Genomic DNA, 72089 nt, shown 5'->3' on the forward strand with positions numbered 1-72089 from the left:
CATTACTTGCACAATAATTGAAATGCATAATCGACTAATTAACAAAATTAACCAATTAAGTTTTTAGCTAATTACCTTATGGCCCATGTTGCGATTTACAAATTCTATCCGTGGAGTGCGGATCCACTTTGAACTAAATCTCAGGCTGACACCAGTGTCGAGATATTAATTCTCTAACTTTGCGGGGAAATACATTGGCGTGCCCGTCACTTTCTCAACAAAACGTCGTTTGATGCATCAAATCACAAAAGTATGAAAAGAACAAATTATGGGATTTTACGTGCCAAAACCACGATATGATTATGAGGCACGCCGTAGTGGAGGACCACCTGGGGTTCTTATCGTGCACCTAAGTCTAAGTATACGGGTGTTCTAGCATTTCGCTTAGCAGTCCAACACCATAGCCACTAAGCAACCACGGCCGTTTAGCACAAAAGTAACTGGAACGCCGATGCATTTCTCCGCAATGTTCGGGAAATTAATATCTCGAAACTGGTGCCATCCTGAGAATTAGTTGCTAATGCATCCGCCTTGCGAATTTCACGGCTAGAATTAGTAAATTGCAACACGGGCCATAAGTTAATATGTTATAAACATAATTGGTGATTTTTTTTTCATTAGTCGATTATGTATTTCAATTTTTTGTGCAAGTAATGTCCACCTCTTCGAGTAAAACGGCTCATAAACTAGAATTGTGCTATCTGCCACAGGCAACCTTTAAAAATTTTTTGAAAGTGTTTGCTAAAACAACCCGTATTTATGGCCTTTGCATGCAAGAAGCGATGTTTCCATCCCTAATGCGTAAATGTTGTAAATAATTAGAATAGCTTTTTTCTTTTATTTTGTCGCCAGTCGTTAGCATTGCCTACTGGAAAGAGAATCAATATTGAGACACATATCACTCACGTGCTTTTCACACGCCGTTAATAGAAGACTGTGCCGAAGGGGTCACCGAAGTCTGCAGGTTTTTTTTTTTTCAGGGTCAAAAAAGCACGCAAAGTAATTTCATGTGAGGTGAACATAAATCAACATATTCATTCTCGAGGTATAGGCTATCCATTTAGTTGACTACCTCCTTCTCTTTAAAAATATAATAAACTTTGTTCTTTGTATATATTTAAATGTATGGTGTTCTCAGCGGAAATTAAAAAAAAATGTTAAAGTGAGGAAACACGGATGAGGTAGCCGCCGCTGGTGCTTCTAATGCGCTTGTTGCGCTTGTCCTCCTATTGTCAGGATTTGCCGAAATAAAGCGAAAGTATAAATTAAAAGCCGTGCACGTCCGCGCCAACATTGGTGCCGTAAGCTTTTAGCCACAGCAAAAGTGAAAATGTGGAGGCGACGCAAGAGAATCCTCTAATTATGTGGGTAACAGAACTCCGGTAATGACATTTTAGGGGCGCGGGGGGGGGGGGGGGTAGGCTCAGCCCGGAGGGGGCTCGAGCCCCGGAGCCCCCCCCCATAGTCGGCGCCTATGGCTGTCGACGTCTATTTACCTCATTGTCTTAAGGGTAAGTTTGATCGTTTCTCCCGGGTTTCGGCACCAAATATTGAGAAAACCATGGCAGGCCGAAAAAACCCCGGCAGATCCCACGCCTGGTGGGAATCGATGTTATGCGAAGCAGTGTGCGGGGAGCCTACCAAGTTAACGAAACGACTATGAGAGCACCAAGACGTAGGCGGCTCTTTCATGACCTACATGACATGCATATGATGACATTCATGAGTCCTCAGGAATCCCTTTAACTACATCTGAGAGCCCTTAAGGTGAAAGCCTGAGTTATGCTAGTGACTATGACTTCGATCATCAACCTTTAGCCTTTTCCTTCATTTAGTGTCATATACGAACCCATTCCATTGGTTTTTCAGTGTTATTCTTTTCTTCGCTGAGTCATTCTTATTTTTACTGAGTCATGCGCATGGATATGACTTCTACCACCATTTTTAGTTTCCTTCACCTCATTCACTTAATACCCACGTCCCAACATATCTCAGTGGTTTTTGAGCGTTAGTCTTTTTTTCGATGAGTCATAGTCATTTCTGCTCAGTCGTGGTCATGACTATGACTTCTGCCATCATCCTTTAGTCTTGCCTTCACTTAGTACCCACGTCAGAACCCATTTCAGTGGTTTTTGAGTGTAATCTTTTTCGCTGGGTCATTGTCATGAGCTACATGACACGCATGTCATGACATTTACTTCATGACCTATCACTTACGTTCGTCATACACTCCTGTCATACTATGCCAATTTTGGTACCTACAAGTTAACGAAACGACATAGAGAGCACCAAGACGTAGGCGGCTGTTTCATGACCTACTTGACACGCATGTCATGACATCATGACATATCATTTATGCTCTTCATATACTCTTGTCATAGTGTGCCAATTTTGGTACATACCAAGTTAACGAAATGACCGTGAGAGCACAAAGACGCAGGCGGCTAGACAGACGACAGACAGAACAGACAGACAGACGACAGACAGACAGAGCAGACAGACAGACAGACAGACAGACGACAGACAGACAGACAGACAGACAGACGACAGACAGACAGACAGACAGAAGACAGGACAGACAGACAGACAGACAGACAGACAGACAGACAGACAGACAGCAGAAGGGGACAGACAGACAGACAGCAGACAGACAGACAGACAGACAGAAGACAGACAGACAGACAGACAGAACAGACAGACAGACAGACAGACAGACAGACAGACAGACAGACGTAGACAGACAGACAGACAGACAGACAGACAGACAGACAGACAGACAGACAGACAGACAGACAGACAGACAGACAGACAGACAGACAGACAGACAGACAGACAGACAGACAGACAGACAGACAGACAGACAGACAGACAGACAGACAGACAGACAGACAGACAGACAGACAGACAGACAGACAGACAGACAGACAGACAGACAGACAGACAGACAGACAGACAGACAGACAGACAGACAGACAGACAGACAGACAGACAGACAGACAGACAGACAGACAGACAGACAGACAGACAGACAGACAGACAGACAGACAGACAGACAGACAGACAGACAGACAGACAGACAGACAGACAGACAGACAGACAGACAGACAGACAGACAGACAGACAGACAGACAGACAGACAGACAGACAGACAGACAGACAGACAGACAGACAGACAGACAGACAGACAGACGATAGATAGATAGATAGATAGATAGATAGATAGATAGATAGATAGATAGATAGATAGATAGATAGATACGGTCAAAGTAGCAAATGTTCGCCAAGAAATGCTTCGCATTTAAAACTGATTGCTTTGTTTGAGGTGAACAAAACAACTAACTTTATTTCGACAGTGATGCCCATTGCCGAGCGAGTTCAGAGGAGTACAGGGTTGCCCGTTGACAAAAATAAAGAGGCTGAAGTTAGCATTTTCTTCCCCATCTTTATCATCGTCAGTGTTAGCGGTACAGTGTGCCAGCTGCTACGCTATCTGTAGTTGTGTCACAAATACTCTGGTTAGAAACGAGACACAGTCCTGCGACGAACCTTTCCTCCTTTCGTCATATGGAACTTTCTCTGTCTTCGGGTATGTCCCGTAGCCTACAAGATCGGGCAGTGAAATGGCGCGTTCGGTCGCGCTGCCAGATCCCAGAGGCCGTATAGTGTGCGTGTGCACCATACGTGTATGCTGACTAGCGACGGCCTGCCGTTTTGCAGGGCGCAGTTGTCTCCTAGGAACGCAGGAGCTCACGGCACATGTGCTTCCCCCCCCCCCCCCCCCCCCAGAAAGGCAAAACATTAGAAGAGTAATACAAGGACGCGCTGCAGGAAAAGCAGCTGGTAACACGAAAACTTCCCTGCGTTAAGCGTAGCCATAGTTTCGCGCCCGCTCTTACCACCTGCATATTGTGATAGCCTTCTCTGCTCCCAATTCTAACGATAACATGTTTTCCTCACTTTTTGGCGGCACATAAAGACAGACGCAGTAACGTCATGCACATTCCTAGTATGCGCGCTAAAGTAAACAACACGTGATCGTTTGGTGTAAGGCATAGAGTTTCCTAGAAAGATCACCAGATGTAAATCTGGCGCTGCTATCGGTGAGCTACCATCGGAATGATGGCCAGCATCTGGATTTGACTAATATTTGTGCCTGTAGCTTCAAACGTTCGTGTGACGTCATTTATTACACTTTATCTTTGTGAAATTGCAAGCAATCAGTTTTATCAACGCAGGCATGCGTAATCACACTGGATTGTTGTATTTTAAACACATTATTTTCTCGAAAAAAAAAACAATCTGTAAACTCGCGAAGCCGTTCAAAGCCAGAAGGATCAAGTTTAGGAACGTCCTTGTAATGCACATCAATTCCACGCCGGCTGAACCGCCATATATATTTGTTGCTCCCATAGATGCTAGCGCTCTAGTTGTTCATAGTAATTCTTGTAGGAAACTATGTGGTGCACGGGGCCTGCATTACTACCTGGTGAGATTTTTCTGCCTAAGCGTGCTCAGATGCAACCGTGGAAACGGCATCACCGCTGGCGTGCGCGACAGGCCTTATGTGTTCCGCGCGATGACGCACCAACACACTTTGAGCGTGTAGCTATTAGTTGTTCCCTATTAACTAGTGAGCGTACTTCATCCACGCCGGCTTCGCGCTCGCGTTTAACAGATGACCGTATTTCGGAGAACCGATGAGCCTGTCAAAGGAATAGGCAAACCATAGGAATGACTGTGCGCTGTATAGTCGCGCACGAATCGCTTATGACTACCGGTATTTTTGAACGGTTACTTGCCAATAATCCCGATTAAGTTGTAAAGACCACTCGTCATCGTTCTTTCACCTATCCTTTCCTCTTTGCACTAGTATTGCTGTCACCTACAACCACAGGTGTTGGTTGCACATGCTGCCGACTTGCATGATGATACTTCCCACGCCGTTTTCCGGGAGTCTAAATCAGCGCAGAACCGTAATTAAAGAACGGGTACCGGGTCGCTTGGTGGAAGAGTATAATGGGCGGATTTGCAGCTGTGATTTGGTTGCGGCCAATCTGGTCGAATCGCAGCAAGCACAGTATCATTTCCTTCCTGCAACGTAGGAATCGAATTCCTTGTTTCATTGACGCACATTGCTCTAGTGCACAGGTCTCGCGAATAAAACGTAGCCAAATGTGCCGCTGAAGAGCAGGGAAATCCGGGCAAGCAGATAGGAGTTCATCCTAAAAGTAACAGCGCGGCGAAAGCAAAGCCGAGCGGTAACATAAACGCTGAATATCAAGTAAAAATGTATGATCATAAATGACCTTACTTTTACGAGAACTGCGGGAGAGATGCGTGTATGAAAAATACAGCAAAAGATAAATGAAAACTTATATGACAACGTGAAGTGGCATACATCAACATAACGGAACGGCGTGAAGTTGTGTTTATGCGTATTACTTCACGCTGTCACATATAACTGTTCTCTTTTCTTATTATTCTCATTGTGTGTTTGTGTTTATGGGTAGCTGGCGCTTTGTCAGGCATTTATTTGCCTTCTCGGCAGCTTGCACGGAAAATCTCTACATGATTGTCCGAAAATAAACAAACTTCATATAATTTTTCATTATTTTTTATTTTATTTTTTATACACGCATACACTTTGTATAAAAAAAAAACAGTTTTCCCGCTAACAGAAAGGGCACCACCTGTGCAAGGAATGCAGTTCGCGGAACTCAGAGGTTAGTGGAGGTCACAGTATAGGTGTCATATAAGCAGGTATGGCTGTATTGACCGTCTTCGTTGTCTCACATAAGTTGCAGTAACTTCAAGTAAAGAACAAGAGAAACACTCTTCCGGCAGCTGCGACCTCTATCGTGCTCTGTGCTAACATGTGAACACTCTCCCCCAGCGTTCTACTGGCTGCGCCTTTCCATCTCATATTTCTCACGCCCCTCCCTTGTGGACGCCACTGAATGTACGCGCGTTGGTATTCGTAAGCCGCCTACGTTTTTATTTGACTTGGGTGAATGTACACGCTCTGGTATTCATGACGCTGGATTCATGACGCCACTGAATGTACGCGTGTTCGTGGTCATAGGCTACTTACGCTTTTTTTTTTTCTTCGGTCCTACAGGGAACAGCTATAAATTGAGCTCTGGGTGCTTGTAAATCCACTCTTGATGAAGGCCAGACCCCGGCCGTAATGTCGAAATTAAAGGTACTTTGTTAGCCTTTTTTACGTACGCCTACACTTCTTTTATTATATATATATATATATATATATATATATATATATATATATATATATATATATGCGACCAGCATTGCAGACGTGCTCCCATTTTTATTTGTTTTGATGGCTGTCGCCTACCTTGTTCATATGGAAGGGAACTCTTAATTTATCATGCGGTGCTTTGTCGCTTCTTTTCAAGTTCACACAGGAAGCATGAACTTTGATCCCCGAAAATGACGCTTTGCAGGAATCTGGGATAACTTCGGGTGATTTCTAAAGGGAAGGAGGGTATGCATTTAGATAAAAAATGTAAGACCCTTTCCCTACCGGTAACACGGGGGGCACGCGAAGCTTGTCGTACCCTCAACATTGTGTGTCGCGTTCCCTAGCCTCGGGGTTCACTGCCCTTCGTTGACGCTGGGCTTCGGTAAGACGGGCTTTCAACGTGTGATCCGCTGCCTGCCGCTGTAACCAAGCCTGGGCTTGGGCTGCCTTGAACGCAAGATCCGCACTGCGAGCGCGAGCCTGCTCTCGGCGACGTTGACGGCGTTTCTCGTCGAAAGCGGCCCGTTCCGCCGCCGACCGCACAACGCGTGGCCTTCCCATCCACTTGCCGAGCGTGCACTGAAAAGGGGACCCGACGAAACACGCGCGAGGCCCTTTCTTTCCCTTGCCCTTTTCCCGGCGGTCGTCCGCTCCTGATTGGGTGCTCCCGTCACGGGCATGTTACGGGCGCGCGCCTCACGTGTTTCACCAGCGCGAGACGTTTCTTTTTTTGTGGTCAACCTACAACGGCACCGACACTTGTGAGGCAATACAAGCTTCGCTTGAATACGTCGTACTTATTGGTGCCTATACACTTCTCGTTGCCATTTTTCCCTCGACCAGTGCCATAAATTGCCTTCGGCCTCATGACACAGAAAGCAAAACATGTACATGTGACGAAACTGGTCGCGTGTCATCCGCTACAGTTCCTACCTCGTTAACTAAAACAAGCTGTGCGCCATTTCAATTCCAACACGGCGTTCGATCAGTGTGTTTGATCTTTCTTTTGCAGCAGCAGCACTTCCCGGTCTCGTCTTACCATTAAAAACAACTAATGCGGCGAGCAAGACGAGCGGCCACCATCGTTGTAATAGCGACGGTGTTGGCGACATACTGCATGTTGTTGGTATACCTATGGCAAGAACCGCGAAAAGTCAACGACGGTACCTCAGCACTCCCCCAAGCAAGAATTGCCAGAGAAGCTTCACAGCGAGCCCGAAGTTTCGTCGACCACTGCGACTACAACGACTACAACGACCACAACGACAAGTACGTATCTAGATCTCGGTGCATCTAAACGCAGTTTTCTTTTCTGCTGAGCACTCCGTGAAGAGTCACTTAAAACCAAGCAAAGGGATCAGGGGCTCCAAAGGAAGCACACCAGAGTATTAGGCCTCCTCACAAATGGCAGAAGCCTGCTTCGCTTGAAATGTTTAAACGGGAGCTGTGGAGCAGACTAGAAATATTCGCTCCCGATCTCGAGCTGGCTATATCACTTGGGGTCTTAAGCCCGCCCACATGGAGCGAACTTTCACGGCGAACTTCGCGCGGCCCGCGCCAGCGCGGCGGAACGCCAGCATGCTGCCACCTCCTACTTCCTCTATGACGCACACACAATAGTGATAACAGCTCCAAATAAAAAAAAAGGCACCGTGATGCGCCGAGGGCAACGCGATGGCGCCTCCCGAGCGCACATGGCAGTGCGCTCGGGTTATTGGATGCGTTGAACATATGACGTCTAAGTGAACGGATTTTAGCTATTAGCGCACCGTTCTTATAGTATATATGTTCTTTCCGACAAAAACTAGTTGTTAGACCGCGCCCCTGTATTGTTTTTCCAGGTCCCGTCGTTTAGCGCTCCGACAAATTAGTAAGAAAAGGTGATACTTAAAAAATGTTTGAATATAAGTGCAAGTGGGCTGAGTTCCGAAGTCTGTCTCTCAATGTGAGGTGCTCCGACGCTCTCTTCGTTGACTTTCCCACGCGCCCGGAGAAAAATTTACGCTCGTTCCTTTCCACAGAAAGTCCACAAAGAAGTAATGCCTGGATGCCCTACTACCGCCGCATGAGACCCGATGGGCAGCCGGACCTGCCGAGAATTCTCTTCTGGACGACAATTTATGGCTCCTGGTTTTCGGGTCTCACGGAAGAGGGAGTGGCAGAGCTCGAGTACAAAGGGTGTCCCGATCGCTGCTTTATCGCCAACGACCGGCGCACGCTGGACGTCAGCGACGCCGTCGTCTTCTACGGCCACGACCTAGACCCCACACGGATGCCGAAAGAGCGGGCCCCTTTCCAGAAGTGGGTCTACTGGTCCCTCGAGCCTCCGTGGCACTGTCCAGTGGCCTTGCTCAAAGGTCTCACCAACACCATCAACTGGACCATGACTTACAGGTGGGTGCTGTTGTATGCTATTACTTTTTTAATGCGTTAGCATTCTAAGCGTACTTCATGCACTTCCCTGGGGCTATCTATCTATGTTTGTAACTCAAACGTAACGCCTCATACGTAACGCGTTTCGACGGTGCATTACCGTCGACAGCCATTGTGACGTTAAGTCTGCCACAAATACTTCGTAACCAAAGGGGATTTTCGCGTTTTCGCGTGCAAGAGGGAAGTGTTATTGCCCGTGTCCGCTTTCACTGACAGTTTCGAGGTGCACAATTTCATCTAGTTGTCGTACATTGAACGATGTTGCCACGCATTATCACAAACCTCGATAACGGTGCGATCAGCCAGCCGCTCTGTAGGAACTTTCCAACATGATAAATAGCTTCTATAAAAAAGTTTCTATTACCACTACATGCCACAATCTGTGGGGATTTCTGTGACGAACTCCAATTGTTGCTACTTACTGATCAAAGTGGTATGTGAGGTGCCAAACTGCATTTACTGTAAGTGAACCTTGCGGTTTCGTATGCGGTCTTAAAATTAAGTTGTTTAGTGTTGAGTGTTGTGCTTTGAGTGGTGTGTGTTGCGCATTATCTGTATCGATGTTGTCAACTGTGCATATCATTTCACCTTTCAGCATACCCATTTGCATTAGCATGCTAGGCGTGCGGTCGAGCAAACCTCTCTTTCTCTCTCATGTTGAAAACGTCACGCAGTTTGGCAATATTTGTATGTTTGCAGAAATTATATGTGCGTACTTCTGTAGGAGCACCTTCAGAACCTTTTAGCTGTACACGTATGTATGGATCTTGCTTACCTGTCCAAGTATGATGATGCAGAATGCTTTATTTTTGTGTTTTTTTTTCTTTTTGTTTGTGACGCAGAACGTGATGAAGTGGCGGTTTCGTTGGTTTGCTTGTCTGTGTTTTTGCCATGATTTTATATTGTTATTCTAATACGTGGTCGACGGCGGCCTATGTAACAGAGGCCGATGGGCTCGTCAAGCTGCTCATGCAGCTTTCTTTCTTTGGTCCTCCCCATGTACTCAATTGGTGCATAAATTTTCAAACCTTAGCGCTACTGCTACAACGCTTTGTTTACAAATCGGGACATTAGAGCATCACATAGGGCCACGTCTTCCAATACAGTTTGGAGAAATCATGAAATCTCTTTGAAGTAGAAGGAACATATAATACAATAGAAAGCTGTGCACTATCGTCGCCTATGGATTTCGCATGCTGATAGCAACAGCTATTGACAACTCTAACATTTGCTTAAGGTTGCTACCTCAGCGCTGCGCGGCTTACATAAGGGCCATGCCACAGAAGTAATTTTGGTTCCTGAAGCAAAGTAGGCTTCCAGCAGTGATAAATGGGACATTGGGAACTTAGTGCGACAGGAAAAAAATAAGGAGGAGGAAATAACAAGACGTCAGTTTTTGTGTCGATACAACTTTCAGGTCGTTTTTGAGCTCTACACTACAGCAGTGCTCAGTGAAAGCGAAAATTAAATGTTATTTCCCATAAGAATTTTCGCGAGTTAGGACGACTACATTTGGCTTCAAAGAAAGCTCGCGATTGAAATACTAATATGCGTCGCAGTTCGCCAAGGAGGTATAATGGTACTGAGTCAACAGACCGTCAATCCTCGTCACTGTGCTTGTGCGAGTTAGAGATTAATAAGCGCAGTGCTGAGTCAGTCCGGTGTAATAATCCGTTTGCGTTTTCTTAGGGTATATTGACAATGAAAATCGCTTTTGAAAACTTTGTCGCACATTTGGAATAATACGCACGAAAACTAGCAAAGCCTGCGATACATGGAAAGTCAATACTTCCCTTCAAGCAAGCGTTTCATTCATGGCTACGACGTGCCAATGTACCTGTTCCAAACTATTTCTGACGTAATCAAACGTTTAATGTTATCTGCGATTAGAATCTGTCACCATCGCCTGAGCGGCTCAAGTGCAACCGGAATTCAGTAACAGCACACGAGCTTGAGCTCAGGCTGTCGTTCACTGGCAACGCCACGTCGCTAATGTCTTATGCATTGTACAGCGCATAAAAGTCGCTTAAATGTTTTTAATCGAAACCAGTTGGGCCAACTAACAACACAATTTCTCAATAAGAATTATTCTATGCGCGTCGTCTGCTGACACACGGAGCCGCCAGCTGACTTTGAGATTGTTTACCTTTTGTACGCGCCTTGATTTCGGTTAGAAAACACTCTCAGGTGTTCAAGTTTAGATACTGTAACTGCTATGACAAAATATAATGTAAATAAAATAGAAAACAAGCTGGGCTTTCGGCCGCAACGCGACAAGAGCAGAAAAAATACCGCCGCTCGGCTAGGTGGCCTTTCTTTTACTACGGCACCCCTAGCGGCTGGCGCTGGCTCTATATTAAACTGAGGCGGGAGTGTCGTGACCAGAAAAAGCTATTAAGGGACTATGACAGCACGAACCGGGCGTGGTAATAGCAGGGACTGCTGAACCAAACCTGTCGAGGTGGAAAGTGGATAACCCCACCCTACATGGAGCGACGGCTATAGGAGGAGAGGATTCAGGCACCACAGAGAGACATTATTTATCGCGCGATCTGTCGTATAAAAAATCGGGGTAGCTTGCACTAGTGGCGCAAGCCTAAAGACACAGCGGAGCTGATCGGTTCCTAGCTGGTCCTGGCTATACGAAGTGATGCTAAGTTATACCAAGGGACTATGGTTGTACGAAGTAATGCCAAGTGATGCTAAGTTATAGGATATATAAGGATTTACTCGTGGTCCGTGGCATCGGAGAACGCCTCGCGAAGCACTTGCAGTCCGAGCACACGTAGGGAAAGTGCGGCGAAAGCTATGCACAGTGTACGGGCGGCGCGCACCAGACGACACGCCGGGATGACGTTATGGCGCATGCGCAATAGCGCGCTGCTTGTGGGAGCTCGGTCGAGTCGCCGCCTGAGGCGCCGGCTGAAGTCACGGACACCGCGAGCGTTCGGTGCTAATGCGAGGAAACGGAGAAGCGCGGATGGCGTCGGCAGCACCTCTGCGCGTTGCCTCGTTGGTGCTGCTACAATTTGTTTCTCTCTCTCGCTCGCTCTCAATTTCTCTTTCTCTCTTTAGAGAAAAGCGCGCGACGTGCACTCTCTCTCTCTCTCTCTCGCTCTCGTTTTCTCTTTCTGCGCGTGACGCTCTGCGAGGTGGTTGCTAGGCAACGCAGTGGCAGGCGGCACACATTACGGCCGGCTTAAACAGCTCCGCTGCTAAATATGTCACAGTTTCGCTCGAAAGGCAAAACATCGATTGCGATAGCAAATTAGTGGACAGCTATACAAAGCAAGGGTAGTAGCTTTATCGGCTCTACACACTTGTAAACATAGGCAAAACAATTAAATTAACAAGCATGGTGTCACACGCGCACGAGCAAACCTGAACGCATATCACTCGATTACCGCGGAAACACGCTGTCAAAACGCTGGAGTGAGTCAGCGCAGCGCTCGCATCACCGCGGTCTTAGCCGCGGAAACACAGGGAAGGCTGTGGAGATGGGTTTGCACAAGGCTTACCCTACGAGCGACGGTCAGGAAAGGGCACGACGCTCCTCCACTCCGCAACGCACAAAGGCGCTACGGCAGGGTTCGTCGACTCTCCGACACGGCGCAGAGAAGGCTCCGGAGTCAGACCGCCAACAAACACGGGTTTATTCACCCAAGATACAGCTCAGTGCTACAGTCACGGCGCTTACGGGCCAAGGCTCGCCGCAAGACCGATCGAGTACGCGCGCCCGCTGCGCTAGGGCTAACCGGGTAGCGGTCCGCCAAGCGCGAGAACGAGGAGTCGCGAGAACAAAGGTCTCATGTAACCACCTCGTTGCGGGCCTGAGAGAATCTGCCGCGGAAGGCGGACCCTGCCCCCGCCGCAGATGGCTTTCAAGATGCAGCCGCGCGGGCGGGCGCTCGCGGCGCATGACGCCTCCCCCCCCCCCCCCCCTTCCTCTTCCCGGAGCCTTCCAGCCCGGCGGGAGCGCGGGCCGCAGTAAAGCGCGGCTCCTCCACCTCCCTACTCTGCCCCCCGAGCGTTGTGCGCAACTGGAAGACGGCGCGCTTCTTTGCGTGCGCGAGGCGTGACTGCCGGCTCACCGTCGCACGCTTTCACTCGCACATGTAGCATACGGTTCGCTGCGACGATTTTATCGCCGTTGGACTTTTACGGAACCTCACGGCGACGGCAGAAATCCGCTTGGAGTATTCATATAATTGCCATCGAAATAAAAGAAATGTTATCATGCACATACAGTTTAACCTAGTTCTGTGTAGAGAACACGACCACTACGCGGGGTTTCACATTCGCGAATTATTTCGGGAAAATGATTACTGAGTTGAAATTATGAAACAGTTTTGGTAGTGCACGGCAAAGGTTTGCACTTGCTCTCGGACAAGTTGATTAAGACCTGTTTGGTTACACTGGCACCCATAGATTATGAGAGCTTCTGTAGGATGCTGTGAGCGTTTCAATCCTGGTTAGCCTGGTTCTGTTTAAAATGCGTTCGTGACAGCAGATTTCTTTAGGTCCCGATTTACACTTGGCGTGACCCACCGGTCGATCACACGTTATATCGCCCGGGTGCCTCGTGGGCCACAGGCAAGTCACGCTGTTCTGCACCTTTTTCGCGTTGCGTTCGTTGCTTCTGGCGTTTGGCGCCTACATTTCAAAGATGCTGAGCTATTTTTGGCTATAATCGCGCGGTTCTGCGGGGAACCGCATTTGTGACTTTTGTAAAGGCATTTTGTAAACGAGCCCCGGACTCCCTCAAGATGCTTCAAGGCAGCTTTTTGTGCCAGGCCTTTTTCTCTTGGAGAAATAAATCAATATTAAATTATGAATCTTGAACCACAAAGTGCTATGGCCATCAGAAAACAGACGAAGTCAGCTCTTGCTTTATAAAAGTTGTTTTCAAGTTTGTATTAAGACTCTACATGGATTATCGTTTGCTCACATCACAGCTTTCAGTTGTCTGCTGAATTGAAGCATGACTACAACATGGATGACTTGCCAGAGCGTTCTCCGCAGAAGGTGGTCACTTTCCTCGCTTTCACCCTTGAATCATTTGGGCTACTGCTGGTTTCCATGGGTGCATGGACGCATAGCAGCCAGTGCAATACGTATAGCAGCCAGTCTTGCTTGCCAACCCGTCAGGTTTTTCCAGCGTATGGGTAGGCTTCTTTTCGCGTCTGGTACCGAATAGTACACGAGCAATTTCCTCTAAATTACAGAATTAGCTTCCTTTTGCGCCATGAAAACCTTCTGGATTCATCGTAATACGTTAATGTCTTATTGCAGCATGAAAGCCGCGTATACGGAACTACCTGTTATTTTGATAACTGCAGTAATATTTTCAGCCCAAAACAACTTCAAATACTGCTGTGACACCGCCCCTTTGTTTCAACAGCGCCAACCCTCCAATAACGCAAAAAGATAGTTCTAATAGTCACACTTAGAAATCATAGGTGGCAGCCCAGCACACGCTGGGCCTACCGTACTCAGAATGCAGAAAGTTTTCATGGAATGCGTCGCGTGTCACCGGCGGGTCACAGTATATATATTTCCCCTCAGCCAGATATTCTCCTGGCTATTTGTTACCTCATACAATAAATATACCTCTGCTTTCAAGTGCAGTAATGTTATCGCAACCGCAAGCATATAAATATGTGTAATTTGACTTCCCCGTATCAGTAATACAGGTGGTGACCCACCGGTGACCCACGATACAGTGAACGAATCAATTTAGCTGCGAATTTGTGTCGTCGGCTGCTCAGAGCCCTATTGCGATTGACATTATATGTCACATATAGTGGGGGCCAGGTATCTGCAGCAAATTCATTTACTTGTTGCTCGCTGACTCCAGAACAATGTTACATAGCATCAAGGCGCGTTGCAATGTACTCAATAAGCGTTAACGTGCATGTATGGCCCGCTTTATTCGTTCGCTTTGCATTGTTCGTTAAAACAGTGCCCTGAATGTATCCATTCTAAGTGCAAGTGAGAAGAAACAGTTTTGTCGTCTCATATGCAGGCTCGATTCGGACATCCTGGACACCTACGCCACGATCACAGACCAAAAGCCAGCCCAACAACCGTACTCCAAGAAGTCCCTCAAGCGCATCTGGGAGCGAAAGTCCAAGATGGCCGCGTGGGCCGTCAGCAGCTGCAACACGTCCGGAAAGCGCGAGGACTACGTGCAAGAGTTACGGAAGTACATCGACGTAGATGTGTACGGCTACTGCGGCGCATACAAATGCCCTCGGCAAAACGAGACCGCCTGCTACAAGATGTTTGCCCAAAACTACTACTTCTACCTGTCCTTCGAGAATTGCATCTGCAAGGACTACGTCACCGAGAAGCTGTTCAAGCTGCTAAGGCACGACATCGTCCCTGTCGTGTATGGCGGAGCAAACTACACTAACGCTGCACCTCCGGGATCGTTCATCGACGCCCTCAGCTTCGAGTCGCCCATGCACTTGGCTCGCCACCTTAAGAAAGTGGCCGGGGACTACAACCTGTACAAGAGGTACTTCCAGTGGAAAGGCAAGTACCATGTGGAACCGTTCACTTACTACACCTTCTGCGCACTCTGCCGGAAGCTGCACAGCGAAGACTTCAAGAAGACTTCGGTTGTGGCGGACATCTACCACTGGTGGAACACGACATCGTACTGTCGTGCTTGGAACCGCAGAACTCAAAAGTTCGAGTACTGATCGCCGCTTTCGACGTGGTACGGTGGACGTTACTGTCACGATCCCGGCTTGTCCAACCAATGCACTACACCGGAGCAGTGTTTCGTGTCGGGCGAATGCATATATGGTTCTTCCAAGGCAATGGATGGTTAGTTCGTGATCCTATGAGCGTAATCTTCACACCGCCGCCGTTGAACGCAACGGAGGCCTAACTGCATGTGGTTGTGTTAAATGTAGGTAGTTTGTCTACAAGAAGACGTGAAGGCGCAACTTTAGATCCTGAGGAAAGGACGCCGCAGCAGCATTTTGTGACGGTAAATGCCCGTTTATAGTCCGAAGTTATCGGCGTGCGGGCGAGCGTCGCTTGCGGCCAGTCACACTACGCCGTGTGGTGCCGTACTACGCGCCTATCATCGAGGCGACGGGAGCTCCCACTTCTGCGTGACGAATCAAGAATTCGACGCGGGAGCACTTCAAGAAGCACCCGGCATTTGCCGCGACGAATCAATTAGACGCTGTTAACTTCAAGCTGCACCAGGCCTTCCCCCGTGGGAAGAATGAGGCGACGCGGGTGACGGCAGCTCTCCGCCCCGCCTCGTTCCTGCCGACGAGGAGCCCAAAAAGGGATTTAAGGCAGAACCGGCCCTTTGTGAACAGAGAGTCGCCACCAGCCGCCCCGTCGGTCTGGTGCGCTCTCACTGCTATTACCAGCTATCGGCAGCTAATACCTGCTATTACCTGCTATATCTGTACATATCTGTACATATTGTGTAAAGCTTTCGTCTCCTCTTCGTCTGCTCCAAGAGTCCGTCTCTCGCCCATCGACCCCGGGTCGCAATAGTCGGTTGCGCTGTGCCAGCAGAAATGCTATCTCCTCGATACTTCGACGCGCGCTTCGTCGGCTGGTGCCTTCGGAGCATGCGCCGAACGATCCCCAACCCGCGCGCTGCTTTGAACTGCTGTCTGCGACCGTCGGCACACAACACCTATATAAACTTAGAGAAGGGAAACTCTACCTTCCACAGTGCAACGGAAATAAGTGTAGCGGGGGCGTTGTGAACTAAAGTATTCGACCGAGAGATGGCACTGGCAAAATCAAAACTAATATCCTCATCATTAGGTAGTGAGCAATACAGCCGATATAGCCGCTACGGTAGCGGTTCGTGGGGCTCGTCACGCTGCTCGCTCGCTGGTTTTGGGCGTTTTGTTACCGCTTTATGGGCGCTATTCGTGTGTACTGTACGCTAACATGGCTACAGATATATTTATTATGCCGCTAGATGACCTAGGGGCCTCAACTGGCGATAAAACACTTCAAACAAGTAAGCTTACGTTGTTTATTCTCAATGGTGAATGAAGCAGCACATGCTCACAATTTTCGTACAGGTCAGGTGGGCTTAATGTTGTCCGTCACTGAGTTTACAGCATAGAGAAACACAGATGACCATCTATTTAATGGAATCCCAAGCTGAAATCGAGAGAAGTTTTCTCATTGTGTTCGGCGTGACGCTAAAGCAGGGAGAACGAAGCTTCAGGAAACGATATTTATGCTGGGCTACCCTCGTACTTGTATTGTGTGCAGTGCTGCTTGAAGTTTTATATTGTCTGCGTTCAACGATTTCAGCCAGATTAAAGATAGAAGCAAAAAATTGCTCGGCAAAGATGTACCGTCAGCAAGATAAGCTCAAGCTGCAATGTGCCATTGTTTTCATAACACATTGGTGAGAGGCACGAAATGTAGGGGGGGGGGGGGGGCGTTATGCTAAATTTTACATCACATAATGTCTGCTCTTGTTATTCTTCTGCTGCACATTTAGTGTTCAGGTACGGCAGTAAAGGCTTTGACGCAAGTGGAGTACTCGTAGGGCAACCAAGAAACGTTATGGAGGCAACAGTACTTACAAGGACTTCTGCAAATATTGTGTGAATAAACAAGGACACTGAATAAACATGTAAGCAAGCCCAAGCAAGCCCATTTTCCAAGCTCACAGATCCTTGGAAAATGCCATTTGCGGTTTCATGCTGGAAAATAATCTCAGTATATGTATTCAAACAAGGCTAATAGGTTTCAAGGAGATACTCTTCATTTGAGTAACAGAGGTGAGCAAGAGAAGCCTCAGCCTGGAGCCAACGTTTCAACAAGCAAACATATTTGTGAGGGCCGAGATGAAGAAAAATTCCCACACTGAGGTTTCCCTTGCTCGGCCACTGTTGATTCGCTGAATGTTAAGCCGAACTTATTCTGCGACTATATTTCAAATCGTTTTGGGAGCACACTGTGCTCAAGTTAGTCATCTGCTGTTTGAAGAGAAAGAAAAATTGTTTTTAGTCATTTCTCAAGTTTGTGAAGTGTGAAATAGGCCGGTTGTGTGAGCTTGCCTTTTCTAGCTATCTCTTACGGTGTAAGGCTAGCCTAGTTATTGATTTCATGGAAACTGTACATGAGCGTTTTGTAGTTAAGAAATGTCAAATAATGCGCGTATCCACATCTAGTTCTAATCCTAGCATTTACCATGTTAACAACGTTCCCTTGGGTTTTGTCATGTCATATGAATATCTCGGTGTACACATTACAAATAACGTAAATTGAACCATTAATATAGAGTAGGTCATTATCAATGCTAATCACATGCTCGGGTACTTACGGCGCAACTTTTCAAAAGCGCCGTCTACTTTCAAACTACAGCTTTACATGACTCTAATTCTCTCGAAACTTGAATATACATCTGCAATGTGGGATCCCAGTCGCGTTAATCTTATTACTTCACTTGAACTAGTACAAAATAACTCTACTCGTTTCATTCTTTCTAGTTAGAAGCGTAGCGAGAGTATAACCTCAATGTAAACTAACCTAGCACTTGTTCCACTAGCTAATCGCCGCGAAGTCGCCCGTCTTTTGCTGTTTCATAAAATTTACCGTCACACCACACTTCATGACGACCTTCATACTGCGGCCTCAGCACATTTCAAACCACGTCGATCATCGCAGTTAGGTAGGAATTCATTCATCTAACACGAAGTCGTTCTTTCAATCTTTCATCCCCCGTACATCTCTACCACTTTGCAACAACTCCCCTCTTTAATGCCATGTGGCCCTGAGAGTACTTCATTTTTTAATTAAATAATAAAATGAAGATTGACTACCAGAGTTCAGTTAAAATGGCACTGAGCGCTTTTGATCGTTTTAAAATTATTTGCATTTTCATGTAACAATTAAATTATCATTGTGAGGGAGCATGTGATACTTCGTGGTACTAATGCCCGTCAAACTGATTTGCAAAGAGCAGATGACAGAGTTCGTGCACTAGCAAGTAGGAGCTTGCTACATTGTTTCTGTTCTGGCCGTCATGGCTATAATGAATGGAAAAGAAACAAGTTGGGACTCGGCATGTTACTTCTCTGATTGTCCTAAAACGCTCTTAAAAGCAACTAAGCTTGTATGTCAAATTTTTCATTCCCGCTCGGTACGATACAGAGCTGTAGACTGCTGCTTTCCTAATAGAGCTCACACCTCTCTATCTGGTAAACTTGCAAACATCTCATGGTGAGGCACGTAGTTCAAGAGGACCTGTTGCCATTATGGTCACAGAAAGTGAGAGAGGCATAGAACTCGCCTCAAAGCTCCTTTTACATCAGTGTGCCTCATTCATACGGCTTGAAGAAGAAACCAACCTGCTCATAAACGTTGCCTTCAGCATTCTCTATGCTGTTATCACCATTTTTCTTAATTTGCTACACCAGTGGGGCGCGCAACTGGCCCAAAATCATGCGCCTCCATCGAATGCTGCGGCCCGTCCGCGGGAGCCAAGGCGGAAAAGCGTGCCGTGCGCAGCGCGCACATCCGGTGCGCGAGGACAATCGAGAAGGAAAGCGCGCGGCGGGGAGGAGAGTGTCCCTACTTTCAAATTATCAAGGAGCTTTAAAGTGGGCCGCAGAGGCCTACAGAAACCTCCATTTTTATCGCTTACTAATTACTCTAGGGTCTAGGCGTGTTCACGTTCTAATCGCAGAAACTGGTGTACAGAAGAAACTGTATCCTAATATCTCAGGTTAGACAGTTTGCTTGCTGGAACGAATTGTAACACAGCCTAACAGGCCGTGCAGACCCTGCCAGCTTGTGCCATCGTTTCCTCGCACGTAGTAGCCACGGTAGGGTGGCCATGGTAGTTGTACCGATAAGAATAATGGGAACGCAGCGCCATGCTACCCAGACGCCCGCATTGCATTACGCCCGTCACGCAATGCATTCCCGGCCCTAGCCATGGGTAGGCCGCGGGCGCAGCGCACGGCAGAAGAGGCTGCCGTACGCGAACGTAAGAGCGAGCGCAATCGTGCCCGTAAGGCCGATCCCGTGTACCGGCAGAGCCTCTGACCGTCTACCACAGCGATCACAAGGCAATACTGTGCAAGTGCAGAGTCGTCCGTGAAAGTCTGAGTGTGTGCGTCTGATCAACGGCTAGATGATCTAAAATAAAGGCTATGCAACTTAACGAAATGTGCCTTCGTTCAACTTCAACGTTCAAAAATAGAATCCTAAACAAGCAATCAAATCACATATGAATCGCATCGGGTCGTTCAGCATTTCTTGGATTCGTTGCATGGTCGCTGGCCTTTGACTTTGATTCACAGTTTGCACGGAAGAAGGCTTCGCGTTCAACCACCTTTCTTTAAGAAAGGGGCTTTGATTTTTGTCATCCCATTCATTGCTCTCTATCTACGTACGTTTGTATCTAACCGTTTTCCCGCCTACCTGGGTACACTGGGTAGTCCGTGGTCCAATGAGTAGCCCATCGGGCTGCTGGGCTGAGGTAGCGGGGTTCCAGGCCAACCATCGGACCAACTTGGGTCACTGAGTATGCGGCGATGTGTAGCATACGTGCTGCGCTTCGACGAACCTCTTGCACACCGACATGGGTAGATGCGGCACTGGTTAGGTACCGCTGTTCGAAGAAACTCTTTGAGGCCGAGTTTGAGTACTGCGTATGTACCACTCGGTATGTGCTTGTCTTCAATGAACCTCTTTGATGCCAACTTAGGGCACTGGGTATGTGGCACTCTACAATGATGAAAAAGGTTCCCGGTGATGAGTGAAAGCGAACCCACTTCACAAGGGTTCCTCGAGGACAGCAACACGACACAGCGTGCGCCACAAATGCACTAGGTATGCGCTTTTCAACCAACGCCTTCCACGCCAACGCCTTCCACGCCAACGCTTTAGCGAGCTCGCCGTAAATGCCCTTGGTGCGTGCCTTGGCCACTGTGGGTACAGCGACCAAGGGGAAAGGATTGGCGCCCCTCGGCGCAAACGCGCTCGTGCCACTGCTCACGTGTTCGTCGTTGTCTTCTTCCACAGCTGGCTCCGTTGCCGCTCATCATGCCAGCGTAAATTTCATTTCTGTCGTCGTAATGGGCGAGTTCGCGTTTACGGGGGCATGAGCCACTGCTTAAGGGGGTATGTCCGTCTTACGTGGCAGACTGATTTAATAACAGAGGTGATACGCGAACGTGTGTGCGTACTCATCGTCGCGATGACCACCGATCAGGACAATAAATATGTTCGTTCCTTTGTTCCGAATTCTGTGCCACCACTGTGTCGTGCGCTAAACAACTTCGCTGGTCATTCACCGTCACAGAGTGGAATGGGTCATGAATTTTTTGGTCAGAACGGGTAATTAAAAATTATACAATTGGCAGTTTCCGCCTAAGGAAGAAGCACTGACTGCGATAGTACGGTTTATAGTCCTACGCATGAACTTCTCGAACGCTGTTCTAACTATACGCGGGTCCAACTAAATTAATTAATAATGGGGTTTTACGTGCCAAAACCACGATCTGATTATGACGCACGCCGTAGTGGGAGACTCCGGAAAATTTGGACCACCTGGGGTTCTTTGACGTGCACCTAAATCTAAGCACACGGGTGTTTTCGCATTGCGCCCCCATCGAAATGCGGCCGCCGTGGCCGGGATTTGGGTCCAACTAAAGCGAATGCGACATACGCTGGTGCGCCAAAAGTGCTGGCACCCTGAAAAGCTTTAAGACGCCTTGCAGGGCTGTAATGACATCGCACAGAGGCCGCTATACGCTGCCCGTAAATAGCCGCATTTGTAAAACACGTCACCTTCCGATTTGAGCACTGATATTGTCTTGCACTCTTGATATTTTATACTTGGTCAAGATTTGAGATAAAAGGCATGCGCTACGAATGTTATGTTTCAAGCCATTTGTTTGTAGGCTGCCATTCTCGAAATTCCGAGGAATAAATTACTCCAGAACGTAAGATATGAGCAACTTTATAATGATTGAATAGTGTAGCAATACAAACCGCGTATACGGCGTGTATATAAGAATATGGCGTACATACTTCAATACAGACGTTGTTTCATCGGCGCTACCATATTGCGTAGGCAGTGGCGCCATCTATGAGCCATCCGCATGCTGGCTTGGGTGAACGCTCTGTTTTGTATGCCAGATATTAGCCCCGAGATCTCTAAGTGGCGCTCTCTCACATGTGACGTCAGGGGGAACCCTACTGCTAAGCCGTGCGTGCGCTCGCTAGGTGAGGGCAACTTGAAGCTGTAGGTCGATGAGCTCTGCTCGAGTATTTGAAATGTGAATCGGGCAGGTTCGTAGAACAGTATATACGGAATGTTCCAGGACACTATTCCCTGCGAAATTGAGCGGAGTCGCATTCGTCAAAACGGTTAGGTTGGATTGCTCCTGGCGTCGTCTGCTAATCGTCAGTGTGTACTTGTGCGTGTACTACGGTAGTTTATCGTCATTGCAGTTCCGTTGTCGTGGTCCACTCATAATGATTAGCCGGCCCTTTTTAATGAACTGCAGCAGTTGGCCGCCTACTGTATCTGCGCTGTAATACTACGTTTCGCTGTGCAGCGCGTGCTGCGTGCTCGGTTGCCTCCTCCGTTGGCCACGGACATTCCAATGTTTTATTGCGATAGCAATTATTCTGCCGTAGTCGTGGACGCTGTGAGGTTCCGTATAAAGTGCAAACACGGTAACATCGTCGCTGCGCGCCGTACGCTGCACGTGCCAGTGAAAAGCTTGCGACGGTCAGCCGACGATTGCGGCTCAATCTCGCGCTGGCGCCGTATCTTGAAAGCGATCTGCCACGTGGAAAAACTGCGCACCCACGCGGGCCTCATCTTCAAAGCGATCTGCGATATCGACAAAGTTCGCCGAGCGTCGGTAGCTTCGTATGCGCTGTTCTTTCGACGTTCGCTTTGAAGCGAGAGGTGGCATGAAGGTCAATTCGCTCGCTGCTGCTGCCGCGCCTCCTCGCTCCAGCGTTTTGACAGCGAGTTTCCGCGGTCATCGAGCGAGATGTGTTCATGTTTGCCTGTGCACGCGTTACACCATGCTTGTTAGTTTAGTTGGTAAGCGAATGTTTACAAGTTTATACGGCCGACAAAACTAATATCCTTACTTCGTATAGTTCACTACTCATTCGCTCTCGCAATCGATGCTTCGCCTTTCTGGCGAAATTGCCATATTTTTTTCTGCCCAGAGCGTTCAGCATATTGCGAAATACGTTTGATATCATTCTTACGAAACTGGGTGTTCACCGTGGCGCGTTAATGCATGCTCTGCTTTAGCGGCATTGCAGCAAAATGCGTTCTGGAACGTCTTATACAAGCGCGGACAAAGTTAGTGCGCAGAACAAAGTTATGTAGTCTTGTGCTGCCGAGCTGAGCTTCGCAAGAAAATTTTATTTAAGCTTGATTATTTTCACCGCCACACAGTTGGCCCTTGTATTTTAGTCAGCTCGGCGTAACCCTTTCTTTGCTCCTGCCATGGGTAGCGAGTACACTGCAAGGGCGAGGCTCGTCCGACGATGAGAATTAGTGCTATCGCGTAACAAAAACAAGCAGCAACCTTTGCCTAGACCACCGTTTTCAAAATATTTTTTCTGTACACGCGTCATACATATATTTAGAACTAAAACAAGAAAAATGAGAAGCTTAGGTTCGCTGGCACTTGACCGAACAAGTAGCTGGAGCGCTAGGCATGCACCACATTAACACGCACTAAATACACACACAAAGGTAAAATACACACAAAGGCTTGGCGTGGATCCACACGGCTGGTTTGGTTGTCGAGCTGCTCAGTTAGCTGCTGTGACTGCTCGCAGCTAGATGGCGCGGCGAGGTTTTGCGCTTAGCGGCGCATCGTTGTCTTACGCTATACCAAAACTCTATCGAACAGCGTTCCGCAAAGATTTAGCATGCGTAACACGCTAACGCAAACATTTTCCCGCAATTCTAAACTCTCAAATAGCTGTTTCGGGTCACGATGATGCCGTCGCCGCCGCCGCCGCCTCGTAGCCGCTGTCGCATGCGAAAAAAAGTACCCGCTCTCCGCCGGGATCGAACCCAGGCCCGCTGCGTGGGAGGCGGATACTCTACCACTGAGCCACGCAAGCTTTTTTTTTCTTTATTGCATTGGTATAACAGTCAACCACGTAGTGACAAATTCATAATTTTAGAACTGTTTCATGTGTAACAAGCATTCCATGCGGGGCACCCAATCGGGTACACACTTTTTCACTTTATCCATTTCGAGGAATGAAATGAGAGACTCGCGACAGTACTCTATTGCAGGGCGAGCATCAACATCTGCATGGCGAACAGCCATGCGTGACGTCCAAATACTATGCAGAGCCAGTAACATAGTAATATCATTTGGAAAACCATCCTCGTTATCAACATTAGGTACCTTATTCCCTGTGCATCCAAAGGGAAATCCTTCTTTAAGGTCCTTTGCAGGACATCCCAGAAGAACACGCCGTCCCAGCATTCCAGGAACACGTGTTCAATCGTTTCAGGTTTGCGGCACAAGAAACAGTAGTCACCCCATGTAACGAAGAATCCCATATCAGAAAGCCATGTCTTAACTGGCAAACGCCTGTATGTAATTTAAAGAAGAAAGTTTTCACCCCAAGACGCACAGGCATGCTTCTTACACGTTTCAGCACTTTCCGCCATCTTCCTCCAGAGAAATGAGTCCGGTATAATGGAACTGGGAGAACAATATCACATAAATCATTATACAATTTTTTACGGGACACTGCGCTTAAATATTCAATCGAGAAACGGGCCTACAGGAAGCGACACGACTCAACAACCTCTTTAAGGTAACCATGTAGTCGACCTTCCATTTTATTGAAAGAGATGGCAAAGTTGGGCAAATCATTGACCAGTCGTACTTGACAAACTGTGCGCAGGAAAGGATCCCGAACATCTCGAAGGTACAAAAAACGATTTACTGAGCCACGCAAGCACTTACTATCCGAGAGAGGGAAAGACACTAGCCATCGGCGATGGAACGTGTCGGCTTGCAAGCGCGACGGCGTCCCAAGCAGGCCGCGTCGGGCGCGTTGCAATGGGAGCGAATGGGACAGCCGTAGTTGCATTGTCGGCCGCTTGGCTGAGCCGAACGCCGCTAGCCATCGGCGATGGAACGCGTCGGCTTGCACGCGCCACGACGTCCCAAGCGCGTTCTTGACGCATTCACTCAAATTACTAGGTAGTACTGTCGAAACGCTCGCCTAGCTTACGCTGTGACTGTGCTGCGTGTGCCGCGCAGGCCTGGCATTTTTTTTGTAATCTTTCGTGTAGGCATACAGCCTTCCACGTCCTCACCCGCGCGTCCTTGTACTCATGCCCATGAATTTTGTGCATTGCTCCTTCGTCCATCCATTGAACTTCACTGCAGTGTCCTAGCGTAACTCATTCAGCAGCGCTTTAAATAAATGGTATTTCAGAAGATCGGCCAATGTTCAACAACCTTCCGTTACCTACGCCGAAAGGATACTTTTTTCTGATAACATACGCTTTTACGGCAGTTAGTGGTAATTTCCTTGCATAGTTATAGCAGCGTTTTAACCTTGATCAAAGGGCTGCTATAAATAAGCAGAGAAGTTACGACTAAGTGTCTTAAATGCCTATATTTTCAGAAGACAGTATCCTCCTGACGTTGGTAACTGAAAATTGTGGAAATTCGGCCCATCTTTTGAAGTAGAACTGTTATAAAGTGCTGCTCAATATGTTACGCTAGTGCATTGCGGTGAAGTTTGGTGGTTGGCCAAAGAGTCAATGTCCTAAATTCATGGGCATGCGCAAAAGGTCGCGCGGATGAAGCCTTGCAAGACTGTATGCCTATACGAACGGTTACAATACAAAAAAGCTACGTGCACCTACACTAAAGGTTACTATACACTTTTTAAATTTATAGGTGCACAAAATTGCGAGTACATTTATTAAACGCTACTTGAGTAAAGGTTATAATTTTATTTCAAATTTATAGGTGCACAAGCTTGTAAAAATATACCACTTTATTAAAGGTTACTTATGTAAAGGTTACTATGTACTTTCTATTTATAGGTGTACAAAATTTTGAGAATACGGTTCATTATTAAACGTTACTGTGCTAAGAGTGTATACTAATCGAGTAACATTTATGTTATGAGCTACTCGCAACTATAGGTTAACTTAAACGTTACTGTGCTAAGAGTGTATACTAATCGAGTAACATTTATGTTATAAGCTACTTGCAACTATAGGTTAACTTAAACGTTACTGTGCTAAGAGTGTATAGGGCTTCTTCTTCCTTGGTGTCTCGGCCCAAGTGAATTTTCGCCGTCGTCGTAGCCGTCGCCGTCGGGCTCCGCATATATTTAGGTATATCTATGCTACATGCTTATCCAAGCTGTATAGGCGGGTTATATTGCTACGCCATTGAATCACTAAAGTAGCTCATACCAGGTTTACGTTCATGACTAAATTTTTCCTCAGAAATCTTGAAAATGGCAGGCCGCAAACAAAATTTATCTTAAATCGTCACAGACTATTCAATATTAAAAGTGCAAAAAAAAATAATAATCTGTACTCTAACCTGAAAATGATAAAATTTTAATGACGGGGCTCTTTCCGGGCAGCGTAGTGCCGCTTGTGCGACGTCATTACAGGCTCTACACGGCGTGTTAAAGCTTTTCAGGGTGCCCGAAAGTTTTGCACGCCTGCGTACGCCGCGTCCGCGTTAGTCGGACCCGCGTATAGTTAGAACACAGTCCGAGAAGTTTAGGCGCAACGGTAAACCTTGCTATCGCTGCCAGTGCTTCGACCTTAACCAATTGGTACATTTTATTGCGATAGCAATTATATGGACACTCCAAAGCAGATTTCTGCCGTCGGCGTCGCCGTCGTCGTCGCCGTCGCCGTTGCCGTGAGGTTCCGTATGACGTCAATGGAGATGAAATCGTCACCGCGTGCCGCCGAACGCTGTATGTGCGAGTGAAAGGGCGCGAGGGACGCGCTCTTTCACGGGGAGTGAACGCACGGCGGAGAACAAACGCGCGTTCTGCGCTGTGCTTCCGTAAGGGCTGCAGAATTAGGCGTCTCTTTCCTCCTTTACAATCACCATATATGTAGAGCAAACGCACCTTCTTCCGACGCGCGAAAGGCCGGGGGGGGGGGGGGGAGGAAAGGGAGGTGACGTTTATCTGCGGCACCAAGTGCCTATTTATATCAGAGGCTCCGGCGACAGTCAGCAACGCCGCACGCATTTTGTGTGAACGCTGGCAAAACGCCGACAGCGTCGACATTAGTTCTGCGTGTTGCCGGTGCTGCTGCATGTCCAAGTTTATACAGCTGATCAAGCTATTATCATTACTCCGTATAGCTCTCTGCCAATTTGCTATCGCAATTGATGCTTCGCCTTTCAGGTGAAACTGCGACCACTTTTTTTTCACGCTGTGGATATGACGAGCTGGGTATGTCGAGGTTTCTTAGTGTCTACAAGGATGCAGTCGTTGTCAGCCTATAAAGGTGTAGGCGAACGGACAGACAGACGCACTAGGCAAACCCAATTTAGAGCACTTACCCGCCCTCGCACTAAAATGAGTTTCGTTCACGTGGATGCTTTCTGGTAGCACTACCCAAGACATATATGTTGGTACGACATGCTTCTGCAGACAAGCTGAATCATTCAAACACTTCACGTGTTACACGGAGGTTAGGGCTTTCTATCACTCCATCGAATAATGATCGTAATTATGCTGATAGCCTTTTTGCGGCCCACACACTAATGTATATAGAGATGCTCGAGCTCTACGACCTATTACAGTTCAATGTAACTGTGGTCGGCTACTAGTACCGAAACAAACAATGCGAATAAATCTATGAACGCCAGCATCGCACTTTTTCTGTATACCTCAGAGCTTTGTACAAATGCATGGTGCGCGCAGTTCAGAGCGCGCGTCGCACGGCAGCCTAAAGACGATCACTTCTTCACGAGTCCGAAGAGGAGAAAGAAGTCGACGTCGTTGTTCAAGATGAGGAACATGAACGGGTGGTCGACGACGAACTTGCGCCGCTCACAGTGTTTGGCGTCGGGACCTGCGGTGTTGTCAGCGTCCGACGCCAGCTGTGCGGGCGCCGGTCCAGCGCCAGAGGTCGTCGAAGTGGCCGAGGAGGCCGACGTCTCGGCCCTCGCTTCCACGGGGGCAACGTTCGGTTGGCGTGGCTTGCCGCCGCGTTCGCTGGCGCTGAAGCAGGCCGCGTGACGCGCCAGCGTCACCCGCACCCCTTTGGCCAAGCTGAGGCCGGACAGGTCAGCGCGCTCCGTGAACACGTCCTCCACGCCCAGGGCGGGAAGAACACGATTCAAGTCAGTCACCTGCGGCGTAGAGGAGGAGGAGGAGGAATAAACAGTTATTCATGAAAAAGGGGAAAAAAGGAAAATGGGTCAGGATGGATCCCTATTCCAAAGACTCCAGTGGCCACCGCGACCCGCCCAGCTTGATCCAGGAGGCCCTTCTGGGCCTCGAGGTAAGCAAGAATGAGGATGGCCTCCCAGGGCTTCCTTAGCAAGGTGAGTACCAAAGGTGAATTAATGGCATGAGGTCTTTCGGCACACTGCCATGTTACGTGAGGCAATGAAGGCCAAGACCCGCACCACGGGCAAGAGTTATTATACAAGGTTGGGTTTATTTTATGGTATCTACCTAAATGTGGGTAGATATGCGTCTGTATTCTTCTATATTTCTGCGCCTCCTCCACATTAAGTAGTTTTTTGTGGTGGGGCCTCTCTTGTCGGGTTCTTCGCTGGTGCTCTAGTATATCGCGGACCAGTAGGGAATCGTCTATTTGATCGCTGCGCGTATCTCCAGCTCGGTTAATAAAGCCTCGAGCTAGAGTGCGTGCCTGTTCGTTTCCCGAGATACCCTCGTGGCCAGGACACCATAAAATTGCATGATCTTCTTTCAATGTGTCGCCGATGATCTTAAGGGCGACATGTGGTATGCGGCCTTGTAGATACATTCTGCATGCCACTTGTGAGTCGGACATTATTAAAGCTGAGCTGTTTTGCTTTTCCTTGTATGCGATAGTGAGTGCGATCGCCGTTACTTCCACTGTAGCAGTGCATCTAGTACGTGTCGAGGCTGATGTGTTAAGTGTTCCATGGCGTGTAGTTTGAACTGCCACTATTGCATGTCCTTTGCTAAATCTAGTTACATCTGTATACATTACTTCTTGATTACTGCCCGAAGGTTTTCTGAAGCTGTTTAGCTCTTGCTTGTCTTCTCGCTTTGTGATGGTTTTTGTTCATGTTGCGTGGGATTGGGGAGACCATAATGCTCTTGCGTACTGAATCCCGCATCGTGGTCGTTTGTTCCTGGCAGTATTGTGGTCTTAATGGGTAACCTAAACGCGAGAAAACGTTTCTACCTGTGCTTGTGAGGCACAGTCGCTCTCTTCGGAGGACAGCTGTTCTTAACTTCTTAACTCTTCAAATGTATTGTACATTCCTAGAGCTTGCACCCTCTCGTTTTCCGCATTCGTAGGAAGCCCAAGTGCTGCATTATATGTGCCACGTATTATTAAGTCAATTGCTTTAGTTGCCGATGGGATTAGCTCTTGATATGGTAGCCCGTATGTTATCTTGCTAGTCTTGTAGTTTCGTTTTCATGGAGCCATTTTCCTTTCTTTATAATTCTGCTTCTTAGTCTAGCGATGCTCTTTGTGCTTGACTTAAGAGTTGCTATCATGTGAATGGCTATTTTGTTAATATTTTTTTTATTTACAAATACCTCACAGGCCTACGAAGAGGCATAGGGTGATGGGGGCGTGTGTTACATTAAATACATTCGGTTAAAAGATATCGATGTTACAAGGAACACAACAAATTTGCAAAAAACCAGACATATCGTAAAAGAAGAAGAAAAATAATTGAACAAATAAGCATTGCAAAAAACACACCAAGAAGTGAAAAAAAGTTACATTATACCTTACATAGTTACAAAGGACTTTATACATTGCATAATATTGAAAAAGCAAAAAAAGTGAATAAAAAATTTTTAAAAATTAAAAAATAGCACAGGCATAACACATGACAATGCATTTAAAACGTAATCGGTTTGATAAAACTGTGATCAGTGTGATGAAAAATGTTTCGTCAAATTACAGCAAAAAGCGTCATGATTTGTGAGCTAGGCGAATGCTATCTGGAAGGCTGTTCCAGAGACGGATAGCGCGAGGCAGTGGTGAAAAGTTAAATGCTTGCGTCATGCCATATACACGGGCATAGCTGTAACCATAGAATTTGTAACCATAGTCCTAGTATTCTGATCGTATTTCTTTCTGGCAACGCCTAGTTTCCCATTGTTAGGTGGATGGCTGGTTTGTTTCTGTAGTTACGCCCATGGATACAAATAAACTCAGATTTTTCCGGAGCGCATTGCATGCCGTTTTGTTCTGCAAAGTCATTCAGCGAGTCGATAGCCTCTTGTATAGTTCGTTCTTTTTGCCCTAACGGGCCTTTTCAGACCCATAAGGTGACGTCATCTGCATATAACGCAAATTTTAGGTGGTTAATTTTCTCTAGTTGTCGTGCCAAGCGGTTAATGAACCGCTTGGCACTGAATATAAGTGGCGAAAGAATGGCACCCTGTGCTGTGCCTCTGTTAGGCATTGGGAGTTTGGGGGATTTTCCATACCTATTGTGGCCTTACGGTCAGTTAGGAAAGAGCGGATGTAATTATGAATCGTCATTCCGCAGTCCATTCTTTCGAGCTCTTCAATTATAAGGGTATGGGAAATAGTGCCAAAAGCGCTTTTTAAGTCCACTGCTGCTATGATGTTCTCTCCACCTGTAGGAATGTTTTGCAGCACGTCATCTCGTTGTGTTATGGATATGTCTTGTGTAGAAAGATGTTGTCTGAAGCCGTACATGTTGTGCGAGAGAAGTTCGTGCCCTTCGGTATAGTTAGTGTGCGGCATAGAAGACAACGCGGCGAGAATCATCAGGGCTACGTTAAAGGGAAACGTGAGAGAAAAATATATCCAGATTTATTACTAAACTATCCCTCTGCAATTTGAAAAAAAAAAAACACGTGGTAAGCCATATAAGACGCAATACCAAAGTCAGAGGTAGCAGCGCCGCCTTGAAGTTCCTGCACCAGCTTGCCGTGAGGTCATAGACTTTCATGGCATCCATTCTGACATAGTTAAATTTTTATCTGTTATGATGGCGTACATTGTCTCCTTAGCCGATTAACTGGTAAGATAAGAAAGACCTGGCCTAGAATGTTTTTATCGCTTTATTTATTCTTTATATTATTCAAATACATGCCAAATTAAATATGAAAGGGTTCCTCTGAAAACTAAGAGAGATACAGCGGGTCAAAAATATTGTTTACCACCTGGTTAAAGGCAAATTTATGGTCCAGAACTCGTGTTTGGTGGTTGCTTTGACAAGGTCAATGTGTGTTCTTGAGGTGCGCCTCTATAGAGAAAAAAAATAAGAGCTTTCTTATACAAAGGGAAACAAAAATTCGCATTGTTCCATATGAAGACACCATAGAGGTCTTCGAGTTTTGTCACCAAAACATTTGCTGCTGCTCGCAGTCAAAATTTTTTGTGAATGCCACTGTTGAGCAGGTGCATAAATTAACGTAAATTGAAAGGCAGAGAATAATATTTGGTTTTGTCTAGTGTTTGTAGATTTCTTTTGTAAAGTCAAATATAGTTGAGCTGCTAGTTAGAGCGTTAATAAGCTAGAGACTGTACTCAGCAAGTTTTAAAAGCTTTTCTTTAGCCACAGTTACCCGAATGGCGAAAAAAAATACTTTAAAAATCCTTGACGCCGCACTGATAAACTGGCACTGGGTTCTGGTGCGAACTTGAAAAAAAAAAGAAAGAAAAATTGACCTTAACTTTACCTTGTGTTAAGTATCCTATATAACCGAGAAATAAACTAAATTAGTGTTTTGAAAGCCTACTTTATCGTTCTATACTGATTTAAGTGCATTTCTTTAGTGTCCTCTAACAAGAGGCGAAAGAAAAAACATTGCCAGAGCCCATCTCTCGATGACTCTCGATCTCTCGATTGTCATTGTGAAAACGAGTTATATGAGCCGTGTACTGCAGCGTGACACCTCTTTCTCGCTTCCCTATAAGAACACTCGGCGCCATCTGGCGCAGCCGCCGCGAAGCTTGCGCGTGGGCTCCGAAATGCATGGTACGCCGATGCGTGCCAACGCTGAGAAACACTTCACGTCGCAACCGGACTGCTCTCTCGCGCTTCTCGATGGATGAGTGCTATGAGCGTCCCTTTTGAAACGGGGCAGCGGGTTGCGCCACCAAACGCTTGTTCTTATTTTTGCCTAATGTCCTACCTACCTAAACAAACGCCTCCATTCCACCCTGCAAAAGTGGGTGTACAGCGAAGCGGACGTTGGACGAGCACAACCGACGTTAATTATACAAGTACCACCACCCCGACTGACGCTGCAGCTTTTCCGCAGACCTGCGTTTACGTGTCTTATACCATAGCGCAGCCGCAACGACACTGAAATCCGTTGCTATAGGCTACTTCTCCTTCAAAAGACTCCCACCATCTGCCATTGGGGTTGCGCCGATTGAAGTCAATCCACACACCGCCAACTGCAGGTGCAATCTCTGTCTAGTGGCGGCAGCCCATAGTCCCCATACGCCCACTTCTCCAGCTGCCGTTGAGTGACCGCGGCTGCTAGGTGGCGGTACTGTTCTTGGATGAGCACGGGCTGACGAAAATCCCGACCAACTAAAGGTTAAAAGCTTTAGCGGTGAAACACACAAAGAATTCACAGCAACAAACTTTTCTGAACCACTTTGGAGAACTTTGTTTTTGTTCTTTGCTCTTGTTTGCGGTCTACCTACTTTTCTTCCACCAAACCACCGCTCGCCCCTTTAAGTAAACTCTATTGCCGGCATTTCCCTTTCCGCCTGCTATCCCTGAACCCGAGGGCTTCAAGGAGACCAGCGGAGCCTGAACCGACAGCTGGCTAGATATCTTCACATTCTAATGAAACATGTTCCATCGTTTCCCTAGCTTTACCACACTAAGCGCATGCTTCTTCTTCCTTGGTGTACCTCGCTTTATAACTACGCGTTCTAAGGCATCCTGATCCCGCTTCGAAAAGTAATGAGCTTCCCTTTGAGTTATCATAAATTGTTTCTTTCCGGATTGCATTTTGGCGTCATCGGTGGTTACTCACAGCAGATTTCTTTTCCATTGCCGTCACCCAGGAGATTGTCTGACTGTGTTTAACGGTTTTTGTTGTCATGTTGCTTACTACATAGCGGTCGCATAGTTGCTGGTAAGCTTCCTAGTTCATTTCTTCCACTGTGGACCAATATTCTAAAGGCATGAAAGTTTTTTTCTGTACTAACTTAGGCTCGGCCTACCCGTCCCCACGTGGGAGCGGCCCGCAGCTCTACCCTAGAGCAGGGCTTCTTAGGACCTATTTAATAAAGGTCCGTCCGTCCGTCCGTCCGTCCGTCCGTCCGTCCGTCCGTCCGTCCGTCCGTCCGTCCGTCCGTCCGTCCGTCCGTCCGTCCGTCCGTCCGTCCGTCCGTCCGTCCGTCCGTCTGTCTGTCTGTCTGTCTGTCTGTCTGTCTGTCTGTCTGTCTGTCTGTCTGTCTGTCTGTCTGTCTGTCTGTCTGTCTGTCTGTCTGTCGTCGTCCGTCCGTCCGTCCGTCCGTCCGTCGTCCGTCCGTCCGTCCGTCCGTCCGTCCGTCCGTCCGTCCGTCCGTCCGTCTCGTCTGTCTGTCTGTCTGTCTGTCTGTCTGTCTGTCTGTCTGTCTGTCTGTCTGTCTGTCTGTCTGTCTGTCTGTCTGTCTGTCTGTCTGTCTGTCTGTCTGTCTGTCTGTTCTGTTTGTTATGTTATGTTATGTTATGTTATGTTATGTCCTGTCCTGTCTGTCTGTCTGTCTGTCTGTCTGTCTGTCTGTCTGTCTGTCTGTCCTAATTTTGATAAGTATTATTCTTTCCTTCCAATTTCTTTTTTTAGGACGTACCGAGAAGAGTAAGCAATTTCGCGATCTGCCTGCAAGTAAATATTTATTTTATTTTTCTCTACGTGTCCCTCGTGTACTCGCATCCAACTCCGGGGGAGGCCTTTGTATTTCTGTGGGATTGATAGATCTAGGCTGCAGATTATGGCCCCAATTTTAAGAAACCACGTGACAATAACGGCCGACGGAGCACACCGTTTACCCCACATTTATTATGGAACAAAAAAAAAAACACCGCATATCCACGGGGTGAATGATGATGAGTGGGCGAAGCTCCGGAGGGAATCATTGGTAAACCGTGAATCTTCCGAGTAATTCGCCCAGTCTCGCCGCACTAAATCGAACGATTGACTTCCACCAATTTTATAACAGCGCCCTTCATTATAATTGCACCATCTCCCGCTTAAGGGGACGCTAGCACAAACGCGTTAGAAACGTGCAATACTCTCTAGTAAGGGGGAGAGGCCACAGCGTCTTACGCAGCCGTTTACACATGCCGGAACGTGCACCGCGTTTGCCGACGCCATCACATGACTGCCGGCGAAGTATAACCCCCGTATTCATAAACGCTCCTCGACTTGAACTTGACTTGCCACCGCCTTCAACGCGTTTCGAACGCGCTGCCCAAGGCGGTGGCAAGTCAAGTTCAAGTCGAGGAGCGTTTATGAATACGGGGGTAAGGCGGAGAGGCCACAGCGTCTTACACCAGCTTCTTACACGGGCCGTAACGCGCTAGCACAAACGCGTTAGAAACGCACAGTCTTTCGTTAATGTTGGGTATTTATTGTCATCGTGGTGCGTGTGTCCATGTGCGCTTCGTAGTGGTTAGCGCCGCGCGTTCGGAAGCGAGGGGTCCCTGGTTCGATTCCGCGCTACGGACACAACTTATGGATTTTTTTTTCATAAAAGTAGACGTGGCTACCTACTACGACGACGACTACTACTACTACAGAGGAGGGAAAGACCCACACCCTAAGGAGCTTCGCCCCTAAAAGCGCTAGTGGAGCGATGGCTAAAGTCGCGACGGCAACTTTTGTTCGCTCGTGGCTTGCAACTAAAGCAGCGCATGAGAGTTAGCTATCGTGGTTTCGCTTGATAAATACTGGGCGATGAAGATACCACTACAATCCTCAAAGCAAGTTCCCTCTGCTGCGTCCGTAGCGCCTTGAGGACACGTCCTCACCTGTCGCAGCCGGAACCGGGGTAGGCTGACGTCGACGTCGCACTCGCGGAACTGCAGCTCGAATGTGCTGGCACTGAGCTCTTCCTGGAGTGCGCCAAGTCCATCCGGGTCTTGGGGCAGGAAGAGCACCATGACGGCGCCGGAGTGTCGGTACGGCAGCACCAATGCGCTGGCGCCCAGCGAAGGACAGTCGGCCAGCAAGAAACGGCCCGACTGGTGCATCATGCGGACCTGAGTGGAAGGTACACTAACATAACTCGCTAGCCTTCGCATGTCTAGTCGCGCGAAAGTTCCTGCCTAACTAATATGTTTCATCTATAAGACAGCAATTATGCGGACACGCCAGGGGCGTTTGTGACGTCGCCGTGAGGTTCCGTATAAAGTCCAAGGGCGATAAAATCATCACCGCGCGCCGTATGCTGTATGTACGAGTGAAAACGTGCGAGGGTGAGCCGGCGATCCCGGCTCAATCTCGCACACGCGAAGGGGAGAAGCGGGAAGGAAGCGGTAGGGAGGGGAGGGAGGTTGACGTAAATCGCGCCGCCCAATACTCGCGTTAGAGGAGGAGAGCGTGAGGCGAGCCAACCAATGGCGGTGTACGAAAAAAGTAGGTCATCGGAGGAGTGGAATGTGAGAGGTGTTCGCATTAGCGTTGGTTGTATATACAGAGCTTTGGTCAAGGACTCTTCTCTGGGCGTGAGGAACGCGCTAGGAACGCCGTCGCCCGTGGACCCCGCAGGTAGCGCCGTTCGCGTTAGTGGTTGTTGTATATGCGGAGCTTTGGTCAAGGACTCTTGTCTGGGAACGTCATAAAAAAGTTCGAGGAGCCCACTAGGAACGTCGTCACCAGTGGACGCCGACGCGTTCCATCGCCCGCAAGTAGCGCCGTTCGGGTCAGCCAAGCGGCCGCGAATGCAACTACGGTTCGGGCGCTCGCTCCCATTGCAGCCGACCTCACACGGGAGGTCGTACCTTTCTTTTTTGAAAAGCATCGACACCATGCGAAGCACGCAAAAGCGAAAATGAAATGAAAGAATGGTGAAACAAAACATTTACAATATAGACTGCTTGCGAACTTTGACTTGCATGGTGTAACACTCTGTGGAACTAACACAGCTTCGCTGTTCGACCATCTTCACGGAGTGGAAGGGCGGTGATTTTTTTTTACGTTTCAGCCTCCGTAAAGTCATGTGCAGTGCGCACTCTAAAGGTTCTTTGACATGCTGCGACTGGAGCGAAAAAAAAACGGTGCAGTCGCACGCGCCGCAATGCTATTTTTAGAGGGCTCATTTCACACGACCAAGATTTCAGCGATGCGGCTGGTGCGACGCCCAGGGTTGCTTGCTGCCAAGTTTTGTGGCATACGCTGCATAATTTTTTTAATGGAATGAAGAAAACCTGTGCGTTATGGTGCCATTGAATTGTCTTTAATAAGAGCCAGGTGTTTTATAAATTGGAAAACACCGCATACCCACGGGGTGAATGATGATGAGTGGGCGAAGCTCCGGAGGGAATCATCGGTAAACCGTGAATCTTCCGTGTAATTCGCCCAGTCTCGCCGCACTAAATCGAACGATTGACTTCCACCAATGACACGCGCCATATATGACGTCATTCATTTTATAAGAGCGCCCTTCATTATAATTGCACCATCTCCCGCTTAAGGGGACGCTAGCACAAACGCGTTAGAAACGTGCAGTACTCTCTAGTAAGGGGGAGAGGCCACAGCGTCTTACGCAGCCGTTTACACATGCCGGAACGTGCACCGCGTTTGCCGACGCCATCACATGACTGCTGAGAGAGTATAACCCCCGTATTCATAAACGCTCCTCGACTTGAACTCGACTTGCCACCGCCTTCAACGCGTTTCGAACGCGCTGCCCAAGGCGGTGGCAAGTCAAGTTCAAGTCGAGGAGCGTTTATGAATACGGGGGTAAGGCGGAGAGGCCACAGCGTCTTACACCAGCTTCTTACACGGGCCGTAACGCGCTGGCACAAACGCGTTAGAAACGCGCAGTCTTTCGTTAATGTTGGGTATTTATTGTCATCGTGGTGCGTGTGTCCATGTGCGTTTCCGGGCGTAGTGGTTAGCGCCGCGCGTTCGGAAGCGAGGGGACCCTGGTTCGATTCTGCGCTACGGACACAACTTTCGGAATTTTTTTTTTCATAAAAGTGGACGTGGCTACCTATACTACTACGACTACTACTACTACTACTACTACTACTACTACTACTACTACTACTACTACTACTACATACTAGAGCACTGCACGGGCCCGGGCCGGCCCGAAAGCCTGGGCCCGGCCATGCCCGGCCCGCGGGCCGGGCCGGGCCGTCTGAAGCGTTTGTCGGCGGGCTCGGGCTTGAGGCCGCGGGCCCGGGCCGGGCTCGGGCTTGAAGCCACGGGTCCGGGCCAGACTCGGGCCCGCTCATTGAAGGGCCTAAGTAGGCCTTCGAGCACACGCGACCGTTATGCATTGCATGGTTCAGTGCATTCTGTGCCAAGCTGAAGTGACACGTGCAAGATGATTGTCATCATCATCATCAGCCTATATTTATGTCCACTGCAGGACGAAGTCCTCTCCCTGCGATATCCAATTAACCCTGTCTTGCGCTACCTGAATCCAACTTGCACCTGCGAATTTCCTAACTTCATCACCCCACCTAGTTTTCTGCCATCCTGGACTGCGCTTCCATTCTCTTGGTATCCATTCTGTAGCTCTAATGGTCCATCGGTTATCCATCCTACGCATTACATGGCCGGCCCAGCTCCATTTTTTGTCAACTTAATGTCAACTACAATATCGGTTATCCCCGTTTGTTCTCAGATCCACACCGCTCTCTTGACTGTATGTCTTATCACATGAATATATCTTATCAAAGAAAATAGTAAAACAGATGAAGATCTCATTTTTAACAGCGGAGCTGTTTTATCCGGGCCTAATGTGTCCGCTGAATCCAAAAATGTGGGCCGATCCTGGCAGCAGTGCAGAAAGGGTCCAAGCGCAATGGCACATACACCTGTGAACTAGCGAAGCTGAGCCTGGATAAGTCTAGCTAAGAATGGTGGGGACTAATTGCCTATCGATAGGCAAATGATAGCCAATCAGTAGCTAGTCGATAATCGATCAATAATCAATGAATTCCTGAAAATGCTGGGGATGACTTAATAGTGCTTAGCCTAGCCCAAATACGTGGCCAATACCTTACGATAGCCAATCGACAGCCAATCAATAGCTAATCGATAAAAGGATCAATTATCAATAAATTCGGATAACTTGGTAGTGCTTAGCCTATCCAAAATACGTGGCCAATATCTTGCAATAGACAATCGATAGCCAATCAATAGCTAATCGATAATCAACCAATAATAAATAGATTCCGGGAAATGCTGGGGATGACTTGGTAGTGCTTAGTCTAGCCCAAGAGCCAGGACTAGCTATAGGTGCCCATCATCTCCGCTGTCTCTTTAGCATTGCGCCGCCAGTGCAAGCTGCACTAATTTTTTTTTTCTTTTCCGCAAAAACGAACATTGCTTCCGCGTAAGGAAAAATAAATTATACAAAGAACCACTCCTCAAACCATTTCCATGTTACTGCTTTTGCGATCGCACCAGTGTCGATACTATGGCATTATTTTAGCGCTAAGGCCAGTTACTTTTGTGCTTCAATGCATAAAACAGCGTTTTCCTCAAAAAGTTAACTGGAACGCCCATGCATTTCGTCGGACTTTTTGAAAATTAATATCTCGAAACTGGTTCAGTCTTGAGAATTCGTTCCAAGTGGACACGCCTTGCGAACTCAGCGGCTATAATTCGTAGATTGAAAGGTGTGCCATAAAATAATTAATTAAAAAGTTAGTTCGCGTAATTATGTTAAATATCCAATTAGGCGTTTTGACCCTCCATTAGGCCACGCCATCCATGTCAGAATTAGCTTGCAACTACACAAAACAATTAGCCTCCTTAGAGCATCGTCGCATTAATGCGAACGCAAGAAATCCTGAGATATGGTCAATTCCATACTTCAGAACACTCTATAAGCATCAGTCGTTAATACATTACCTACCATTCACTTTGAACAGATACAAAAATGGCGGTAATTTCAGTAAGAAAGAACTCAGCTGACACTTTGGTCGCTTGTAATGTATCTGATGTGATTAATATTCTGCCTTTGTGTATGGTTCTGAGTATATAATGTAAATCCTGTTTCGTTTTCTTTGCAAATGTTGATCTTGTAAAATTCAGTCGCATGCTATGTTGTATAGCTGGTGTTGCGTTGTTTTGTATAGCCAGTATTGTTATCGTAGTGTTGTTTAAAATGCATTCTGTTAAACTTTTTCCAATTCTGTTAACTCGCCGTGACGCAAATATTCTTTGTCTTTCCGTTCATAGCTATTTCGTCTACGAGGAATTCCAGCGATAGCTGGAAATATATGTGAATTATTGTGCATGTGTGCACACTGTTTGCTGTACTATTGCCTTGCCTGGTCTTATGGGTCACGTCAAGCTACATATGTAGCTTTTAGTCCAAAATGACCGCGCAGCATGTAAACTGGACAATAAATTAATTTGATTTGATTGATTTCGAAACTGATTTAGTCTTGAGAATTCGTTCCAAGTGGAAACGCCTTGCGAACTCGGCGGCTATAATTCGTAGATTGAAAGATGTGCCATAAAATAATTAATTAGAACGTTAAATGGCGTAATTATGGTAATTCTTCAATTAGGCGTTTTGATTTCTCGTGGAAGTAATCGCCGCCTCATCGAGTAGTTTAGATCAAAGATTATAACTATGCTATCTCCCACAGGCAATCTTGCAATCTTTCAAAATTTTGTTCAGCTAAAATGAAACGCCCTGTATATATTTGCATGCTAAATGACATCATAGAACTATATCATACAAATCAAGTTAAGTGCATGCGCACCACCAGAAAAATAGTAGCACAGGCAATGGGCCGGATTACTGATGTTGCCGTGGGAGAAACAAAGATTTCGGCCTTTTATTGCTTATATACTGCAGCTGATTAAACCTCGAGAAGGTCAGGCTGACAGATATTACGGATACAATCTGTAAGTAAAAAAAAAAAAATAGCCAACGTTCGGACGAGCAGTTTGCAGCACGTCGTTCAGCGCTGTTTGCCTTCTATGTCGGCGTCGTTCTGCCTGCGTTACAAAAAAGTCGCAGTTTCACCTGAAAGGCGAAGCATCAATTGCGATAGCAAATTTGTAGAGAGCTATACGGAGTAATAATATTAGCTTTATCAGCTGTATAAACTTGGACATGCAGAAGCACCGGCAACACGCAGAACTGTTGTCGACGCCGTCGGCGTTTTGCCCGCGTTCGCTCAAAATGCGTGCGGCGTTGGTGACTGTTGCCGGAGCCTCTGATATAAATAGGCACTTGGTGCCGCAGCTAAACGTCGCCTCCCTTCCCTCCCCCTCCCCCTCATGGCCTTTCGCGCGTCGGAAGAAGGCGCGTTTGCTCTACATATATGGTGATTGTAAAGGAGGAAAGAGACGATTACTTCTGCAGCCCTGAAGGCGCTGAGCCGTGCTCCCTCAAGGGCTGCAGAAGATAGCGCCAACCTTTCCCTTTCCCTCAAGAACCACTTATCATCATCATCATCCTGAAGGGAGCACGGCGCAGAACGCGCGTTTGTTCGCCGCCGTGGGTTCACTCCTCATGAAAGCGCGCGTCCCTCGCGCCCTTTCACTCGCACATTCAGCGTTCGGCGGCGCGCGGCGACGATTTCATCTCCATTGACGTCATACGGAACCTCACGGCGACGGCGACCGCGACGGCAGAAATCTGCTTTGGAAGTGTCCATATAATTGCTATCGCAATAAAAGTTAGATGATGACCTATATAGACAAGCCCATATGGCTCCCGCATTACAATGTATTGTTCGTAATTCGGCTGCCGCGAAGTCGTCGTGTCCGCACAGTGAGAAGATCCTCGTGATGCATGTGCTTAGCGTGAGCTGCTGAAGGAATGATGTGAACGATAATTGTGCCTAAGCAGTGCCTGCTCCTATAACCCTGCTCTTGCACCAAATGCAGCAGCAAGCATCAACCTGAAAGCCCACATACGCCCCTCATGGCAGCCGCAAATGATCTGCGTGTGATCACTGAACGTGGATTAGAATTTGTGTTCTGAACTTAAATCTTAGCGCTGGTCTGGTTCGTCCACCGTGGCCCACGTGCTGTAATTACGTATGTCATCTCTGTATATTTCGAAATACGTAAAGACCGACACCACAATCTTTTTAGGAGCTGCAGTCACTTGTGTACGTAGCATCATGGCATTTTAACAGGCATGGGCGTAGTCTACTTTCTCGTCTTGTATCTCGTGCTGTTAGTATACTGCGAATCTGTACGAAGATGCTTAAATCAATATGCTGCAGTACGTAGTGGGGAGGCGTAGCCCCACGGCAAACATGAAATGCGTTGCTAGGAGTATATATGTTTGTTTAAATAAACAAATTAGAGCGCTAGAATATTTGTATTCGTAGTAGCAAAGGGGGTATAAAGTAGAAAGCTATGGGAACTATCGGACAATCTCGTTGTCATGCGCGTCTGCTTCTACCTGCTTTAGCACATTACCTAGAAGTGGGGCTGGAAACCCCAGATTACCCAGAACCTGAGCAACTGAAGCAGATGTTATGGTTCCTTTACTGAAATTTCCAATCGTGAAAGAAGCCCGTGAATACACCTAAAGTGCCTCGAATGGCCAGTCAAGCGGCAATCTTGGGTGTATTCGCGGGCTTCTTTCCCGCTAGGAAAAAACACTTTTATGTACAACGTATGGAGCAACAGAAAGCTGTATCGGGTGTTTTTCATGTGGCTCTACAATTTTCCCAGTGAATTTTCATGTAATTATAATACTTCAGAAGTCGATTAATTAATTAAGACTAATTATGTAATTAGGCGGAATGCAAAAAATAATCTGAGTATCTCCAAGCAACGGCAAACAGCATTACCTTGGTTCAGTCCATCTACGTGGCCATTTGCATATTTTTAAAGTTTGGCTAAAGTTACGTGGGACACCCTGTATATCTAAGTACAGGAAAAGCTCAGTAGAAGCAGGCATATCCCAACAACTTGTAACTCTGTTAGGGGCACGCGTATTGAAAATTTTCTGGCGAGTTACTCCCAATTATTGTAGCTGAGGAGTTTCGTGAGTGCTGCACAAATCACTATATGAGGTTAGCGTTGCCGAGGCTAGCGACCTTACGTCATGCTTCCTCCTACATTTCTTTCTTCTGTTACGTCACAAATAGGGTTGACCTTTATTGAGCCCGAGAGATAGGGCGAAGGACGGCAGCATCAACAACCTTCGGCTCAGTCCACGCTGATGATGCGCCCGCAAGCGCGCTGAAGATGAAAGGCACAAACATGATGATGATAATGTACAGATGATGAAGAAGTGTACTAAATGCCCACACTAATTTCCCTCGTGCAAAAGCGGCCATCCTGGCCGCTGCCTAAAAGTCCGGGAACGCCGCGTGAAGGGCTTCCTGCTGGAAACGTGGACCACTTCGGTAGAGCGGCAACGGCGGTCAGTTGAGGTAACAACAGGGGTCACACGATAATTAACGGTAGAAGTCATTTGTAGGACCATGTATGGGCCAATAAACCGAAACTGAAGCTTCTCGCACAACCCAGGAGTGTGAATTGGTGTCCAGGGCAGCACTTCATCGCCAGGCTGGTATAATACTACGCGATGAGATGCGTCATAATGATCCTTGCGGTCCTATTGTCTGGCTTCGGTGTTGATGCGGGAACGCTGGCGACAATGGACGAGGCGGGAAACATATTGTTCGCAGGAAGATGGAGATGAACTGACAGGGGCAGGGAAGAAATAAACGTCAAGAAAGATACAGGGTAAACGGCCATAAACAATGTAGAATGGCGAGTAACCGGTTGTGCGTTGAACGGCGGTTATACGCGAAGGTGAGGAATGGCAAAATTGAGTCCTAATTTTGTTTGATCTGGCTGAATATAGGGGGCTATCGTGTCAGAGAGCGTACGATGAAACTATTCAGTCAGGTCGCTGGTTTGAGGATGATAACTTGATGTAGTCTTGTCAGTGGTACCAGAGGCTCTGAGCACTTCACCTACCAGTTGGGAAAGAATGTCTTTGCGCGGTCGCTCAGAAGGGGACGAGGGGCGCCGTGGCGCAGGATTATGGCTTGAAGAATGAATGCAGCAACTTCGGAAGCCGATGTAGAACTCACACAAGCTGTTTCGGCATAGCGCGTCGGGTGGTCGACGGCTGTCACTATTCATCGACTACCGGGCGGGAGTCATGGGAAGAGGCCCATGGAGATCAATGCCAACAACCTCGAACGGTTCCGCAGAACACGAGACTGGTAGTAATTGCCCGGCAGGAGCTGATGTTGGCCGTTTTCGAAGCTGACAAATGACGCAGGAAGCGACGTACATCGCCACTCTGGTAGACAGGCCAGGCCAGTAGAAGCGACTTCTTATGCAGTCGTAAGTTTTCTGGATGCCAAAGTGGCCAGCAGTCAAATCGTCATGAAAGGCCTGAAGGACATGCGCACAAAGGCAACGAGGCAGTACAGGCACCCATCATCGTCCGTCAGGATGGTGGATATGGCGGTACAGCACGGAGTTTTCCAGCTTGAATTGTGTCAACTGTCGACGAAGCCGGGCGGCCGCGAAGCTACATGAAGGTGGTCTATAATACGTCGAGTGTACGAGTCGGCGAGTTGTTGAGACGAAAATGATTCTTGGTCGTCCGAAGCGAGATGATCAAGAGCGGCGAAGGACAAAACCACCGTACAAGAGACATAAGTGAGTGCGTCACCGGAGGTGGTGCGGAACTATTGATGAGGGTGGCTGTAGGACGCGGGCAGCTAGAAAAAGCGTCTGCGTCTTGGTGCTTCTTACCAGACTTATAGAAGATCTCGAAGTCATATTCTTGCAGACGAAGAATCCAGCGACCAAGAAACCTGACAAGTTCTTGAGTGTGGAAAGCCAGCATAAGGCGTGATCGTCCGTAACAATGGTAAAATGGCGGCCGTGGAGATAAGGGCGAAACTTCTGGGCGGACAAAACAACAGCGAGGCGCTCCTGCTAGGTGATGGTATATTCTTCTAGGCAGGTGTGAGGACGCAGCCGGCATATGCAACGACCCTGTCACGCGATGAGTTGCCTCATTGGAGGAGCACAGCACCGATGCCATGGCCGCTAGCGTCCATGTGCAAGAGGGTGAGTTCAGTCTCATCAAAATGACACAGGACAGGTTCAGATGTGAGGGCGCCCTTCAGCTGGTCAAAGGCAGATTCACATTCCGGTGACCACACGAAGGGAGGAAAGAAATAAGTGGTTTAAAGGAGCAGCCGGGAAGTCGAGCATGAATCGGCGAATATAGGAAGCGATGCCAAGGAAATTGAGCAGTTATTTGGTCTTTTCAGCACGGGAAAGTGAAGCACTGCCGAAATCTTGTCAGGATCAGGTCGAATATAAACGATCCTTGCTCACAATGTGGCCTAAGACCTTGATCATCTTGCTTGCAGAATGCCACTTTTTGGTGTTGAGCTGAAGACCAGCGTTGAAGAGGCACCTGAGAACCTCGTCCAGACGTTGCAGGTGCTGGGCAAATGTCGATGAGAAAATAACTGTATCATTGCGATAGCACAAGCAAGTCTTCCACTTCATGCCACGAGGGTGTCAATCATGCGCTCAAAAGTTGCGGGAGCATTGCAGAGGCTGATAGACATGACGTTGAACTCGTAAATGCCGTCTGGGGTTGCAAACGCTGTTTTTTCTTTGTCGGCTTCGTGCATCCTAATTTTCCAGTAAGCTGAACGCATATCAGGACTGGAGAAGTACTCGGCACCTTGCAGGAAATCGAAGGCATCGTCAATGCGAGGCATGGGGTTATTATACATCCTTGCGCGTGATCTTGTTGAGCACTCAGTAATTGACACAAAATCACACGGATCCACTTTTTTTTCGGGCCGAAATGATGGGAGACGACCAAAGGCTAGCAGAGGGGAGTATTATCTCACGTTGCAGCAAATCGGCAACGTTTTCCTCAATAATTTTGCGCTCGGCTAGAGACACGCGATACGGCCGGTGACGCACAATGGATATGCCGTCTGTCCGAATCCGATGCGCTGTGACGGATTAGCAGAGCTTACGCGCTCGTAATCGTCCAGCCAGTCTTCAGCATCTTCACCACGAAGACCACTGAACAGATGGGGATTCCGCTGGCGGCCGCTGAAGATCAAAGAAGGTGCGGCTTGCGGAGGCGGGAGGGTTAGGGTAGATGCCCTAGGCTGCTGGGCCTGCGACATACTGGCAGACAAGCGCCGACCTGAACGAAGCTCCAGGGAGTAGGCCAAGCGTGCAGAGGACGGGGGACCAAGAAGCGCCTCCACCAGCTTTGACGTCACACTAAGGGTGGACCTTTACTGAGCCCGAGGAACACGGCGAAGGACGGCGGCATCACAACCGGCATCAACAGCCTTAGGCACAGTCCATGCTGATGATGCGCTCGCACGCGCGATGAAGTTGAAGGGCACACACATGATGATAATATACAGATGATGAAGAAGTGCACAATAAATTGCCACAGTTCCTACATTTCTTTCTTCCGCCATGCTTTCAGCGCAGCAGGGACTCTCGATCTTCCTCTTACCCAGAACAAGAGAGAAAGCAAGCGCACAATGAGCCGAGTGCTACACAGCTTCGTAGGCACTCACGATCAGCTACTGTGTGTCCTACAAAGTAGATACATTGGTCAGCCGGTAGGCACAGACGATCAGCTATTGTGTGTCCTACAAAGTAGATACATTGGCCAGCCGATACTCGGTGCACAGCCAGCGGCTGACAACGCCGGACTGTAAAACAGCGAGCTCGACAAGGACGTAAAGCGTTCCGAGCTGACACGAGCGATCGCAAGACTCACTCGAAACACCACACTGGGCAAGGACGGAATCACCAACAAGTTGCTACGTAACCTGGACGATGCAACCGTGCAGGCAATACTGGAACTCTTCAATGCACACTGGAACAGAGGGACCTTACAATTCAAGCATGCGGAGATTACGCTGATGCCAAAGCCGGGAAAAACGCCCTGCCTGGAGAACCCAAGACCCATTTCGCTCACGTCTTGCCTCGGTAAATTGATGGAACGCGTGATCTTAGACAGGCTACAAACGCATCTCCAAGAACGTCAACTTATGCCGAACGCGATGTTTGGTTTTTGGCCCAACTTGGCGACGCAAGGCGTGCTTCTGCAGCTCAATGAGGAAGTACTGTCTGCATCAATGCCGTGCTGCCGAAAAGCAATTCTGGCACTAGACCTAAAGGGAGCCTTTGACAACGTGGGGCACGAAGCCATATACTAGCCAATCTCAGTGACACGAGTTGGGGCCGACGAACGTACAACTACGGGAGGGCTTTTCTCACAGATCGTACAGCCACAATAGGGCTGCTGAGAAATGTGAGGTCACAGCGAGTAGACAAACCTAACAGAGGAACGCCACAAGGAGCAGTATTGTCGCCGACACTTTTCAACGTGGCCATGATGAAACTCCCAGCCCAACTTGAGGAAATACCGGGGATCAGACACGTCTTGTATGCAGACGATATCACGGTATGGATAGTCCGAGGGTCCATAGGAGAAAAACAAGAGGCATTACAGGAGGCAGTAGACGTCATAGCAAGATACGCGGAGACGTGCAGACTGCAATGCGCGCTAGAGCAGTCGGAGCTCCTCATAATCGAAAAGCGCTCACGAGGACGATCAACAGCCCCGGCCCCAACCATCCACCTACGAATGTAGGTCCTAGAGAAGTCACCAAGGTGGACAGACTTCGTATCCTCGGCTTACACTTACAAAAAGACGGGGGCGGAGGATACGCCATACAGAAGCTACAACACACGACCACACAGATCTTGCGCATGATGCTACGAATTACCAGCAGGAAGAGGGGACTCCAGGAACAGGACCTGATCCGACTAGTGCAGGCTCTGATTGTGAGCCGCATTGCGTACTCGGCACCATATTTAAATTTCAGTAACGCGGAAGTGGAGGTACTCGACCAGCTGATACGCAAAGCTTATAAGCAAGCGCTCGGACTCCCACCCGGAACGGCTTCTTTTCGCCTCGAGGAGAGAGGGGTGTGCAACAACACACGGGAAATCATGGACGCCCACCCGGTAAGCCAGAAGGAAAGTCTACTACGCACAATAGCGGGACGCTAGGTCTTGGAACGTCTTGGATATTCCGTACTGAAGACCAGCGCACTGACAAAATTTTCAGCACGAATACAAGAAACTATACACGTCTCAACGATTCCCAGGAACATGCACCTAAACTTCCACATCGCACGGTGACAAGCCCGAGCGCAGGCGCTCGCGCGAAAGTATGAGAACCACCCCAATGTCTTGTAGACGCGGCCAGCACCGCAAGAAGCACCGCATTCGTCACCAGCGTAGTCAACAATCACACGACCGAAATAAGTGCGTCGTCGGTTTCCAGATCGAGCGCTGCGGAGGCAGAGGAACTAGTCATAGCGTTATAGCAATAACGGCAGGACCACACTGGGAGTGTGTCATAGTTCTTACGGACTCAGACGGCATGCATAACATTTTCCAGGGCCAAAATTTTCAGGGCCGCACATCGCATATTGAATGGAGCGCACCAGCTCCCACCATATATACAAATCGTGTGGACTCCGGGGCATGAGTCCTTACGCGGCAATCAGCAGGCACACGCCTACGCCCGAGCGCATGCACACCGGAAGCCGCGAGAGGGCCGCGCTGAGCAGTTCCATCCCGTGACTATGCCATTAGCCTACACGCACATCCTACAACACTATCGCCGTTCACGAAGTACACTACCGCCGCCTCACAATGCTCTGACGTGAGAGGAAGCCGTAATATGGCGAAAACTCCAAACACTCATCCACATTTGAGTCTCCACCGTGCACGCCATACACCCTGTGCTGTATTTCTATATAAATGCCAACACTGCGATCAATGCGCAACGCATTACAAAATATGGGCTTGCGCAAACACACCACAGCTCACACCCATAACAAACCCCACCACATGACAATGGGAGACAGCGCTGTCCAGCTCCGACTCGACGGACCAGCTCAACCTGGTCAACCGAGCGAGACGGGCAGCTAAGGCCGCTGGACTCCTGGACTGAGGGGACCACCCACTGAAGAGCGAAGGAGATACCTACGCTCGTGTGCTCTTTTGCATAAAGTTTATTCTCTCTCTATCTCTTACAAAGAAACATTATCGTTCGCTGCGTTAGACGTCAGATGCATAAGTGTCGTCGTCTCATAGTCGTCTCCGTCGTGCCATCGTAATGATCATCCGCTATCTTTGTCGTGGTCGCCGTCGCATGGTACCCTCGTCATCATGTCGTCGTAGTCCTCCCATTAACAACTTCGTGAGACCAATAGCTTAATTAGGCATGTAAAATGCGTCAGTGTCTCAAGCTGCATCCAGCGTAGCCTCAACATGAGACGCTATCAAACCATGCGGAAAAGGGGGAAACGACAGGGGAAATTCCAGGACCCCTTGCCGGATTCACAAGTGATATCTTTTCGGGGTTTCAGTAACAAGCGAGCTCAACGACTTTATACCGATCTTGGGATGCCGGCCCATTATATGCAGCTTGTCACCGTTCTCGCTCACCTTCTTGGTCCTGCCGGGTGCCAAATGGAACTGGGCATCGGTGGTGCGCGCTCGGCTGAACCGCACCCGCCAGCCGCCGGCAAAGCCCACGAAGCTGAGCAGCAGCAGTGAGGTGCTCGAAACCAGACCGGCCTGCGCCGCCGCCTGATGACAACTCCGGCAGGATCTCGTGGGCGTCGAAGCGCGGCACCGCCTGGCGCGCCTCGTCAGTGATGCGCGACAGGCTTGTGTCCGGGGGATCGGCAGTGAAGTCGTGCGCCCGCAGGCCCACGGCGCGGGCCGCCTCGCGCTGTCGGAATTCGCGCCGGATCCGGAGGCTCCGGTCGTGGTAGATCAGGTTGCCCAGCTTCAGGCGCAGGGAGGACACACTGCAGCGCGCGTCCGAAAACACGGAAAACCAGCTCTGTGAAAGCCCGGAACCACATAACTGATTTGCCGTATTTAGTGTACCTGTGCTTCAAGTTGTCCATAATTCGGCCTCGAGCTGCAATCTGCTATAGCCTCCTGGTTAACTCAGATGGTAGAACGACCACCCCGGAAAAGCGTTGGTCCCGGGTTCGATCCCCCGACAGGCAGGAGAAATGTTTAACCAACTGTCAAACTTTCTTTCTAAAAAATTTCCGTATGGGTTTCATTTCTAGCTACGTGCTACAGTCCGGTGGATGACAACTTTTCCTTTCCCGTTCCAACACACATTCAGAGGAAAGAGCAACGCTTAATCTCGCCGTTCGTGCCGCGAATGTGCATCTTCGCGACCCATACGGTAGCTATCTAGTTATCCTAGTTATACGCGCAGCTGTGTTTTCCGCGAAGAAATATATCATTTCTCGCGCCATCAACGAGCGCCAATGAATTTGATCATATATGAGTCTGGGTGCACAATATTTGCCAGTTTTTATTTGATTCATCGTCATGCATTATCGATGCACGACGTTAAGTCATAATCGATGATTTATGATGACATCCCTTTTCAAACGGGGCGGCGCATTTCGCCTATCTCTACTTTATATGCCTACCCGTCATTGAAACCTCCGTATCTATATTTCCAATATAGCCTATGCCTGTATACCTCACGCAGGACCGGCACTGGGCGTGCAGCCGGGCAAAGTAGTCGTCCGTGATCGGTCGGTGGGAACGGCGCGCGAGCGGCAGGTGGAGGGCGCGCGCGATCTGATGAGCGGTGGCGCCCCTGGCGGCCTGCAGCAGCACTTCTAGCGTGCTTGCCACAGCGTACGGCGAGAAGAGGATGTTCCCCGTGCGGCCGGCGAGGCGCAGCTGGCGGCACAGCTCCAGCGCGAACTGCAGCAGGCCCTGAGCGATGAGGTCGTATCGCTCGCTGCGCCGTATACAGGTAACAGGCGTGAACATTGGGCATCAACCGTTTTGGCACAGCGTTAGCACTTTGACGCTATAGTGTTACGACCACTGTAAGATGCCATTCCCTGCGCATGTAGCATAGGTTAGAACCAAGACTAGTGGTCGGTGCCTGAGTGGCACGGCCATCGCCATGAGCTCGTGGGTTGCTGAGCTTGGCTAGCTTGGCTGTATATCAGCGACCGCTACCTCTTCGCCCCGCGTCCCATCGCAATAAGCCTCATTTGAAACGTGTGTGACTCCTGAGTTTCAGGGGCGGACGAAGACCATCATGAAAAAATGTTCCAGAAGCCAGGGGAATTCATATTCACACGTATAGCTTCACTGGCTTTACTCAACAATAAAACAATAACAAAGCATAGACGTTTCGCCACCTATGCGGGTGGCATCGTCAGTACACAAATGTCGTCCCATGAAAGAGTGCATCAACTCATATCTTGCCGTAAACATCCGGCAAAGGACCACGATTACTGTTGCATGCATTTTGATTATGACGGATGAACCATGATTCGATCAATTTCCTTGTGCCCCATCGTTGTTCCCGTGCCAGCGTCGTCACATTATCGAAATCGAACACGTGTCCTTTCGTCAGGCAGTGGTCGACTAATTCCGTCTTGGCACGTGTTGAATGTGTGGCTTTGGTGACGTCCCTGACGTGTTCCTTGATGCGAGTATGACGTCGTCGCCCGGTCTCACCGATGTAGCAGGCATCACAGTCCGTACAGTTAACTTTGTACACAACTCCGCTTTGTTCGTCGGAGGGGGTGCCGTCCTTTGGTTTTGGGAACACGTTAGCCAGTGTGCGCATGGGTTTAAACACAGTCCTAACGCCCAGAGGTCGCAAGGTCCTACACACAGCTTCTGACAGGCCGCAGACATACGGGATGCACACAACAGAATTTTCATTATTAGCCCTGCTCTCGCGAGGTCTTTGCATGCGGCGCCGCGTGTCATCGACAAACCGCTGAGGGTAGCTCCGTTTATTCAGGACAGTGGCAACATTAGTTTCTTCATGCTTCCTCAGGGTCTGTGTCGACGACAGCGCGTCGCAACGTGACAGAAGTGTACGGGCAACAGCATATTTGTGCTCCGCAGGGTGGTGGGAGTCAAAACTCAGCACATTGCCACTGTCGCAAGGTTTGCGGTATACGGATGTCGCCAATGAACCGCCCTCGTTCCGACGCAACTGTCTACCACCAAATAGAAGGTGTCCCGATGGGCAGCCCTGTGTCGGTAATCGTGGCAGATCTTTTGATGGAACACGTGGAAACTTTATGTCTGTCCACCTTGCCCTTCCCTGTGAAAATGTACTGCCGTTATGTAGATGACACTTTCGTCATTGTAGAAAAGCACAATCTGCAGGCTATGCATGATGCACTCAATAGTGTTCATCCGGCCATTCAATTCACTTGTGAAATGGAAGATGGTGACACTTTGGCGTTTCTAGATGTGCTGGTGCGTCGGAACGAGGGCGGTTCATTGGCGACATCCATATACCGCAAACCTTGCGACAGTGGCAATGTGCTGAGTTTACTACTCGCACCACCCTGCGGAGCACAAATATGCTGTTGCCCGTACACTTCTGTCACGTTGCGACGCGCTGTCGTCGACACAGACCCTGAGGAAGCATGAAGAAACTAATGTTGCCACTGTCCTGAATAAACGGAGCTACCCTCAGCGGTTTGTCGATGACACGCGGCGCCGCATGCAAAGACCTCGCGAGAGCAGGGCTAATAATGAAAATTCTGTTGTGTGCATCCCGTATGTCTGCGGCGTGTCAGAAGCTGTGTGTAGGGCCTTGCAACCTCTGGGCGTTAGGACTGTGTTTAAACCCATGCGCACACTGGCTAACGTGTTCCCAAAACCAAAGGACCGCACCCCCTCCGACGAACAAAGCGGAGTTGTGTACAAAGTTAACTGTACGGACTGTGATGCCTGCTACATCGGTGAGACCGGGCGACGACGTCATACTCGCATCAAGGAACACGTCAGGGACGTCACCAAAGCCACACATTCAACACGTGCCAAGACGGAATTAGTCGACCACTGCCTGACGAAAGGACACGTGTTCGATTTCGATAATGTGACGACGCTGGCACGGGAACAACGATGGGGCCCAAGGAAATTGATCGAATCATGGTTCATCCGTCATAATCAAAATGCATGCAACAGTAATCGTGGTCCTTTGCCGGATGTTTACGGCAAGATATAAGTTGATGTACTCTTTCATGGGACGACATTTGTGTACTGACGATGCCACCCGCATAGGTGGCGAAACGTCTATGCTTTGTTATTGTTTTATTGTTGAGTAAAGCCAGTGAAGCTATACGTGTGAATATGAAGACCATCATATCCCACACTTGAAATGAGGTTTACTGCGATGGGACGCGGGGGAGAACGGCTAGCAGTCGCAAGTATACAGCCAAGCTATAGCCTAGTGCAGCAACCACGTACTTATGCCGAAGGCGATGCCGCTTAGGTACATACCAGTATTGGATACAATCGTTTCATACACAGCACGTAATAACGCTCCGGAAGCTGCGTAAACAGTGCGGTCATGGAGAACTCCCTCTGCCAGTTTCACATGTGGTGCATTTCCTCCTGATCTGCGAAGCTTGCTAAACAATAAACTACTTCATATACAGCTGCAACTTGCAGGCGTAAGTTTACGTCCAATCGCATGTTATATATATATATATGTGCACCTCTGAGCTTCCAGCATGCGGTGTACTACGTTTTCCCCGTGAGAGCCAGCGCTGCGCCGTGGCTGCAGATAATTGAATAGGGTAAATAAGACGAGATCTCCGACGCCTTCCATGTAATACGTGCGTCATAATTTGGGACATTAAAGTGTGTTACATCGTAAGACACGACGCACACCTAGAGCTTTTTCCGTATGGAACTGATGGACTATATTTCGGCCGCGAATGTGAGCAATGAAACATATGTATCTCTATATATCCTTTTTATAACCTTGCATGTTGTGTATGAAAATGACTATAGCTAGAGAGGACGAATCTGGCTCCTCGATGTAGTGGCAATGGCATGCAGCAGTAATGCCATATTCCACGGGAAATTTCTGCGAATACTAATGGAGAATCACTGAAGCAGAAAAAGAATAATACAAAGTTTCCTACTTTCGTTTTTGTATGTTTCAATAAAGGAAGAATAAATGAGAAAAGAAAGGAAGAAAAGACAATCAGCACCACCACCTGCGTGATGCTTACAAAACCTCCGCATAGAATCATTCGCGGGGTAAGCCATACGATTTGCCGACAATCGGCACTTTATGTACTTTCACAGATGGCGGACTGAAATATGCAAATTTTTCAAGCCTTTTTAGTAAGTGCAATAACTACCTGCTCTTTAAAAAGTACACTAAACGCCGCGAGATGGGAAGCTTGTCTCAAAAAAGCTAAATATTATCTTTGTTTGGTCATTGCCACCTATCACCTAAGTTGAAGTAGAAAAGAATGTACCGACTGCGTTTGTTTTAACTTCGCAAACGTTATATGGGAAACCCTCTACACTCACGATTGTTCATCAGGAAAGTCGGGTCCCGGAAGCGCCACTGTTCGGCTCCGGCTTCGGCTCCGGCTCCGGCTCCGGCTCATGTCCGTGGTCTGGGTGGCTTTACTGCCGAATTGGATATCACGAGGATAGCCAAATGTCTATAGCGCCCTAGAGTGACGCACGCGTGTGTCGTGAGCATAATGGCACACTATGAAAACAATCAAGTTGCGGTAACTTTTCATTCGGGAGTAAGTGCTTCTCATATAGTTAGCCTTTTCTCAATAGTTCTCGTACGGCCCTGTTCACTTATCCTACTTTCTTGCGAAGAATTGTCAAATACATAGTTAAATATTGGACGTGCAAACATTCGACCAAAAAAATTGCTGCCTGCACTATCTACAGCTTTGTTCTTACAGTTTTAAATGAAGTTCTCGGGCACCAGGCATTTTTTATTTTCAGCGTATGTCGCAAACGTGCTAAAACAGGCGTACAGGAACAGTGTAAGGCACATCCAGGAACACAAGTCCAGTGACGACATTTTTGAAGCCGTACTCAAGAGTAATGCAGTAAATACCGTACTCGGGAGATCTAGAACTACAAGAGCGATATGTTGTATACACATGGCTGCCAGCCATGTGTATACAACAAGAACTCCGAAAATGCACAAAAGAACTCAAGCAAGTTTCGGCTTTTGTGTAAGCTAAATCAGTGGGCACACGATTTCTGAAGACCCCTATTCTGATGCAGGACTACTTCCCCCCTCTTTCCAAAGAAAAAAAGAAACGCAGAAATACGTTCGTTACGTAGTTTCGTCTTTATGGACACACCTAATTTGGGCGGCATATTAGTTTTTACAATTTATGTAAATTTGACACGCGTCATGTTCACTTTGGGCAAACACATTGTTACTACCTTGAGCTGCTGCACGCAAGAGGACATATTTTGTTTCCAATTTTTCATAGTCTTATTATTCTGGTTCGTGTACAGGCGATTTGCGTCGACCACCACACGCACACAGGTTAGACGGGAACACGGCGGTGCAGGTTTCGTGAGTTTATTCTCAGTCTGGCTGCTTTAAGCACATATTGCGGTTCCAAGGGATAAGAAAAACTTCCATAATCAGGTGCAGTTGCTGTTGTTGCCTCAAAACATGGCTCGTACCCACTGGGGGGATAGGCCAACACTGGTTTGATTGAAAAGTGCATCTAACAAATTACCAAAAGGGGGTGAAGGCACACATTTAAAACGAAGCATTAGCCAACTAAGTGTTAACAGAAATTTCTAGAGGGCCTATACATAAATTTAGGATAAAATGAAAATAGAGTAAGGTGTCCCTGAATCGGTAGCCTAGCAGCGAAGCCTTCCTGACGCTTCAGTGAACTTGTGTAAAGGCCCGACCACATTCGGCGTTTTCCCGGCGTTTCCTGGCGTTTCGTGACCCGGCGCCGCTCAGCGTCGACGCTGAGGGAGGCGCCAAGCCGAAACGTCGTACTCAAGGCACACCAGAAATCTCGGCGCCGGCGCCGCCGCCGGAAGCGGATCGATGAGCGCCGACTTGGCGCCGACCAATCAGCGCATGGCTGCGGCCGCGCTGCTGGCAACTCTTGCAAGCGACTTCCGCAGCAACCATTTCGCGTGCGTGCCACCATGTGGCGCCAGTGTCTCGTCGGCGAGGCGGCGCCGTCTGCGAAAGCAGCCGCTCGTACCTTCGAGCGCGCTGCCGTGAATGTGTGTGCGTGTGTGTGTGTGTGTGTGCCGCAGAACTATAAACAGGGCTTAAAAACCTTAATCGGGAACATTACTCATATTTCACTTGAATGACATTGCACACTGCTTCTGGTTAAATCTGTCTGGTCACATTGTGCGACGCTGGACTGGCGCTGTTTGCGTGCGTCTCATGTGGCTGGGTGACCTCTCCGGCGCCGTTGATGCAACGACGCCGAGAGACGCAACGGCAGGAAACGCCGGTGAAAACGCTGAATGTGGGCCGGGCTTAAAGCAGCGATCATTGACCCATGGCTTGGGCCTAATTGACACGCACCATAGGACAAAATGTTTGGTGTCGTAATCGCTAACCCCAGCTAACTAGTTTGAAATACGAGGGGCATTGCGCGGAGGGAGGAGAACCGGTGGCAAGAAAGAAAGAAATGGCCCATAGTTTCTGGTTCTTTGCAAAAAGAGCAGAGGTTAGTTATGGATAAACGAGCTCTCTGAAGGTAAACATTTAGGCCCACGGATGCTTGATGTGATGTTGATGACCTTAATGTCTTTCGCACATACCCATTCACGGGTATTGGCCAAGAGTCGGGCAGACTTTATATATGTGCTTAGTGAATAAGTTTAGCGAGTGTATAATTTTGGTGAATAAATTAAAACGCGTAAATGCTAAGATGATTCCGTGGACAGTCATTCAATAAATATATAAAAAGTATACATACTTGTACATGAAGCAATAAGGTAAAGATAAATGGAATAATATGATCAGCAATGAAATCGGTTTGATTCATTAATAAATTTCTCTATGGTGATGCATACATTCCTGTGTAGGTATCTAAGCACAGAAGCTGCGAAAGACAGCAGTTCCGGAGTGTTCAATGGCAGCCCGAGCTTGTCGCATTGCAATTTGCAATATCCTTTTTCTTAGGAAGGAGAAACGCTGGCAGTCAAGTAGGTAATGGCCGATCGTTTCTAATGCGTTACAGAAATGGCACAAAGGGGAAATTGCCAGACCAGATCGGTGCATGTAGAAATTTAGGCGTGGGAGTCGACGCCGCAGTCTCGTTAATGTCACTTCTGTCCGTCTGGTTTTGAAAAATTTCCTGTTCCAAGGGAATTGTAAGTGGTGCCGGTTCGGGGGTGATGCTAGATTTGATTTTGATGCCATAAAGGTGTATGTTCTAAACCTGACAGACGTTATGAAACCCGTCGTTTGAAGATGGGAAAAAACAGGACCTGTAATAGAAGCCTTTTCTAAGCTATCTGCCGCTTCATTCATAAATAGGCCTTTATGACCAGGTACCCATACTAATCGCAAACTGCGCAAATTACTTGGAGCCAATGACTGCAAATTTTTACTTACAGGCTGGCAGGGGTGTCTTCTTCTTCTGCTGCTACGGTTCAATGCACGTGACCGGATGGGGCGTGCAACAACCTGCATTAAATAAAATCAAGAGAAGAAATTTGGGACACGAGCAACCACCGTCCTATAGCAGCCGCGAGGTCAAAGCAAGAACTTAACCATTTTGAATACCATGCACCATTTGTCTTTCTTTTTTAAGACAATGTGTTCCTTGGCGAGTTACCGCCACTTTCCCGCAGTGATTATGTCTCCTTCTAACCTGTTTACAGCCTCTTTCGTGGGTTGATCCCGAAGATAGTGCAGTCAAAGTATAAGAGCAACTGAGTTCTCTGGTATGTGCCCAAGAGTATATGTGCGCCTGGAGTTTCTATAGTCGGGTACAACTTAAGAAGACAGGGGAGGCCCCGCTCAGATGACCGAAGCGCGGCTGCCGATTGCCTCCGCGACTAAAGAAATAGTCCCGCTGAAGCGACTCGCCCCAGCTTGAAGCGCGGACTGTCATGTTCTCCGTCGGCGGGGACACCGGCGTCCGGCTCAGGACGTAAGTCTATAGTGGGCGTGCATTAGTGGAGGCTCGTATGCATACGCCTTTGAGGGGGCAAATGCCGCTGCCTTCTAAAGTTGACGGTAGAATATTCTGATGACGCGATAGAGTCCTTGAAAAGCTGAAACCTGGCTGTGTGGCAGGGAGTGATGACAAATGATGTTGTTTGTGTCGGGTCAGCACGCGGAGGTACAGGCGAAGAGGCTCGCAGAGCAAGTACACAGCAATCGGACAAGCACGAGCTTCCGCTATAGTTCCATTGGTTGACGTGCATCGTGGGAGGCCCAAACAAGTGCGCAATGCTTGAGCTTGAATGCTCTCCAGCGTATAGGTATGTGTCACTGTGTATGTGCAACTGCGCCCACTGGGTAGGTGATGACTATGATGATGATGATGATTGTGACAATGATTGTTATGGTGATAAGGACGATGACGGTTATCGCGATGATGATAACTGATAAGAAAATTTTGAAAGATGATTCAATCTCTATTTGACGTCTATCAAACATTGTCGCTCCAGTGAGGCTCTCACAAGTAACACAATTCATTAATACAATTCAGCATGTGCCACTCTGTCTGTGCTGGTCTTCAATAAACCTCTTGGTGCCTGAACTCGGTATTCTGAAGATGGTTCGAGACCATTCCACACACAGGGAAGCGGCAAAGGCTATCCACCCCCGCAGACACCGTACACGACACCCACGTCAACGGGACCGCAGCGTTCCTCGCGTAGAAGGATCGACGGCTCAAGTGCAGCCTCCACCACTTCCTCGTATGAGGAATGAAGACACACGTGCCCCAAAGCCTTTATATTCTACGAAAATGCAAGGCGACTCGTCATCGACCCCAAACACATCGAAGGCTGAGTGGCCCTCGTAACCTTCAAGGCCTGCGGGAACGCCCTTATGTACCGCTCCTACACGTAATGAAGAGATTGAAAAGACGGACGATATTGACGTCCAGAGTATGCTGAAAAATTTGATGGGCTCAATACGCAGGATTCTTTCCAACCTAAATACCCCGGCTGCTAAGGCTGTCGTGCCGCTACTTGAAGTGTTAGAACCACTTCTAGTGGTTCTTCACTAAACAAGTACGGCGATGATGTTTGAAGAATGGATGCGACAATCGCTTGTTATGCAATGGAATGCTCGAGGTTTGCGTGGGCGTTTGTCGGATTTTTCGGCAAAGTAATGGAAAGAATGGTTTTGTCAAGGATGGAGTGGTTCCTGGATAGCCATAATTGCTTTCCTGATTTTATGAATGGATTCGGAAGAGGCCGTTCTTCGATCGACGGCGTTGTCGACTTGGTCTCCACTGTTAAACTGGAAAGAAGTTGCCGCCGGTTAGTTGGAGCTGTTTTCCTGGATATTAAGGGTGCATACGACAGTGTTCTCCATCAATACCAGGAATTAGGGACATTTCGTACAGTTTCCTTTTTTCGCCACCACGTGGCGTATCGACCTTAAAGAATTCGAAATTCCCGCTATGACGTATGCTATGACGCACAACTAAAGAAATCGCAATAAAAAGAAACACACCCTGAAACTGTCGCTTCACCTTGGTGCTTGGAAACGAGCGCACTTGTGTATCAGCGTTATCTCGAAGATGGCCAGCCACTTGCTCTACTGACAATGAATCGACGGTTTTGCTAGACACCTGGCCAGAAAGTTCGTCCGCATTCTGGAGAGATGTCTGGCCGAGATAAAGGCTCCCACGAAGCTTCCGTTGAATATATATATTTTTCCTTGAGCAGACTTTTTATTTGTGCACCACTGTGGCCACGGTCTTGAATATACGTCAGGGTTCTGTTTCATGGGTTTCCTATAGAACTGGCGCGATCCATTGTTTATGAGGAAGCTTTAGCTCGGGCCTATCTTCGATGCCGGATTCTTAAATACACGTAAAATGCACGAATGCTTTTATGAGAAAACCGCTGAACCGATTTGAATGAAATGTGTTGCATTAAGAGGGAAAGTTAAATTGCAGAGACTGCAGCAAATAGAATTTTCGTTTATATAGTGCAATGTTTCCAAAGAATCGCAGGATGTTCGTAAATTTGAAAAAAAAATAGAAGCATGAAGTTTCCAAATCCGCAACTCAGCCATTAAAAACAAATATGGCGTTTCTATAAACTGCACCCGTGGGAGCATCAAAAGCGAACACTTTTTTTTTGCTATACCTTAAAACTTACATGAATTTGTTGTAATGTTTGGAAGGGTTTTGAAAGTGCAACATTCACAACATAGTGGTATATTTCAGGATGGTGTATGATACATGATTTCTATGGGCTTTGGATGTATTATGAGGTGCAGTTTACAGAATTCCGATATCATTTTTAGCTGCTGAGGTACAGAGCTCTATAAGTCAAGTTTTCTTTTTCGAAATTTGGCAATTCTTTAAAATTTTACGTAAAAAAAGTGGACCAGCCTATAATAAAATATCCCTTTCTGCAATCACTATATTTTAACTTTTTTTTTTCTAAATTCAACATAACTCATCAGATTTGGTGCATCGGTTCCGCTGAGAAACTATTGCCGATTTCCCATGTATTTCGATAGGAGCCCCCAAGGTCAATTTTCCCCCTAAGTTCGAGCTTGAATAATATACTTGTTGGCAAGATACGTTTGTAAACGTGTGATTATGGCCTAATGAGCTAGAGCACTGGCGTACTGAGCTCAAAGGCCGAGGATATGTTTGTAAAGCGTCTTGGGAAGGAATAGGAGAAAAGAAAGGGAGAAGGCTGGTATGTTATTCAGAAGCGTGTCTGGTTGGCTAAAAATTACTAAATGCTTTGGTCGTCATACCACCTAAGGTTCTATCAGCATAATTTCTATTTCATTCCGCTAGTATTGTGCAATTATTGTCAATCAATCGAGATTAGAACACCGGCGTCATGGAATTGTATTCCGTCGCAATTATTTATCGCCATCATTTCAGAATCATCCTCTCGTCGTCATGCCGTCGTCCCCATATGCCTTCGTCGTTCTATCGACATCATTCCTACCTCGTAATTCCATCGTCGTCACTACATGCACCGTCGGCCTGCGGTCCTTGTTCTACCATCGTGAGGTAACATTGGCGAGTGATGGTCATAACAAAGCGGGTCAATCAGGGAGACAGTGCATGGCCGAATCACTTGAAACATCAGGAGAAACACTACGGATTCTAAATAAAGGTGTCTTATCTAACACGGCGGTCGCTTCTTGCTCGCTAGATTGTGTGAATGTTAATCGCATTAACTTCGATAATCATTTAACATGGCTTCTGCAGGAATTCTTTCGTCTTCGCGACACTAACGAACTCTTGTCCACATTGTTCCCAGCCTATTAACACTTCGAATTCCTAGAGGGGATCGTGCTCCGGCATCTGACGGACGACCCGAAGTTTGATGGAGGTAGCGGTATGATTTCGACAGCGGCGCCGCCTATCGACAAGGGGAAACACATTTGGATGGGTGGGAATAGCGGCAAAAGGCAAACTTTAAGAGTTGCTAGGCATCACAGATTCGAATCAACCTGACAAAGAGTTAGAAATATATATGCATTGCAGTAGCGCTAAAGAAATGGAAAACTATTGGATTGGTGTGAGAGTCGCTGCAAAAACATTCATCAGACTGTTTCAGGTATCCGAGCTATCCTTAACAGGAATCAATGAGATGAGTTTCGATAGAGCTCGTTACATTTTTCAAGAGCGGAAGACGTGCCTAGAGGCAGAGTCGACTGCAATATTCTGTTGCTGCAGAAAAATATCTAGATTTTCGGCGCGATCATTTTAAAGGAAAAACAAAAATTAAATGAGTTTTCTTGAATTACTTGGAGTACCCCGATAAAATTGTAGCAAATAAATTCTGAAAAGTTCATGTGCAACTTTTTTTTTTGTCTTAAGGCACAGAGCAAATTACTACTGGTTTCCATTAATTTTCTTCGTTATATTTTCAAGCGAGTTGAATATTCTGCCGTAGGTTAATTCACAATTAGCTCAACTAATTAAACTGAGACTTTCAAGTGTATATTGTTCTTAGACAAATGCTTTAAGTCTACGCGGATGCTGCAAAATTTCTCAACCTTGGGGAGGGGAATATGACAAACAAAATAGAAATGCCGAGCATTTTATTGCCTCAGTAAATTTTTATTTTGAATGCTATTTGCACTCGTTAAGTGGCTCGACCCTCGTGTTCGCAGCCTTGTGTATGTTTTTGTAGCACTAGATGTGTTGTCTGCGAATTTACGTGAATAAGGAAGCAGATCATACTTTAATCTGGGCGGAGAAAAAAAACAAGCAAAGCCTACGTTGTAGATGCACTGTACTGAAACACAATTTGACAGAGTCTAAATTTGCATATATTTCTAAACAAGGATGCCTAAATTGTCGACTGAAAAATTGACATCATTATAATGAAGCCGAATAAAGCAATAAAAATGGCATGTTCCGTGTGAAAATATGATGAGCGTTAGCTTTGTGGGTCAACAATTTCTGTTTAATGAAAAAAAGAAGCTTCTAGTGGCCGTGTATTATCGTATTCCTGAAAGCCAGTAACCACCGTATCTAAATTTACATTCGCGCCAAAATTATTGGCTCGAGTTCCATCACTGTATCCGAATGACTATATGAGATTCAAAAGTGAGATTAAATGGCGGGCCACGGCGTTTACGGTAGTGTTCACCTATGCCTTCGCTATATTATGTTGTCGCACACTTTAAAGCACAAGCCTGGTCATCAACAGATGTGCTTTTCTACAACTGCATGCCTAAATGTAAGCCGGGGTTCCGCCACTCCCGGTGGTTTTTAGCCTGATCCCTCCCTATTTTTTTAACTGTCGATTGTATGGTTTGCTTTCATACCAAATATTCATATAATAATCTGTGCGTGTTCGGCTAGTAATGAAATGTTTATTTCTCTCACAGTTAAATTATCAAGTAACCAGCAAGAAGGGAAGCAGGACAAAAACCTGCTTTGATGCAACTTGAAGACCGCCCGGCGGCCGTTGATCACATCACAGTATCTTCACAATAATCGAAAACTCTAACAAGCTTCGTATAGGCAAAAAGCCTAATGGGTCGAACAGAACCGGGCCGGCCAAAGTATGGTACATCGCGCTCGGGCCAGGCCCGGACTTGAAAAACCGGCCCGTGCAGTGCTCTACTTCAGATAGTCTGATCAGCACATTCCCATACCGTCACGTAGTAGTGACGCTGAAGTAAACAGTCCTAAAACTGTGTATGACGAAACTGATTCTTTATTGGGCGAACATGTGCCCACAAAAGCAAGTTACACTTGAAGCACAACGAAAACGGCGAATACAGTCGGCAATCGTCGAAATCTGATCAGCGGCGAAACGCGTCGGCTTTCATACATGAGTCATTGAAGGCCCCAGAATAATCCCTGGTACCCGCATGTCTTCCAGAAAGTGCTAGATACTTCGCGTACCTGATACAATCAGATTACATGAGCGTCGGTGACAAGAGCCGGATAGAAGCATCGATAACGTTCGAGAAACTTCCGATAGATGCAGGCGCGTCCTGTGCCTAGCAATAATGTTTAACATTTGTTAGCCAGTGTAAAGCGCTCACCGGTGAAAGATAAACATGTATACGTGTCAATACCCTCCCCATAAGAAGCATCGTCCCGATGCTACAAACAAGAAAACGAAAACAAAACCACGCGTACAGAGAGAGAGAAAAAAAAACAACAACAAACAATAACAAAGTAACAAAGTACCGAAGTTCTTTAGCGGGCGTAGAAAGGCTTAAGACACACCACGTGGATGACTTCAGGTCGTGCCCGGCGCCGCTGTGATTGCGAAATGCCGTCTGGCACGACCGCATAATCCAGTGCGCCTATACGTCGGACTATCTTGTATGGTCCGAAATAGCGACGTAACAGTTTCTCGCTAAGTCCTCGTCGGCGTATCGGAGTCCAGACCCAAACAAGGTCGCCGGGCTCGTACGCGACGTAGCGTCGTCGAAGATTGCAGTGTCGGCTGTCGGTGCTCTGTTGCTTCTTGATGCGCAGGGGGGCGAGCTGTCGACCTTCTTCGGCACGCTGCAAATAGGTGGCAACGTCGAGATTTTCTTCGTCGGTGACGTCCGGTAGCATGGCGTCAAGCGTCGTTGCCGGGTTCCTACCGTAGACCAGGTGGAACGGCACCATGTACGTCGTTTCTTGCACGGCCATGTTGTATGCGAAGGTCACGTAAGGAAGGATGGCATCCCACGTCTTGTGTTCGACATCGACGTACATTGCCAGCATGTCGGCGATGGTTTTATTTAGGCGTTCGGTGAGGCCATTCGTCTGCGGGTGGTAAGCGGTGGTCCGGCGATGACTTGTGTGGCTGTATAGCAGGATGGCTTGAGTTAGTTCTGCCGTAAAGGCCGTACCTCTGTCGGTGATGAGGAATTCTGCGGCACCGTGACGCAGGAGGATGTTCTCAACGAAGAATCGGGCTACCTCGGTGGCACTGCCTTTGGGCAAGGCTTTTGTTTCGGTGTAGCGGGTGAGGTAGTCCGTAGCGACGACGATCCATTTATTCCCGGACGTCGACGTCGGAAAAGGCCCCAGTAAGTCCATCCCGATCAGCTGGAACGGTCGGCGACGCAGCTCAATCGGCTGTAGAAGTCCGGCTGGCCTTGACGGCGGTGTTTTGCGTCTTTGACAGTCTCGGCATGTCCTTACGTAATGGGCGACGTCGGCAGAGAGGTGAGGCCGGTAGTATTTTTCTTGTATCCTCGCGAGCGTGCGGGAAAAACCGAGGTGTCCAGCCGTTGGGTCGTCATAGAAAGCTTGCAGAACCTCTGGACACAATGCTGAGGGTACCACGAGGAGGTAGTTGGTTCGAAGAGGCGAGAAGCTCGTCTTTAAGAGAATGTCGTTTTGCAAGAAAAACGACGCCAATCCTCGCCTGATCACCTTGGGCACAATGACGGTCTTGCCTTCCAAGTAGTCGACAAGGCTCCTTAGTTCCGGGTCAGCTCACTGTTGCTGGGTCCGAAGAGAGTGTCGTTATCCTGGTCGTCCTGTGCGGTGGTTCGACGGGGGCGCGAGACAAGTAGAGAAGGACTGATGGGTCCCGACAAAGTGTCGTCATCCTGGTCGTCCTGTGGCGGCGGTTCGACGGGGGCACGAGACAAGCAGTCGGCGTTAGAGTGCTTTCGCCCTGACTTGTAAACGACAGTGATGTCGAATGCTTGAAGTCTCAGACTCCATCGTGCGAGGCGACCTGAAGGATCGTTCAAGTTAGCTAGCCAACACAAGGCGTGGTGGTCGCTCACAACTTTGAAGGACCTGCCATAGAGGTAGGGGCGAAACATTGAAGTAGCCCAGATGATGGCGAGGCACTCCTTTTCGGTTGGCGAATAATTTCTTTCCGCCTTCGAGAGCGACCAGCTAGCGTAACTTACAACCCTTTCTAGTCCGTCACTCCTATCCACAAGCACGGCGCTGAGTCCTACGCTGGTTGCATCGGTGTGCAGTTCGGTATCGGCGTTTTCGTCGAAATGTGCAAGTATTGGTGGCGATTGCAGGCGTCGCTTCAGTTCTTCAAGTGCTTCGACTCGCGGCGTCTCCCACTTGAACTCGACGTCGGCCTTCGTGAGGTTCGTCAGTGGCTCAGCGATCCGTGAAAAAGCCTTGACGAAGCGCCTGTAATAGGCGCGCAGTCCAAGGAATCTACGGACTGCCTTCTTGTCGGTGGGCGGAGGAAAGTCAGCGATGGCCACAGTTTTCTGTGGGTCAGAGCGCACTCCAGACTTGTTGATGACGTGGCCCAAAAACAAGAGCTCCACGTATGCAAAGCGGCACTTTTCTGGCTTTAACATGAGTCCGGAGGTCTTGATTACTTGAAGAACTGTTTGAAGGCGCCGGAGGTGTTAATCGAAGCTTGATGCAAACACAACGACGTCGTCCAAATAGACCGAGGCAAGTCTGCCACTTCCAGCCTGCCAGTACATTATCCATGACGCGTTGGAATGTCGTAGGTGCCGAGAAAAACAAAACGGCATGACCTTGAACTCGAACAGTCCGTCTGGTGTTAAAAAGGCAGTCTTCTCCCGGTCCCTCTCGTCGACTTCGACTTGCCAGTAGCCGGTTTTGAGGTCCATTGACGAAAAACTTTGCGTTGTAGAGTCGATCCAAGGCGTCGTCAATACGTGGGAGAGGGTATGCGTCCTTCTTCGTTATTTTATTGAGGTGACGATAATCGACGCAGAAACTTAGCGTTAAATCCTTCTTCTTTACTAACGCCACGGGGGACGCCCACGGACTCTTGGACGGCTGGATGATGTCGGCCCGTAGCATTTCATTTACTTGTTGCTTTATGGCCTCGCGTTCGCGCGCCGAAACTCGGTACGGGCTCTGACGAAGTGGGCGGATATATTCGTCGGTTATGATGCGGTGCTTGGTGACAGGGGTTTGTCGAACTTTTGACGACGACGAGAAGGAGTCCTTGTATTGCAGGAGCAGAGCTTTTAGCTGTTCTTTCTTATGATTGGGAAGGTTCTGATTGACGTCGAAAGTTGGTTCAGGTACTACAGTCGTCGTTGCAGGTGTACTAGAATCAGTGAAGGCGAAAGCACTGCTGGATTGTACTATTTCGTCGATGTAGGTGACCGTGGTGCCTTTGTTAATGTGCTTGTATTCATGGCTGAAGTTCGTGAGCATCACTCTTGCTTTCCCTTCAGGTAGCTCAGCTATGCCTCTGGCAACGCAAATTTCACGGTCGAGCAGTAAGTGATGATCGCCCTCGATGACGCTCTCCATGTCAGCAGGCACTTCGGTACCGACGGAAATCATTACGCTGGAGCGAGGCGGAACGGTGACTTGTTCTTCAAGCACATTCAAGACATGGTAACTGATGTTTGTATCTGGCGGTATCGCTGTGTGCGTTGAAAGCGTTATCGACTTGGACCTTAAGTCGATGACTGTACCGTGTTGATTTAGAAAGTCCATGCCTAGGATAACATCCCTGGAGCCGTGCTACGGGATTAAGAAGCTCGCCGGATAGGTGCGGTTGTTTACCGTGACTCGCGCTGTGCAGATTCCAGCCGGCGTTATTAGGTGTCCTCCCGCTGTCCGGATATCGGGTCCTTGCCAGGCTTTTTCACCTTCTTCAACTTGGCGGCGAACTCGCCACTGCAGACGGAATAGTCGGCTCTAGTGTCGACGAGAACGGTGACATTATGACCATCGAATCGCACGTCTAGATCGGTAGACCATCGTCTGGCGTTACGGTTAAGTCGTGGCGTCGGATCACGGCTGCGTCGGCTTGCTCCGCTGCTGCTACGTCGCGTTGGTAGGTCTACTTTCGGCGGCGAAGTGTTGTCGTCAAGGCTCTTGCCAGGCGCTATGCTGATACCTCGTCTTGATGATTCGCGAATTTAGTTCGTCCGCGGCGGAGTACCTTCAGCATTGCGTCATACAGCAACCGCACCTCCATCGGTTGCTGCCTTTTGTTTCCCGGGTAAGGGCTGGGATTTCGGCCCCGGGTTGGGCCGGCATACAGCCGGCGATGCGGCAAGATGTAGCGGCCTGATGACGGCGAGCGTGAGGGTCGTCGTGGTTGCCACTGGGCTCTGGCGAGGTAGTCGGCGATGTCACGTGGCTGCTCGCCAAGCTGTGGACGTGGCGCGTTGACGGCGAACCCTTGCAGGCCCACAAAAGCAAGCTACACTCGAAGCACAACGAAAGCGGCGAACACAGACGGCGAACGTCGAAATCTGATCAGCGGCGAAACGCGTCGAGTTTTATACATGAGTCATCGAAGGTCCCAGAATAATCTTTGGTACCCGCGTGTCTTCCAAAAGTTCTAGATAATTCGCATCGCTCATACAATCAGATTACATGAGCGTCGGTGACAAGAGCCGGATAGAAGCATCGATAACGTTCGAGAAACTTCCGATAGATGCAGGCGCGTCCTGTGCCTAGCGATTACGTTTAACGTTTTTAGCCGGTGAAAAGCGGTCACCGGTGAAAGATAAAAATGTATACGTGCCTGTGTGATTATAAAAGATTGAGTAAAGCAGCTTAAGACGTAACCTGCTTCCCTGTTCAAGCAAAAGGACCCAGTCAAGTTATTTTTTCCTCTAGCACTTAGAAAGCGGTTGTATATCCCCAGGTCGAACGGTGTCGCGACGGATTTGACTTTTTCTAGAGCATTATTATGCAAAAAAAAATTATTGTTGGGCTTCACGTGGCAAAACTACGATCTGATTATGAGGCACGCTGGGGTGGGGAACTCCGGATTAATTTAGTCCACGTGGGTTTCTTTAACGTTCACCCAATGCTGCATTGATATGCACATCAGAAACCGCATTCAACACAGGGCATGCCTACACCAACATTGGTAAAACTTGTTTTTTACGCTACTCTTTTACGTTAATACTTCTGTGTTTTAAACTTTGTTGCAAGAAGTGAAGGGCGTTCCCTGCATTTCTAACTACGGTATTAACATGTTATGACCAAGAGCCATCCTCTATCTGACAGCATAAGACCTAAATATATCACTGGTGAATTATTTTTTTATTTTAACTGGCCACTTACCAAATACATATATCTGATTGTGTAATATTTTTGTAGTGAAGCTAATGTCTACATAATTATTTATGATTAGGGCCATGCTATTAGTGACACACCATTTTTATACACGCTTCAAGTCGGCCGCCAATAAAAGCAATGACTCATTAGATGCCCTTGCACACAGTACACAATCATCCACAAAAATTGTATCCCGGTTCAATAATATCACACATATTGCTAATAAAAAACCTTGCACTCGGCCGCGCAATGCTTGAAACAGCGAAGCTGTGTGATCGTAGCCCAGCATTTTCCGGAAGTGCGCGCGAACTTTTCATCTTATTACTCATGTAGACGGCAATTTCTTTTCGCGCGTCTCGGACTTACGGCCGACACTGCACGTTGCACAGCGCAGCTTGCAACACCGACACCGCGTTCCAGGAGACCCGCTCCGTGAATGCGTCGCTCTCTCTCTCTCTCTCTCTCTCTCGCTCTCATAGCACGCAAAACCTCTTCACCTCGCAGAGCACGAGCGTACAAACGCGCCAGCTGTGGAGGAATACGACGACGCTCGAACGCAATCATTTGGTTAGCATAAATGCATGTTCTGGCAGCGTGGCTCTATAGCCTAGTGGTTCCGACGCTCGCTTTGGGACCGGAGGTACGCGGCCTCAAAACCCACCTTTGCAAGAAAGTTTATTAATTTCTTTTTTAACACGAAAGTGTTTTATGCCGGGGTCCACCAAGACTTCACTGACGTATTTCCGTCACGGAAATACGTCAGTGAAATACGTCAGTGAAATACGCCGTGACGTATTTCCGTCACGGAAATACGTCAGCTTACAATGTACACGAACATAATACAAAGAAAGAAACCAGAAGAAAAAGTTCCGCAAACATGCAAAATTTGGAAATCGAACCCACGACCTCTCGGTCCGCGACGATAGATCGCCGAGCGTTTAACCCATTGCGCCACAAACGCATTTGCAGAGAGCTACACAGACGCGCCTTATATATCTAACACTCCTCCGTGTACCCGCGCTCTTGCTCGGGGCGGTGCCGCCGCCTACGGGCAGAAAAGAGAAGTACTGCATTATGACACTAAAGGTACGTCCACACTAGCGACAAAAACGCGCGCGGCAAGATTCACGAAAAGCGGCAGCAACGCGCGGCAAACGCTCGAATGGGTGCGAGACCCATTTTTTGCGGCAGCCGCAAAACGAGCACCAATCAGAAGTGAGCTGCGCAGTTGAGGCGCCACCTGTCGCACAAGCAAAGAATCATAATGCATGGGCTCTGAGATCGAACAGTGACACGCACGCCGTAAAATCTCAGAGGCCATGTCCAGTCAAGGGGGCTGTTTTTGTTAAGCCTTCCCACACCGCCACCGAGACATCGACGAAGAATTCGCCTCGCAATGGAGGCGTTTTTGGAAACCGTTCGCGGATATGCGTGCCTCTATGTCAAATCGAACGTCGATTTTAAGGACAAGGAGCTGTGTGCCAACCGCTGGCACATGCGGGAAAGCAGAGTGTGCGCCTGGCTCTGTGTCCCTGTACCGCCATATGGGGCGCACCCAAAACTTTCTCGTCCGCTTTCTGGCACGTCGACGTTGCACAAGTAAAGAACAAATCAGTATTATAGTGTTCACAGTCACCAGTAGCTCCGCGTCCGTATCCGACATGGCTGAGCGTGACCAGCAGTGACGCAAAGAAACACAGAATGGAACACGAAACCGGCAGAACGGAGAGCGCGTTGTCACGAGAAGTATCGAATGGAACGAGACAACGCGGCACTCCATGCGCCATTGCCGCGTGCCGCAAAACGCGAGTGTGGACTTGCCCGCGCGAGTCTGCCGCGCGGGCGCTTGCCGCGTGCGGCGTGTCGCGCGCGTTTTTGTCGCTAGTGTGGACGTACCTTAACGCGCACCGACAGTGAACGCTTCGGTGGTCTCAGCACAACGACGCCTCGATGCCAGCATTCGAAGGGACGCTGGCATCAAGAAGCACTACCAACGCCACCTAGGTGGCGTTCACCGTACTCAGCACAGCGGAGCGTGGCCTCCGCAATTAGCTCTGAAAATGTTTCTGAAGTTGATCGCGGAGGCTGCAATTACGACGCGCTGTACGCGCTGATTTGACTCGGTGACGATTCAGTTACGTGCTTTGTCTTGCGCGTTGTATTAGTGTGTCAGTTACGTGCTTCGTCTTTCGCGTTGTGCTAGCGTGTGCAGCGTAGTGCAGCTTCCATATGCACGACGGTTGCTCATGGTCATCGACGTTGGTAGTCGTGATGGAGGAGACGTGCCACCAGGCGTCAGCGTGGGTGCATCAACGCCTAAGGGCGCTTTAGCCACAAAACACCAATAGACATTATATATCAATGTGCAATAAACATTACACTACTTCTGTGAAGACACGTTTCACTTTCGTGTTCTATACCGATTCCTATATAAGAGGGATCAACCACATTTTTTTGTAGTTTCTTGATACGCACCACAAATTACGGCTGGCTTAAACAGCTTCGCTGTTAAAAAAAAAGAAATTCGGCACAGACATTTCAAACTGCTTACGTGTGGCTATGCGAAAGCGATATATTCCCTTTGGTGCAGTTCCAGGCGTTCCAGGAACTAGTTCCTTTTGGGAGGAACGGAGGAATGCCACCATTCCTTTAACGCTCGGTGGAACTGTAACGGTAACTCGTTATTTTTACAAAGGGACGGCAGAGGGAACGGCGTTCCTTCTGTAAACGTTCCACGGCACTAAACAGGCGCACCGACGCACGCACGTATGCAGCACATCATGCAAGGCGCAAAGAACTACCGCTTGTCTGTCACGTGACTATAATGCATTTTTTTTTCGCGAGTTCTGCATTATATTTTTTTAATGACTAGGCTTCAAGATTGCCACGTGACGCTCCCTTCTGTAGTTTCTTTCCGCCATGGCGGCCTGTCGGACACTAACATCGAGATTTAACTCTTGCCGAGTTCAAACAACCTTGGGTCCTTACTAAATTAAGAACATCTATTCTGGACATTTCTTTTTCCGCTCATACTGCAATATTAGATCAACATTCATTAAACGCCTAAGTATTCTTCCTTTCGATGCGGTTTCTTGTGCAGACATTCAATTCTATTGGTGCATGCGAGTAACTTTCTATTTGCAGATCTGAAGCGCAGTATCCTGACTGCGCATTTGAAGACCGAAGTGGAAAGCTCCGTATGTGTTGCACTTGTAATAGACGAGCACCAAAGTGGCAGTTAAACATGTCTGGAGTATGTCCGGTGCTGCTTGAAAAAAATTCGTCTAGGAGCGTTGCTTTGGATTCTTTTTATCTCCATGCAGATAATGTGCCGCCGGCAATCTTCAAATTCTTATAATATACTTAGTTTGATGTGAGATTTAAATTGCACACTTTATTTCGTCGCAAGATTATCCGACACCACATTTTAATTTAAAAAAATCAAAGGTAACGTTAATGTAACGACACGTTACAATGTTAGAAATGTAACTGGAACGCGTTCCATTCGCCTTAAAGTATCTTGTAACGGGAACTCGTTCTAAGATTGGGAAGGAACGAGGAACGAGCTTTTGTTCCTGTTTTAGAGGAACGTGTACAACACTGCTTTGGTGAAATGTTTTTTCTGCACGTTCCGCATCCGTGCAAGTTCACCCCTGCTTTCTAACGGCGCTTCGGCGAGGCCAAATGAAAACGCGCTAAACGTCTGAACGCACTCGCTTGCCCACGAGTTCGTAACTCGAAGGAGCGCTCCGCGGCGTTCAATTGGACATAAATACAAGGGGTCAGGCAAGGAGACACCCGATAGGCGAAGCACCAATGGCGATAGCAACTTAGTAGAGAGCTATTCGGAGTAAGGATAGTAGTTTTATCAGCTGTATAAACTTGGAGATGCAGCAGCACCCGCAACGCACAGAACTGTTGTCGACGCCGTCGCCGTTTTGCCCGCGTGCGCACCGAACGCGCGCGGCGTTGGTGACTGTTGCCAGGGCCTCTGGGGGCGGCTCGGAGGTTTTCGACGAGATCAGAACGGGAAACTCGTCGAGCAGCGTCGGAAGTCTTTACCAGCTTCTCGCCTCACAACGTTTTTATATAAATACACATTTGGTGCCACAGCTAAAGGGTCTAGTTTGCAGCGGAGAAGTGGAGAGGGTATGGAGCTTGGCCTTCTTTTTAGGCCGCGCTGAGCCGTGCTCCCTCAAGGGCTGCAGAAGATAGCGCCAACCTTTCCCTTTCCTTCAAGAACCACTTATCCGCGCGGCAGCACAGGCTGTCGCGTGGAGGGTATCTTGCTCCTTAAATCGCTCGTCAATTTGGCGAGCAAATTCGTCTAGACGGCTAGTGAGGTTGGAGAATTGTTGGGTGAAGGCTTGGATTGCCGTCTGCACCACGGCCTGAATTTTGGCCTCCACGAGTTGTTCGAATTGTGGGGATAGGGCCGGGGTTGC

General features: G+C 48.2%; 2 protein-coding genes across 2 annotated transcripts; one reads left to right on the plus strand and one right to left on the minus strand.

Moving 5' to 3' along the window:
- Positions 1–7049: 7049 nt before the first annotated feature.
- LOC119441498 (alpha-(1,3)-fucosyltransferase C) lies at positions 7050–17079 on the plus strand. The gene is made up of 3 exons (XM_037706118.2): positions 7050–7531; positions 8284–8656; positions 14721–17079. The coding sequence occupies exons 2-3, from the start codon at positions 8310–8312 to the stop codon at positions 15400–15402; spliced, it is 1029 nt and encodes a 342-aa protein (XP_037562046.1). The 5' UTR covers positions 7050–7531; positions 8284–8309; the 3' UTR covers positions 15403–17079.
- A 10519-nt stretch (positions 17080–27598) lies between these two features.
- On the minus strand, positions 27599–53656 carry LOC119440049 (serpin B3). The gene is made up of 4 exons (XM_049661347.1): positions 53516–53656; positions 48608–48975; positions 34918–35148; positions 27599–28074 (listed from the first exon to the last, which is right to left on the minus strand). Exons 3-4 carry the CDS (start codon positions 35140–35142, stop codon positions 27679–27681), a joined length of 621 nt encoding a protein of 206 aa, XP_049517304.1. The 5' UTR covers positions 35143–35148; positions 48608–48975; positions 53516–53656; the 3' UTR covers positions 27599–27678.
- Between the last annotated feature and the right edge of the window lie 18433 nt (positions 53657–72089).

This window comes from Dermacentor silvarum, chromosome 2 (genome assembly GCF_013339745.2).
Source record: "Dermacentor silvarum isolate Dsil-2018 chromosome 2, BIME_Dsil_1.4, whole genome shotgun sequence".
NCBI classification, from domain to species: domain Eukaryota; kingdom Metazoa; phylum Arthropoda; class Arachnida; order Ixodida; family Ixodidae; genus Dermacentor; species Dermacentor silvarum.

Coding starts and splice junctions, on each gene's coding strand:
- LOC119441498 (XM_037706118.2), top strand. CDS start 8,310: ATGCCCTACTACCGCCGCATGAGACCCGATGGGCAGCCGGACCTGCCG. Junction 8,657..14,720: donor AACTGGACCATGACTTACAG/GTGGGTGCTGTT, acceptor TCTCATATGCAG/GCTCGATTCGGACATCCTGG.
- LOC119440049 (XM_049661347.1), bottom strand. CDS start 35,142: ATGATGCACCAGTCGGGCCGTTTCTTGCTGGCCGACTGTCCTTCGCTG. Junction 28,075..34,917: donor CCCGGTTCCGGCTGCGACAG/GTGAGGACGTGT, acceptor TCTACGCCGCAG/GTGACTGACTTGAATCGTGT.